General features: G+C 42.3%; 1 protein-coding gene and 1 long non-coding RNA gene across 2 annotated transcripts; both read left to right on the plus strand.

Annotated features, from left to right (window-relative positions):
* The first annotated feature begins 19959 nt into the window (after positions 1-19959).
* On the plus strand, positions 19960-39252 carry LOC119808049. The gene is made up of 3 exons (XR_005284394.1): positions 19960-20137; positions 38232-38409; positions 38590-39252. It is a non-coding gene; the product is annotated as an uncharacterized LOC119808049 (long non-coding RNA).
* Positions 39253-66556: 27304 nt separating this feature from the next.
* Positions 66557-66986, plus strand: LOC119808469 (NADH dehydrogenase [ubiquinone] 1 alpha subcomplex subunit 2-like). The gene has a single exon (XM_038321007.1). The coding sequence runs from the start codon at positions 66557-66559 to the stop codon at positions 66851-66853; it is 297 nt and encodes a 98-aa protein (XP_038176935.1). The 3' UTR covers positions 66854-66986.
* Positions 66987-72089: the final 5103 nt, after the last annotated feature.

Here is a 72089-nt window from a genome sequence, read left to right on the forward strand (position 1 = left end):
AAGACCTTAGGAGAAGTCATGTGGGCCAACAGAATACAAAGCCACAAAGTTGGAAAATAGAGTGGCGACATTGTCCTATGTTGAAATTAAAATTAATTTTAAAATATCTTGACCAAAATTCTATCTTGTCAGATGGAATTCAAAAACCCATGCATACCCCTCTCCAGGTCCATTTAATGGGGTAAGAATAATGGGTTCCCAGGGAAGTAGTAGTTTTGTAAGTTGAGGGTGGGTACTAAAAAGTTTAAAGAATAGTTGGAGTAATTCCATTGCTGTTGGGGAAGGGAGGCAGCAGGGAAGGTGACCAGACAGGTTTCCAATCCAGCCTGCAGCGCCAGCCGTGTAGGTGAGATCAAGGAGTAGACTGTACAGGAGGTGAGCAAGGACCATGCTGCTTCAGCGCCTCCATGTGAGTTCAGTACTGCTGTGACCACTCTGAAAGGGACCCCTGGGCTGCAGGCAGTCTTAAGGATTGAGAGCAACAAAAATAAATGAAGACGTTTCTCCCTAGGGTTTTTTAAAAAAAAAAAAATATGAATTGTAGAAACAAGTACAAGGAAGGGGATAGAGCTCACAGACTTCAGGGATGGGCCTCCTAGTGCTATGCTGCTGAAGTCTACATCGTATCAGACTGCACTCGAAATGCTGATCTCTTTACCCGTGGATTAGAGCAACTCTCAGACCTCATCAGAGAAGTGTCTTCAAGCATTGAGCAGTGGTTAACATGGGAACTTGCACCTGATCAAAGGACAGAGAGTGGGTGCCAGTGGAATGCTCATCCACAAATAGACATCGAACATCACTCCTTCCCCAGGGGACAAAAAGATCATAAGAGCCAGTAGTCGGGAAGGACCGGAGTACAACAGTGCTTTCTGGAAACGCCAGGGCAGTGGCACTCAGGAGCTCATAGCAACTGTGGTTGCCTGCATCAGACCTGCACAATATAAAGGCAATCAGAGACCCATCATGAAGTAGGGAGGGTGTTCAGAAGGCCCCAGCTCCAGCCAAGAAGCTATTGACAGCTGATGATTTCTAAGAGCATCAGTTTTCTTTATGGGTGTGGTCTCTGGTAGGCTGACCACCATGCTCCAGTTAATGAGCTCACACACAAAAGTATATAGTTGGTATAACTTGGACTTTATGAGTTTTCTAAAAATAAATGCAAATAAATAGGATACAAAGTTTGAAGTAGGTAGAGTATAGATTGTGGCTCTGAGAATAATTAGGAGGAGGATTGGGGTAATATGATCAAAATACACCATTGTATGGGAGAGGTAAAGAACTGATGAAAATGCTATACTAAAAATAAATAAGAAGGGCAACATATATTGACAGAGGATTTTAAATGTTGTTTATATCAAGAGTTATGAAATATTTCAATTATCGACTGACCACAAGCGTTATCTTGAGCCAACAGTAGTCTGTGGCTAAACTATAGCTGGCAGAGTCCTTAGGCAATAAAAAAGGTCCCGTGCCAACTCTAGGGAAACCATAGAACCCCGGGATCGCCCTGTATGATACACCTCTGAGTAGTCAGACTCCCACAGAAGCCTTGACAACAGAACAGTGAGGCGTGATGCTCTAAGGACAAGGATGTAGGCAGAAATACTGGAGGATAGGTATCTGCAATACGTGGGGTATGCTTGAAGGAGTTTAGGCTGTTTAATCTGAAGGAAATGAGGCTCCGGGGAGCTGTGGGAGCTTTCTCACCATGATTGAAGGGCTGTCATGGGCACAAATGGAATTGACTTATTCCCGTGGATAGAGGGCTTATAAAGATCAAGGAACAAAGTCACAAGAGAAAGTAGAATGCAGTACAGAGTAGGGAACTTCTCAAGATAAAAGAGCTGACCAGAAATAGTGTGAGCCACTAGACCAATGGCTCTCAACCTGTGGGTCTCATTTCGACTCATAAGAGTAACAAAATTACAGTTATGAAGTAGTAACGAAATTATTTCTGGTTTGGGGTCACCACAACATGAGAAACTGTATTAAAAGGATGCAGCATTAGGAAGGTTGAGAACCACTGCACTAGAGGAAGTAAACGTCATGCCTTTGAAGGGCCCAGTCATCTATCAGTTGCTGCCCCCTGGAGGTGATGTGTGAATTCCTAAGTCTGAGGAGAACATTGCAATAGATACCCTTAGAGTTCTAAGTAGCCCTATTGTTTCTTGATCCTGACAAACTACAAACCAGAGTGATCAGTCTAAAACAAATCATTCTTTCTCAAGCCCCGTGTTATGTATGGGAAAACCAAGATAACTAGAGATGAGTGGAAAGGCCACGGGAACGGCAGAGTCTAGACCAAACCTCAGGCCTCCTTGAACATTGCTAATTTTGCTTCCCCTCTGAACTCAATACTTGCAAAACTGATCCTGACCCATTGCCCAACTTTATCTTTTAAAATAGTTGAGTCAGTATGAAAAATAAGTCTACAATGCACTTGAATACATTTCCCACATGCATGACTGAGAAAATACATTCTACTGGAAAATAAAAAAGACGTGTGTGTGTGTGTGTGTGTGTGTGTGTGTGTGTGTGTGTTTGTATGTGTGTGCCAAATATCCTCAGGCTGCCACTGTTCACATTTCTTAATATCTATGCACCATTCTCTGAACTAGTCTCATAACGACAAAAATAAACAAGACACTACCTCTTTCCAGGAGGTTCACTGTTCAATTGTTTAGGAGAGAAGCAAAGAATGCACACAACAATGCAGTGAATGAATGTTTGATAGAGACAAGCTTTATAAAGTGCTTAGAAAAAGGACATGCAGGAAAACTAGAGAAGGAATCACGGAACCTGTGACACTTGACTCTCAACTTGGGGTATGTAAAAAGGAGGCCTGGAAGAATAGAACATACTGTGATAGAGGTGGGAAAGATTAGACGGGACTTGGGGAGTCCCATGGGACTGAAACATTTCCATGGATATGATGGGGGTGGCTAGGACCATGTTAAAACCTGCGCTTAAGAATTCAAAATTGACCGCATACATAAATACTTGGTTACATACTTGTTTTTAGAGGATCACTGTGAAAGTTCTACTCAAAATGGGCATCATCATGATCATGTTAGACAAGGTTAGACCAGTAGTATGACTGATGCTCACTTGCTTATTGGTGGACTGAGTCTCTTTCCTACCTTACTAACAGCTTGACATTCATATTTCTTGGAAAAATCATAAAAAGAGAAAAGTAAAAACATCATAAATGTCTAAATCTCCCTTTCTTCCTTATTTCAAATGACAGCCAATATTTCAGTCCAGGGACAATGTCAGTATAACTTGCATGCCCATCACTGGTCTAGGCCATGGGAGACCTCAGCAAAGGTCTAACAAATTTACATTTTTTTAAAAAAAACACCATCATTTTTGAGAACTACAGATGAGATACTACAAAGGAAGATTATATTTTAACTTTAAAACAACTGAAGAAAAAATCATGTATTGGCAAATGATAATTACACATATACTTTTGAACGACAATGTTTATATGTATGTGTGTGCAAACATGTTACAAGATTAATTAAATTAATTAAATTAAACTCATTAACGTATTTATCCCCTCTCAAAATCATCTTTCTATGGCATGAGTGTTTAAAATCTACTTCTCTAGCGATTTCCAAATCAAAGTTACATAATTATGAATATGATCGCCTTTCTATGAAGTAGTTATCAAGAGCCTCATATCTCCCATTTGATGAAAACTTTATACCTTGCCCATATTCTCCCCCTTCCACTCACCTGCCCCTCCCAGTCTCCCACCCATCACCACTCTACTATCTGTATACATAAAACCATGGGATATTTTATTTTTTTAGTGTCTGGCTTATTTCACTTAGCACAATGCCCTAATTTTTCTCTAGCCGCTACCCTTAATACAATCTTCACCAATGGGTCTTCCTAGCCTAGCTTAGCATGGATATAGTTTGATCAATTTCTACTCTAGATGCTGATCTCTGTTGGCTAGTACCCATCAAAACAGTGCATTCCTTTGGTCACAATAAGTTATTTTGAGATAGTTGCCACTCCTAGTGAAGGACACAAGACACTAGGAAGCACTTACAGAGAAGAGACCTGCAGCCTCTTCCATGAATTTGTAGGGGAAGAAAGGGAGTGCAATGCCAGGAACTCAGGCAGCCATTCTCTGATCATGAAGCAAAGACTTTGCTAAGAATCAGCCCTTGTCAGAGCCAATTGGTAGAGAAAAGCCACCGCCAAAGGCCAGGTGTGAGTCAAGTTCACCAAGGGTACTTCCATCACCTGCTTTAGCCACACTCCTTCTTTTACCTCAACTAATCTGAATAAGATTCTCAGTCACCCACAACCCAAATCTCCTAAGAGATATGACTTCAGGAGAAACTGATGAGATGAAGTTATGATTTTACCCCATATGCCAATGTAAAAGGTTTTTGGGAGTTCATTTTTTCCCCGAAAATCACATCTGTATGATACCTTTCTAGATCTTTAAAGAGACCTTCAAAGCCCATTCCCCAGTCTCTGTACTTCCAATTTCCAATGTACTGTGAAATGTCTCTGGCATTGGCTGCAGCCAACAGAGTAGACATTCGCTCCCTGACTTCCTGTGTTACTGATTTGTAGGTTTCTAGTAAGCAACAGCAGTTTCATGCTTCTCTTTGGGTTTCCCACCGGCCCCATCTCAGGTCCGGTCACAAAGTAGCTGTCAATTCAGCTACTCAACATGCTAGCTAAATTGATAAGCATCTGTTCTCTCTGTTCTAGTGAGATAGCCTCCCAGGCTGAACATCAAGCTTGCAATTGTCTGGCTCTGTTGTGCTTCTCAAAACCCAATTTACAAATCATGAACTTCGTGAAATGTTTTCTTTGGAATCACGCACACACATGCGATAGGATGAGAATCCCAAGAGGAGCAGAACCAGGCACATATTTTGGAGAACAAGGTTAATATTTGTCTACGTGGTATTTTTAGGAACAAGACAGTATTAAGGGAAATTCTTCCATCTTATTTTATAGACATACAGAATAATGTCTTGTCAAGACTGAAATACAAAGGCAAACACAGAAAACCTCAACTGCTAGCGTCAAGGTTCTTCATACATAACAACAATAATGCACTTTCTCTGATTTAAAAGACCAAGGCAAAGACTATTGAATCAATTAACATACACTATCTCCTTTTGCTCGACAATCATTTTAGCTGTCATCAGAGAAAATCATGTCAATCAATTAGTCTGACTTCACATTGTCATCTTGAAAACTATTTGCAATGAGGAGAACAGAAGGAGAAGAAAGAAAAAAACTTTCTGCAATGTTTCCTGTGTGGCATTCAGTTTTGAAACTAGTTTGCCATTCACTTAATGGCCATTCTCCATTCATCACTCAATGGGCGCTCTTCAGTGATGGACACTGTATAGTGGTGAGCAATACAGGACTACAAAGGGGCAGATGACAAGAAGAATTGATGAGTCTTCGCAGAATATTGGTGGCAGGAGAGTGGGAACTGAAATGCTAAGGTCACTAGGTGACACGCCTCTAGAGAGGAGCTATTTTAAAGGCTGGACTATGGAAGAAAAGCATCCATGGAACAAAGATGGTGATGTCAGCAGAAAGAAGGATGGTATTGATGGTGCTGAGGTTGTCGTGGGCTGAGATGAGATCCAACAAGGTAGGATATTCTTCACTCCTTTTACAGACAAGGGCATTGAAGAACACAGAGCTGCAGTAAATTATGGTCCCAGAGCTGGAGTGCTCTAGATATAAGATTTAAGTTCAGACATAAGAGTCCGTGCTTTTTCCAGTGATAGTTCTACAGTGCTGAAAAGGACAAACTCAAGAGCATAGATCTTCAGCCAAATATTTGACTACCGTGACATTTATGTTAGCCATCAAAGCAGCACCTGAATAAAGGGAATAATGAAAATAGCAATAAATAATGTAGGGAGCAGTGATCACCTAGTTTTTCTATAGGCTGAGAGAAAGGGGCTGCTAAATCTTAATAGGAAACCACAAATGTGGGAGCATCAGTAGCAGCCTGTTATTTCTGCACAGTATTCTTCAGGTTATAGATTTGTCTCTTTCTCCAAACAACCTGAGTAGACTGAACAAACAAAACCACCAGACGGACATTTGGGGGTTTTGCTATAAGTGGAAAATTTAAAAACTTGAGGAAGAGGATGCTGTTGGGTGGGGGGGGGGCGTTGTTTTTGTTTGTTTTGTTTTTTTGTTGTCTGTTTTTGTTTTTGTTTTTTTTTTTGCCAAAGTTGCAAGTCAGGAAGAAACAAAGACTGATCCAGACTGCCTTAGCTACAAAATCTCTATCCTTTCCTCCCTACCTGTGGGATCTCTGTTCTGAAACAAGAAGCCAAGAATGGTAATCTGTTACTGACAGAGGAAAGAAGAGGAGCAAAAGACAGAGGGGAAAGAGGAATGAGGGGGGGGAGACAGAGGAGGAGAGGAAAGGGTGGAGAGAGAATACAAGGGGAGTGGAAAGGTGAGGAGGGGGAGGAGGAGAGAAAGAGAAAGGGAGGGGAGATGGGGTAGGGAAGGGAGGAGAGGAAAGAGCAGGAGAGGAGAGAAGAGTAAAGAGGGGGGAAGGGAGGGAAATGGAGAGGAGGGCAGAGGAGAGGAGAGGAGAACTCTTGTGTCAGAAGAATGAGATCCACTTTACAAGGGTGACTAGTGATAGTGAGCTGGGGAATGATTAACCAACATCCTGAAGCCCAACTTCTAGAATTGTTAATGCCTTGTATAACTCCGAAGTGTTCTATTGACATAAATCAGCAATATTAACAGGAGTTTATCTCTTTGGTCTTTAACTTCTAAGATCTTTCTAAAGCAGGTTTGTCTATTCTGATTTTAGGTGTGTGAATGTCTGCCTGCACGAACGTCTTTGTACTGTGTGTGCCTGGTGTCCATGGAGGACCGAGACGGCGTCACACTCCCTGGAACTGGAGTCACAGATGGTTGTAAACCTTTACATGGCTGCTGGACAGGGAATCCTTCTCCTCTGCCAGAGCAGCAAGCACTCTTAACCAACACTTCTTCTCACCAGCCCCACTGCTTAGGCCTTTTATCTACCAATTTAAAGAAGTAAAATGATTTCGACTTATTTTTGTTGTTTTGTCAAATGTAAATATTTCCAAACAATGGCAGAAGTTGCCTTTTGTGGTATTGGTGATACACCTGGAACTGTGTAAGCAATCTTCTCAAATCCTAGCAATATTGCTATCTACACTTTATATATTATAAATATGTATACAGATGAGAAAACTGAAACTTTATACTAAAAGTACATACCCAATGGAAAAAGATGGAAAAAGGCAAACTAGAAACCTGTCAAGGTTTTGGTCCACTGTTATTTTGGCCTCTGTCAAGGCGCATGCCACCATGCCAAGATGTCTGGGTTTAGGGTTTTTTTTTTTTTTTTTTTTTTTGGATGGGGAAGGTATTTTCTTTTTTGAAACAGTCTTTCAATGTAACCCAGGCTGGCCTAAAACTTACTCTGTAATCCAGGCTTATCCCATCCTCCTCCTTCACATTAAGTATTGGGATTATAAATGTGACTCAATGTGCTTAGATATTTCTGGAGAAAGACTAAATCAGGATCTGAGTGTGGTGATGCATACCTATAATCTCAGAACTTTTGAGGCCAAGGCAAGAGAATTAAAATTTCAATGCTATGGTGGACGACATAGGGACATTCCATCTCAAAAATATACAACAACAACAAAAATTTCAAAATTTATGTTGTCTCTCGGACACAGAGGTAGTCTTTTTTCCCCTCACAAACACTCATCAAAGGAAATTATGTATTTTAAATAAGTGAAAGGAACACTGAAGCAGAGTTGTAGACTTAAGAGATCGGGACTCTATCATTTGCAACACTGCTAACTTTCGCAAGTCCCATCCTACTCCCTCCATCATCACCTTCATCCACAGCCCCACCTGGATGATCTGGACCACTCCCCATCATCACCTTCATCCACAGCCCCGCCTGGACGATCTGGACCACTCCACATCATCACCTTCATACACAGCCCTGCCTGGATGATCTGGACCACTCCACATCATCACCTTCATCCGCAGACCCACGTGGCCGATCTGGACCACTCCACATCATCACCTTCATCCACAGCCTTGCCTGGACAGTCTGGACCATTGAACATCATCACCTTCATCCACAGCCCCACCTGGACGATCTGGACCACTCCACATCATCACCTTCATCCACAGCCTCACGTGGACGATCTGGACCACTCCACATCATCACCTTCATCCACAGCCCCGCCTGGACGATCTGGACCACTCCACATCATCACCTTCATACACAGCCCTGCCTGGATGATCTGGACCACTCCACATCATCACCTTCATCCGCAGACCCACGTGGCCGATCTGGACCACTCCACATCATCACCTTCATCCAAAGCCCCGCCTGGACGATCTGGACCACCCCAGCACATTCCCAATGAGTTTCTTGGTCTCTGGGTCTCCTTTTTCTGTCTACGTTTAAATCACAACCAGAGTGAAATGATCAGAGACCTAATTAATCACATCAATCTCCATTTAAAATCCCATAGTGGTTTTTAATTTTTCCTTTGACAATGACCAAAAATTCTTCACATTTAATTTTCAAGACCCAGTGTGCCTCTGTGTTAGGTGGGTACTCATTGACAAGTTCTCTCAGTCTTCTGATGCTCTCCCTTGCGACACTTACTAGAGATGTAATTAAATATGTAACTATGAAATTATTTGCCCCAAGTGTCTCAGGTCTATTGAGGCTATGAGTGCTGGCCTTCCATACAGAACAAAGCTTGTAACATTCTTAGCTGTCAGGTCCATAAATGGCTGGAGGCAGAAGGACATGAGGCTGCCAGGTTAGGAATACTAAATTTTTTAGTATTATAAAACTTTGAAGATTTCTAACCAATTTCCCCTGGAAAATTGTTGAGAGAATTTAGCACCAACTTGTCCATTTTTTTCTTCTGAAGGGCTCCAGTATATGTTGGAAGTTTCTAGAATGAAAGCCCCCTAGAGGCCATAAAAGTTCACTGAAAAAGTTAGTTTTACAGGGGCATTTCGAAGAACCCCTCTGACGCCAGCTTTCTGAGGCAGAAGTATAAACAGCTGTGAGCCATGCATACTTTGTGCCTCCCTAGGCCAAGAAAAGATGCAAGATTTCTAACACTCAAGTTGCAGAAGCTCCCGAACATCAGCTGAGCCTCGGGCCGTAGCTCAGAAAGATTTAGCAGCACTGAAGCAAAATCCAGGCAGAGCCTGGGATTTATTTCTAGAGACTGTCACAATACATAACCCGCTAGTGGATTTGCATAAACATCCATTTATAAGTTGTCAATATAAATACAATGGATGGGTGCGTGAGAGTCCATTTGCCCATTCATCTTGAGGAAGTCCTGGGCAGCTGCAGGAACACAGAGAGCTCTGTGTCCACTCATGGTAATCCAGACAGGGAAGGGGAAAAGTAACCAAATTAGGTCCAAAATACTGGGTTTTCTTTCAAGGCCCTCTGTGCACAGACATACCCCAGAGGCAGTTTTTTTTTTTTTTTAAGTGCACGTTCCATGATTGCCGTGAAATACTTCTCTAGCTTTAATAAAAGAGCCCTGATTTTGTAGATGAGAAAGGGCAAAGTTCCCTGGAATGGTGGACTAACTCACTTTTGGAAAATAAATTAATTTTGTTCATGAATAAACTTGGCTGCATAATTCAACCTTTTATTGTTTACTTGAAGCTAATATTCTAGTCCACTGAGTTCTGCTTCTGGATAAAGCGTTGGTTTCTGTGTTGGACTTACTTGTTGTGTATGTGGTGGGGGGGGAAGGGTAGACGGGAGGGTGGGTGAGTGTGGGCGGGTGTGTTCCCATGGGTGGGTGGGTGCAGGTGGAGGCCAGAGGTCACTCATGATTTTGAGGACAGGACCTCTCAGAACCTAGAGCTCACCTCCACACCTAGACTGGCAGGAGAAGATCTTACGGTTCACACTTCTCCAACACTGGGATCACATGCGCACACCGCTGCACCTGCACTTTTTATGTGGGTGCCGGGGATTGAAGCCATGTCCTCAAGTTTGCATAGCAAACACACTAGCAACTACGTTATTGCTCCAACACCCACACTTCTATGCTTGATAATTTTTCAAAGTCATATTTGGTTATATTGTGGGAAAATGTTTCCTTCTCTACAAAGAAATCTTGGGACTAATTTTCCCTGTGTACACAATACTGTCAAGTAAGTGAAGGGAGGGAGTCGTTTGCTTGGCTTTAAGGGCCCTCCCAGGCTTGTCCTCCGTTAGAGACGAAGTGAGCATACAGCCTCTTTTACAGTTTCACTAAAGCACTACCATCTCTGACCCTCACGCCAGAGGGCATCATGGGTTAACATTTGTTTTAGTTTGGAATCTAGGTACCCAATTTCAACTTTGCATAGCTTTGGGCTGTAGAGAAATCCAAATGTTTACATTTCCGTCTCTGTCACTAACCATAAAGCCCATTTTGACTTTTGCATGGACCCTTGTGATAAGGGTGAGTGAAATCCACAGAGCCCTGGCTGCCACAGCCCACCCTTATGTCACAGAGGCTACACCCAGGTTCCTCCAGGCTGACTTTCACTCACGGAGGGATGGATGCAACTGGAGGTCAAGTTACTGGTGGGAAGGGCCACCCTAACCATCAATCCATTAAGTGAGTTAGAAAGAAGTGGGACTAAGGGGCAGTATACCAGAGTTTGTAGTCAACTTAGTGAGAGATCTCTGGGGAGCCATTTGACCTGGCCGAGCCCAGAGTTTATTTGTTAAGAAATGAACATAGTTCTACATGCAAAATCGGTTGTCAGTACCATTGAGAAGCACGGTGTGCTCACATCCGGCACATGACAAAGCTTCACTGCGAAGCTGCAGTTATGTGGCTGGGCTACACCAGACCTTGATTCCTTGATAGCAAGGACTTTCACATTCAGCTGGGATCTCCACTACTTACCCGAGCCAGCAACCAGCACAAGGGAAGCTTTAGAGGAGCAGGTGGTAGATACTGTCTCTAGGAATGAGTGACCTCACTGTGTGCTTCAGACTCTAATAGTCTCCCTTCTTCTCCCTTCTTCTTACGATATTTGATACAGTAAGTTTTCTAGATATATTACTTAAACATATTGTGTAAACATGAGGACCTGAGTTTGATCCCCAGACTTATAGAAAAAGGCTAATAGCTGAACATCATGCCATGTGTTTATAATCTCAGCCCTTAGAAGACAGATGCTGGAAGATCCTTAGCCTGTCGAACTAGCTCACTTTGTAAGTGAGAAAGCCTGCCTCACAACATCAATGCTACCAAGAAATGGTATCCATGGTGACCATCTGGCTTACACATACCAACATAGATGCACAACCACACACACACATAAAGACACTAAAGTTCTGCCACTGAGTTAACATGAATGAAATCATTGTAGTTTGTTCTCTTATTACCCAGTGCACCCCTATACCTCTGGTTTCAATAAACCCCAAGCTAAAAAGTAGAATTCAGAGAAGCAATTGATGGGGAAGACTTATTGGGCCTGGCAATGCCGTTGACCTAGAGGATTGGCTGCCAGGGCCATGTGAGCAGAATAAAGAGAGAGAGAGTAGAGGCAAGGTGAAGCTATGTAGAATGGTTGTCATAAATGATGGATCCTGGGCTGCAGTTCCCTTACCTAACTAAGGTCAACTGTAAAGCACAATCTCAAAGAGCAGAAGAGAGCAACAAGGGCTTGATGCAAAGGACAAATGGAAGCAAGCAGAATGAATTGCCTTCTTGATGCTACTGCAACTCCAATCATGTCTCCAGAGAAGGACTAGTGCTCTTTGGATCCACCGGGATTCATTCCTTGGGGTGTGTCTTAGGGTGCTGTGTGCTACTGTGATAGAATGCCTGAGACCGGGTATGTTTAAATGAACAGAAATTTATTTCTTGTGCCAGCAAGCTAGCTTAGTGGGTAAAGACACCTGAGTTCAGTCATAAATCGACACAGTACAAGGAGAGAACCCACCACCCTACGGAAGCCATATTTAGATACAGGATAGATAGGTATGTGATGGAATATGATAGATGATAGATAGATAGATAGATAGATAGATAGATAGATAGATAGATAGATAGGTGATAGATAGATAGATGATAGATAGATAGATAGATAGATGATAGATGATAGATAGATAGATAGATAGATAGATAGATCGATCGATCAATAGACAGACAGACAAACAGATATAGATAGATAGATAGATAGATAGATAGATAGATAGATAGATAGATAGATGATAGACAGATCAATAGACTGACAGACAGACAGATAGAGATAGATAGATAGATAGATAGATAGATAGATAGATAGATAGATAGATAGATAGATAGATGAACATGGACAGACTGATGGACAGATACAGGTGTGCACCTACTATGGACACAAGCACAAACATATGCTTAGTAAATTCTGCTGAAGCTTGATTGTAAATCAGACTTTTGGTTCTCTGGGGTTCCATTCTGAGAAGACTCTTCTGGTGATTCCCACTTCACTGAGAATAGAATAAAACCTGTCCCCAGCTGTCGTGTTTCCTCTGGTTCAGCCCATCTCAGGCCTCGGCTCAGATCCAGCTTTTTGGATCATTGAGCCTACTTAGTACCTGATCTGCTCCAGATCCCTTGATATTGTTATGCTTTCTATGCAGCATCTCTTACCCCTGTGAGTTCCCCTCTCATCAATCAGATTTCAAATGAAATGTCACTCCTCTGAGAGGTCCTGACTGACCAGTCCACTTGAGGTGGTTTCCTCATCAGCATACCTTTTCTCAGTTTCTCGTTTGTTATCCGTGTGCCTCCTTCGCAAGGAGGCTCTCTCACAGCATTCTACACAGCTCCCTGATCTAGGAGCTCAGAGCAATCTATGCTCCACACAGATTTGTCACACGCAGCTCATGTAACAGTTCATGCAGCCAATCAAATTCTCCCCAGGTCAGTGGCTGCGGTTACTTCCCAGGACCTCAAGAACCAGGCTACAGTTTACATCAACTCCAGCCCAATAGCAGCTCCCAGTGGAGATTCAAAGCAAGGATGATCACTAAGTGGCTGAGCTGTGATCTTTGGGTCACAACAGCTCAGCTGGAATAGCTAATAACCCTGAGCAAAATCTGAAAATTTTGACATTTCTGGAGTGCTTACAGAGGTTGCGAAGATGGCTCAGTCAGCAAAGTGCTGCCACCCAGGAGTGAAGCCGTGAGTGTCATTCCTGTGCACCCACATAACAGTTCTGTATCTGTGATCACAGCAGCAAAGGGACAGAAGGAGGGAAGCTTCAGGAGCTTCCTGGCCTGCCAGCCCCGTCCAATCAGTGAGCTCCAAGTCCATGAGCAATCCTGCCCCCCTGAAAAACAAGAGGAGGGTGATGGGGTAAGATCCTGAGATCATATCTGATCCCCACCACTGTGAGCCAAGACTCACACCCACTCATGTGCGCTCACCGCAGGCATGAATACTCATGCGTGGATACACAGTAAAGAAAACCTTAAATTATTTTAATTGATGTCAACGGCATGTTCAATTCCTAGACAATATAGGTGATCTAGATAGTCCCTTTTCCTGTAATGGCTTCTTCTTTGTTTTGTTTTCCCCACCTTGACTTCCAAAGTGCTGGAATTCCATCCATGACCTCACTACCAGGCTGAGTTTTCTTTGTAATGTGCTGTTAAAAATCAACTCATTTAATATTATGAGCCATGACTCATAAATGTGCCCAACCCTGTTCTTAGTTTAGCCTCACAGTCTCCACGAAATTGTAAGTTACTTTGAATGTAGTCCCTGACGACAGAACCTGGTGATAAGGTCCTAAAACTTTGCTTCTGAGGGTGACTACTTCTGATGCCACGTATAAGATCTTACAATATTTTTCTGAACCTAGCTTGTTTCATTTAGCTCAATACCCCTCAGCTTCCTCTCCACTGTTGTAAGTTAGAGGATTTCTTTTTTTTAAAGCTATATTATTACGTTGCCATATATCTCTACGGCATTTCTTTATCCATCCTTCAATAGACATTTAGGTTGCATCTACATGTTGGCTGTTGTAAACAATGCTGCCATTCACAAAAGAAACATACATCTCTTTGAAATCTAGATTTCAATTCCTTCAGTCCATCTGCTGCAGCTACCCTGCTGGGTCCTATCATAGTCTTTCTTGAAGTTATGAGGACCCTCCCTACTGTTCTCTATAGTGTCCATAAACCATCATCAGGCATTTGTGTCACAAAATAAAATATTTAAATGAGAATCAAGTACAAAAGCTATATGTTCTTCCCTTATCCACCCATCCTGGGTCACATGGACCTATCTGATGGAGAGCTCTAATTTGCCCCCAAAGTTTTAGCCTGTACACCCCACCCCTAGCTTCTTGTCCTAAATGACTAATCACACTGTGAATCCCTGAGTTTACCAGTCTCCAGCTCTGCCTTGGGCATTCTTTTGGGAGCAAAGCCAGACAGACACATTGGGTATGAGCTGGTGAGGATGCCTGCTGGTCTCTGCTGGATCTAGTTCGCTGCCTGTATAATTGCTAGCAAGGACTTGGCTAGTACTCAGCTGCCTTGAGCCTCATCATCTCTAAAGATGTAACACTAGAAGAGTTACCTTGGTTTCCCCCAACAACGGGCAACTTCCAAAGACACCAGCTAACCTCAGCTGTCGTCAAAAAGGAAGTGCATGTAGATCATTCAGGAAATTCAATTTACCTTTACTGAACCTGTGATGACTTTCACGTAGGAGCCAATGGTACATAAATAGTGGCTCTGATCCTCAAGGAGTTTGCAGTCTGTCAGGGAAGAGAAATGTACAGAACCTATCCCTGACATGCACCTAAGAAAAACCTGATGAAAATGTTTCAAACCTATGAAGCTGTCACAGACAGACAAAATTTATAAGAGACTGTTGTCCATCTGAATGAAATATACACAAGAAGGTAGAGGCAAACGGTGATGGCTGTGGTGAGCAAGAGAAGAAAGACTATATATATAGCAGGAGAGAAGAGGGAGAGAACCTGGGAGTTGCAGAGGGGACAGAGGAATGGGTGGAGGACTAGGGCTGAGTTACCATCAGAACTATACACAGTCACTCAGGTATAGCCACAGTCCATGGGGTTCACGGTCAGAGCTGCACACAGTCATTCAGGTGCAGGCACTGTCAGTGGGGTGCACGGTCAGAGCTGCATAGAGTCACTCAGTTGGAGGGATACACAGTCAGTGATGCACACAGTCAGTCAGGTGCAGGCACAGTCGGATTGCACAGTCAGAGCGGCACACAGTCACTCAGCTGCAGGTATAGTCAGGTTGCAGCTCTGGAGAATGGGAAAAGTGAGCTAGGAGGAGAAGGTGGATCAGGTGTGGGCTACGGAGACTTTGGGGGCTTTGCTAAAAAGTTTAGTGACTTTGTTGTTGTTGTTGTGGCTGTGGTTGAGGCTCATGTTGTTTGGGGCAATTGTGTCTGACAAAGACCATTGAATGTTCCCAGCTGTTTTAGAAACTGCACTACAGTGGTTAATTGGAAAGAAGCTGTGCTGTGGAGCCCATGGCAGGGGAAAGTGGCAGTTCTGTACTGCTGAGCCTTGGTGGACCCCACTGGAAGGCTCTGTGGACAGGAGAGAAGGTTTCTTTAAAGCTAGAGCTTCTTTGTGCAGGCAGACACTCCCTTGGGAGTGGGCTACCTGGCAGTTGTCTGAGCCTTCATCTGCATCCCAGGTGTATGGATAAACACGTCTCTGGGCTGGAGACCCCACACATTAGTGGGTGTCCCATTCAGGACCCAGCTGGAAACTACTGAGTTTCTGGATTGCTGCTCCCACCACCCAGTTCCAAGCTGCCCAGCCATCCACAAGCCCTCCTGCCTGTGAGGAGCCCTAGGGCATGGAAGCACCCTCAAGCTGACTCACACTCTCATGGGCTGCACAAATATTTGTGTTCACCCCAGTGATTAAATCCCTTCGACAAAGGGAGCAGACTTTACGGTGCTCTTTATTAGTTATTGGATTTTCCATCTCTCACGGTGGGGGAGTGGAAGAAAAGATGCAATGAAGGCAAACAGTCTGAAATGGATTGTTTGCTTCCCTCCAGGGCAATTTCCTGGCAACCGACAAAATACGCCGACTAGGAGAAGCAGTCACCGACTTATTGTAAGACCATTTTCTTTACATTTTTTTTTTTAGATCTAAAAGATCTCCGAAGACCCAATTTCCTTACTTTTAAAATGAGAACAGCAGCGCTAACCTCGTAAGACATGGGTGAGCAGGTGCACCACCATCTGGCAGTGGGCAGCAGTACACTGAAGGAGCTGGGAGAGGGGCTGCCCAAAGACTGCAGTGTGGATGGCACCTGCTCGCTCTTGACAGGGTACCACCTGCACCACCATATGTGGCCGCACCAGCGCTGAGAGAGGGCAAGGGAGAGTAGAGAAGGTTCATTCTAAACCATCCAACATTGCTGCCGCTACCACGGCAAAGTCAGGCCTTAACCCCAGAGGTGGTGACTCACCTCTAGCCAGGAGTGTGAGCTGTGAGTACCTCGAACTGAAATGCACACAACAACGATAAAGATCATTATCGTGAGACTGGGAACTCTGCCCGGCTATTTGACCCGGAAAGGGAAGTCAATTAAGAACTATGGAAAGATGGACCACACACTAATAATAGCAGATGTATACTAAGGGCTCATTCCACAAGTTCATGTGCACATGCAGCCCATGATTATCAACTAGATTATAGTCTAGTCCTCCTTACCACCCTGTGAGGTGAGAGCTGATATCATTCCCTTGTTTATATTAAGAACATTGTACCCAGGGACATTAGGTGCCATGGTAAGATGACAGCTCTTCCAGAGGCCAGGCTTTCTACCACCTCCTTAGTGTCAGCAGAGAACAAAGGAACTTATCACAACTCTCTCTGTATCAGAAACATAAAGTACCCACAGTTCAGGCAAAGACTATTCGGTGGATCTGCTTTAGCCGTTCTGTGACCTCCCTGGATCTCAGAAGGACAGAAAGCATACATGAGCAGGCTATGCCCACCAGAAGCATGTACTGAGTCTGGGACATCTCAAGAACAAAAACAACAGAAAAGACAAGAGATAAATCAGGAAGTGCATCAGCCACATGGACCTGCACAGTGGGGTATTTAGCAGAAGAGGATAATTTCCAACAGCACTATCTGAAGGGGCTAGAATCCTACTGGAGTCTTAGAAGGGAGATACTGAAAGGAAGTGGTAGAGAAAGGTGTCTGTCCACAAATTTCCCTCTTGGGAATAGAGTGTGCATGTAAAAATGAGACAGATTGACCTTGTTATGATAACAGAGTTACTACTTGTCAAAGTCAGCTGGAGGGGGGGAAATATAAATATTCTAGTCAAGGCACCTGCTACAGCTGAAACGTGGGTTTTTCTTGTTTTATCTTACTGCTTCTTTGATGAGGAATATGTGTTATACCATCTTAAAGCAATTAGGACCGTGACTTACATTGCATAACATATGTCACTCATTTCATGTGCTCATGAAACCTGATAACTTCCAAAGAATTCCTTCCCCCCCAGGAACATTGTACTACCGTTGGGTGCTACAGTCTCTACTCTCTTCTTTCATTCTCATGACATGTCTGTGGCTGATGGAACCAAAAGTGTGAGTGTCCTGAAGTACGGCCAGCATGTGGAATGCTGAGGGGAGCAGAAGTCTAGAGCCAACCAGAAGTCTATCTATTCAGACAGCGCAAAGAGTGACAACCAAAGTTCCTGGAACCCTGTGTGTGAGACCCAACACCGAGATCAGATATCCGTTGCTGGAGCACAGGCACACACCCGCCCCAGTGTCTTCAATGACAGGCATTATCTAGAGTTTAAAGCCTGGGGTGTTAGTCTTGGTATGTCCAATGCATATAAATGGCAACAGAAGGGACAGATCAGAATGTCCCAGCTGACAAGGAAAGAGACCAATAGGCACAGAGAAGACATTGACCATGAATGCATTTGTTCAAAACATGGGCTTGTGTATGTGTGTGTGTGTGTGTGTGCACGTGCGTGCATGCATGCACATGTGTATGTAGGTGGTATTGTGTGTACGTATGGAAATGCAGTAGAGCATTCATGTCTATACATGTTTGTGTATACATATGGAAAGACAGGTGTGTGTGTGTGTGTGTGTGTGTGTGTGTGTGTGTGTGTGTGTGTAGTCCAGAGGCCAACATTGGATATCTTCTTTAGTCACTCCACATTATTTTTTAATATTTATTTATTTTACATCCAGACCAAAGTTTCCCTTCCCTCCTCTCCTCCCAGTTCCCCTATCTCTTTTCTGCCCCTCCCCAATTCACTCCACCTCCTTTTCTATTCAGAAAAGGGCAGACCTCCCGTGGATAACAGCAAAATAAGGTGTATCAAGTTGCAGTAAGAATAAGCACCTCCCCTAGTATTAAGGCTGGGTTCACATTATTTTTTAAGGGAGAGTATCTCATTCAACCTGAAGCTCGCCAATTTGGTGAGGCTAGATGAGCAGTAAACTCCTGGAATTGGCCTATCTCTACCATCCCATCCCAACCCTGGGGCTATGGAGTCCCAACAAGGCCAGACTTCACACAGATGTTGGCTATCCAAACTCGGGTCTTCATGATTGCACAACAAACAATTTATTAACTAAGTCATGTACTCAGACCCCCAAAACATTTTTCATAAAACTTGACTTCAAAATATTACTGCTCGCTCAACTTGGATTATTTCTATCTTTTGAGGAAATGTTGGGTATTTCATAGTGTCCCCAGAAGTAAATAGGAAAGTGAGTGATGATTAACTTGGTTTTTTGTGTGATCCATGATTCCATTTTCCCTGCTAAATCACTCCACTTACTTAGGAGAGACAGAAGAAAGAATGTCTTCCTTTAATCATAGGAAGGTTCTCACCCACAGCTCTTTCTACCTGCCTTGAAAACAGACTTCCAGGTTTGCTGTTTTTATTTGGAACTTCACTCCTGTGGCAGTTTGAATGCAAATGGCCCCCATAATCTCATTAGGAGGTGTGACTTTGTTGGAGTGGATATGGCCTTGTTGGAGGAAGTGTGTCACTGTGGGGGTGGACTTTGAGGTTTTCTAGGCTCTGGCTACTACCCAATGTGTCAGCTGACTTCCGGTTGCCTGCAAACCAGGATGTAGGACTCTTAGCTCTGGTACCACGTCTGCCTGCACACCTCCATGCTTCCCATCATGATGATAATGAACCGAACCTCTGAAACTGAAAGCGAGCCACCCCAATAAAATGTTTTCTTTATAAGAGTGGTCATGGTGTTTCTTCACAGTGACAAAAACTCAAACTAAGACAACTCCTGTCTCAACTCTTGATTTAATAGGCTTCCCAGGCATGATGCTCCCTGTGACTCTGTCTCCTCCTGTGTCCTGGCTTTCTTCCACTTCCTTCCTCACCTGGATCATGCATTCATGCTTGCAACACTGGAGTCACTTGGATCCTCCCCAGTCTTTATTCTTGACCCTTCTGTCCCATCACATGTTTTTTGCTCGTCCTTTCTGCTAATGTTTTCTGTCATGTCTCACCCACGTTCTGTACCCCCATTAGGATCTTCTTATGGCTACTCCTCTTTCTCATTTCTCCATCCCTTCTGCACCCAATGTAGATACAATGACTCATCATTTTAACTCTCCTACTCCCTTCTCCTCCTCACCCAATCCACTTTTTTCTTCTGAAATTAGGGGATGGGTGTCTGGAAAGCCATATACTCTTCCTGATTCTGTACAACAGTTGGTGGGGGTTAAGTATGTCCACTAATCCTGAACTCAGGCTGGAAGAAAAGCTCACTGCCCTTCTGACCAGTGTCCCTTGAAGTTCAGGTTTGCAAATGATTAATTCATGGCCAGCACTTTGTACTGCCTGGCAATCTTTCTCACTTCCGCTTACTCTCCCATGCTGCCCAAGTGCTCTTTGGTACCTTTGCTCTCTCCTCCTAGCTCCAGCAATTTTTCTAGCTCCACTTTTACCTGATTACTCTGCTTCTTAATTCACAGAGCAGCAATCAGCACAGGCATGTCACAAGCTCCAATCAGGACGCTTGCGCCCATGTGGTCTTCCAGTGACTACAGATAGGTAAGTTAAAATGTAAGTCAGATTATGTCTGTTTGCTCAAATTTCCAATAATCTCAGGTGTGTGTGTATGTGTGTGTGTGCAATGTGTATGAGCACATGTGCATATGAGTTCATGCATAAATGCATGCTTGCAGAGGCCAGAGGTCCACATCAAGTATCTTCCTCAGCTACTCTCCAAGTTTATTTTTGTTTTTGAAATGCAGTCTTTCACTGAACCTAGAACTTTCCATTTGGCTGGACTAGCAGGTCAGTGAGCCCTAGGCATCTGCCTGTCTCCACTCCCCAGCTGAGGTTTCCAGCATGCACTTCTGCACCCAGCTTTACATTTTTTTGAATATATTTTTGTTGATTTATTGTGTGCGCGATATGGCAGTGCAAGGGTAGAGGAAGCTGGCTGTTAGAGGGCCCACAGCATCAAGCAGACGTCAGGGGACAATTGCAGGAATTTGTTCTCTCCTTCTACCACATGGGTCCCAGGAATGGAACTTGGTTTATCAGGCTTTGTGACCAACACCTCCATCTGCTGAGCACCTCACCGCTCTGCACCAGGCTTTTTACATGGGTACCCAGGTCTGAATCCAAGACCTCATGCTTTTTACATGGTACCCAGGTCTGAATCCAAGGCCTCACGCTTGCAATGCAAGTGCTTCCCCGACGGAGTCCTCTCTCCAGACTCTTCACTCGGGATTATTTTTTAAGTCCAGAAATCCTTACTCAGAAATTATGTTTTCTTCAGACTCTTCAGCACCTCTCACACTCACTTTTCCCTTGCACCCTCTGTTTGCAGAGCTGGATGGCCCGTTATTCCTGAACCTCTGCTTGTACTTACCTCCCTCAGACCCTGTATGTGCCTTCCTGCCTACTATGCTTCTCTCCCTGCTATACTAAAGCTTCCTTCCTTGCAATTTATCAAAGAAGCCTTTCCTAATCAATCGGCACTTATATAATTCCAGTCTTGATCTTCTCTCCCCTATTTCCTGTTTTTTGTTTTTGTTTTTGTTTTTTTTTTTTTTTTTTTTTAATCCCTTCACATGGCTCTGGCCATTGTTGCCCCTGCTGCTATTTACTGAGGCACGTTGGATGGAAACTCTTTGAGAATCAGACTTTGTTTCCTTTGGCTCACTGCTGTGCACAAAAGTTCCGGGTACAGTGTGGGGCATTTGATGGGTGCTAGAGAAACGTTTGAACAAATGAGCTAATTTGGCTTACAACTTTGGCTTTCGCATAAGGTTTCATTCCAATCGAAAGTGTCTCTCCTAAAAATAAAGTCCAAAACCACTGCTCTAGATTACAAAAGCTATTACTTGGACAATTCAGTCCGCTGTTTCAAAACATTTTGAAATAATAGCCCTATTTTAGGCATCCCAGGCTCCGAACTTGCCAGAGAAAGGATTAAATCCCAAACGGAGACCCTGATTTGGAGAGTGAGCCATCACAACTCTTGTTTCTGCCATTTGGGGTTTTAAATTCTCCTTTTCTGCAACACAGACTCAAAGTTCCCACTGTGGGGCTGAGACACAATGATAAGGACCTCCCCATGCAGGACTGTCAACATGACAAGATTATGTGGCAGTGTTTCTTACATCGTGACAGCAGCCACAGAGAGGTGCCCCTAAATGAATAACACTGGGTCCGTTGCCCATTTGTGAAAAGCTCTCAGTATAGTCTCCCTGTCTGATTAGTTTTAAGCCAGTCTGGCTGCCTTTGGTTGATTCATCCCGCTAGCACCTGGGGAAAGCTGCTCTGGGATGATAAAGCAAGGGAGATGCATTAGCTACTTGCTGAGAGCTTTGATTTATTTTTTTCAAATCCTCTCTGGGCACCAGTTTTCCAACCCATTCATTCTTACCCGGGAGAATGCGAGCAGAATGCGAATGGAGGTTTAATGGGTCTGAGCCACTGCAGGGTCGCACCATCCTAAACAGTACCTAGCGCTTATCTGACACTCAAAATTAGTTGTTGGGCAAGTGAATTCATCTAGACACTGTCTTAGTTAGGGTTGCTGTTGCTGTGAAGGGACACTATGACCATGACAACTCTTATAGAGGAAAACATTTAATTGGGGTTGACTTATAGTTCAAAGGTTTAGTTCATTATCATCGTGGCAGAAGCATGGTTGCAGGCAGACACAGTGTAGGAGAAGGAACTGAGAGTCCTACATCTTGATCTACAGGCAGCAGGAAGAAACTGAATCACACTGGGCCTGGCTTGAGCTTCTAAGACCTCACACCCTGCCCTCCAGTGACACACTTCCTCCAACAAACCACACCTGCTACAACAAGGCCACAACTCCCGACAGTGTCACTCCCTATGAGCCTATGGGAGCCATTCCCCTTCACATCACCACATACACTTCTACTGACAATTTATGATTGTTAGTGGCCATGTATCATGCAGGGAGTCTAAAAAGACAAGTTTTATAGTCTTTACACTGGAGACATCAATAATTTGGGTACCATTAGTGAATAGAAGGGAGAGGGTAGCAGTACCTCTAAGGTTTCAGTTGGATATGGGGTGAAGTCACTCATGCAGATATCATATGCAAAGCGAAATGAGACGATGTTAGCTAATGCTGTGGAAATATAGGAATGCCAAGAAAGGATCAATTAAGTCTCACAGGAGTCTGTGAAAGTGAACTGAAGCTGTGGCCTGAAGGCTAAGATTGAAGCCATCAATCAACAATTCAAGAAATAGCAAGAAGAAACAGGATGGTCCCTACCTCACACATTCCTCCAAAACAATGAGATGCATGCCAAAGATACCCTCTGCGTCTCAGGAACATTTTAAAGCTAGATAAGTCATTGTAGACTTATTGTAGACTTATTTTGAAGATACAGTTAAGATATCAGGGGAAAAAAATCAGCAGTTTGCTTAAAAGGTAATAAAATGCTTAAGGTCATATTATGACCTTATCTGGTTTTAAACCAAAAACTGCTTCATGAGTCACTGTCCTATACTCAAATTCATGGTGACAAGGAAAAGATGGGTACCACTCGTGATCATTTGGAAACATATAAAAATTTGTCAGGTCTTAGAGGCAGCTTGAAAATGGACAATGATCAGCAACAGACAAACACAGTATTGAACTACAAATGGCAACCTTGAACCCTTCAACTTATAGCTTCTACCTTCCAGGAAAAGCCTGAAACTTGTACAAAGAATGTGGGGCTATGGCAGAACTAGAGGTTAGGTGAGACCTTTAACACTGACGTTCTATTAATTCCATTTTATCCCATTTCCTAAGGAATCAGGTAGTTGGGTTAAGCTTTTATTCACGCTGGCATTGCAGAACAAACATTGGCAGAAGTTCCCTGAGCCCTCTCATTGCATATGCAACATTCTGAGTTAGGAACCTCAAAAATGTCACAGAAGGGGTAAATGTTCTTCACCTGCGTGGTAAAACAGCTATTTTTAAAGTTATTGTTTTTTAAGGAAATCCTCTAAGTATTCAAATATAAACTCATATTCAAGTTAAATGGTATAGACCTGCCATGCCTTCAGAAACAAAAGCAGCCCTTAGCTTAGTTGGTGGAGACGGCCACTTATGCTATAAGCCTGTATTTCCAAAGACCACTGCTTCAAGTCGCATTTCCACGGGTCCAAGAGGGAGAGAGTCCATTAGCTGCGATCTCAAAGGAAAGAACTCTTTTCTACACAGCTCTGGTGGCACTAACAGGAATGAGTCAAGGGGGAAAAAACCCTCTGTGAAGCCTTCTACTTATTGCTGGGTTGGAAATCCTAGCTAACAAAGGAAAGAAGTTTAAAAGCCAGAGGAAACAGACAGAGCATCGTCTTTGCAAGTCACAGGTTTTCTAGGTCCAAATGCATGATGGTCTATAGACTCATTATGAAAATCACTTAGAGATCTTACTAAACTTGCTAGCTTTAAAAATCATTTCTGGGGGGAGAATAATAAAAAAATAAAAATCATTTCTATCCCTACCTGCGAACAATAAGCATCTACAAATTTAGATTTTAGAAAGTATACCTTTAGAATAACAATAACAACAAAGAAAACGCTGAGAATATCTAAGTCCAAATATAAAAAATGAGGTGAGATCCTGAATGTTACTGCATGAGACTGAAAATAAACAACAAAAGATAATTAAAAGAGTTGCACAATGTCCTTGGAAAAGACAATTCCATTTTCTTGCCAAATTCTCCCCAAATATATGCAGGAATTTGGTGCATCAGCCATAAGAATCCAGATAGAATTTTGTGGCATACTTAAAAATCTGACTCTAAAAAGTATGCAAATGAGAGAATACTGGGGTAGCCTATCCTACCAGATGATAGAACTTAGTCTTCAAAGGGAAAATGAGAGAGAGAGAATCATAGGAATTAAGAAGAAACAGCAATTGTTTATGGTCATAATAAAAGGTCACACATTTGTTTAGTGGCAAAGTTAGAATTGGGAGTCAGTAGAGAATCAAAAGCCAGCTCAACACTGTATCCTAGAGAATCTGATTCTCTAGATAGACAAATAACTGAAATGTCATCCTTAACTCACCCTGTAGGCAAAATTTGTTTCTGATCAATGAATTCCTAATTGTAAAAGATCTAGAAGGCACTGTCAGATTTTCTTTTGGTCTTGCCATAGCAAGAATTTTTTAAAAAATAAGTTAAGCTGGAGAGATGGCTCAGCGGTTAAGAGCATTGCCTGCTCTTCCAAAGGTCCTGAGTTCAATTCCCAGCAACCACATGGTGGCTCCCAACCATCTGTAATGAGGTCTGGTGCCCTCTTCTGGCCTGCAGGCATACATGCAGACAGAATATTGTACACAAAATAAATAAATGAATAAATAAAAATAAGTTAAGTATAAGGGAAAACATAATAAATATACCTAATATAAATAAATGTACATAAAATAAAGTAAATAAACTTATACTCATCAAAAGGCATTACCAAAGAAGTTATGTCTGACTTCAAACTAGAATATATAACTGATAAAGGTTAATATGTGAGTTATGTAAATAACATAGAACATAGTAAGGAAAAGCTTATAAAAACAATAGACAACATGCAAAGAACAGACACTTCATAGGCACCCTGTAAAAGTATGAAAACTATTCAATTTCCTCAGTCGTTGGGCAAAAGGAAGGTAAAATCACTTCAAATTTAACACATCTACAAAACGTTGGTCAAAGAACTAGAATAATTTAAATAACAAAATAGCAATGAGTTAGAACCTGCAATGTAAAATAAACATCCATGAATCCATACTAATATAAGCAAATGATTATATTTATTAATAAATGACAAGAAAAACACAGCTGAAAGACTGCAAATAAACCATGTAAAGACTGCATGCTTTTGGAGGTATGGTGCTTAATCTTGGTTGTCAACTTGACAGTACATTTATGAAATGCACTTTGAGGATGTTTCCAGTGAGATTTAACCAAAGGAAGACCGATCCTGAATGTAGACAACACAAGTCCATTGACTTAACAAAAAGAAGAAAATAAACTCAGCATCAGCATTTATCTCTCATTCCTGTCTATTGACACAGTGGGACCAACAGACTCATACCATGCCACCATGTCTTCTGTCATGATGGAGTGTGTCTTCAAACTATAAGACAAAATAAGCCCTTCCTATCTTAACTCGTTTTGTGACCAAAAAAGAATTGGGAACATTAACTAATACAGAAAGAAAAACAAAATGTGTCACCCCTAGAATCAAGTATGGTGCAGCATGCCTATAATCTCAGCACTTAGGAGACAGAAGCAGGAGGATCGGAAGTTCAAGGCTAACCTTAGTATATGCTATCTTGTCTAAGTGAAAACAAAAGAGCTGGGAGAGGAGAGAAGGAAAAGTAAACAAGAAAAATAAAACCACTCGGCAGTCCTGTAGTAGGAGGCCACTTGTTTGCTCCAGGATGCTCAGCCCTGAAATAGTCACACAGAAACCATATTATTTGCAATACTCTTTGGCCAATAGCTTAAGTGTATTTCTGGCTAACTCTTATCTTAAATTAACCCATCTCCATTAATCTGTGTATCACCACGAGGCTGTGGCTTACCGGGTAAAATTCGGGTGTCTGTCTTCAGCGGGGCTACATGGCTTCTCCTGACTCTGCCTTCTTTCTCCCAGCATTCAGTTTAGTTTTTCCCACCTAGATCTATTCTTTTGGCCTATCACAGGCCAAAAGACAGTTTCTTTATTCATTAACCAATAAAAGCAACACAGAGATTGAAGGATCTTCCACAGCACAGTCCTTAAATGTGTCTTATGCATAGTGATGACTTCCTTCCCTGGTACACAGAACAGAATGAGTGAAAGAAAGAAGAGGAGGAGGACAATGACAAAGAAGAAGAGAAAAAGGAGGAGGAGGAGGAGGAAGACAAAGACAAAAAAAGAAGAAGAGGAGAAGGAGGAGAAAGAGGAAGAGGAACTCTACCATGAAAAATCTTGGCACATGCTACTTCAGACAGATGATCCAAGTCAAGACTATCTGTCATAAATCATACCATCACTATGCACTCATGGTACGGGGTATGACAGCGGCATTCTTTCTCTGTAATCTTTCTGCCAAATGCTTATAGCAAAGGCTAACCATGAGAGAAATGTTGGAGACATTCCAACACAGGCCCATCTTCTGAATGAGCTTCCTCAGCACTTATGAAGATTGACAAGGTCTGCAAACTACCACTGTGGGCCAGCTCTAGGCTGCCATCTGCTTCTGCAGACAAAACTATACTGAAACATCGGCATTCTCTTCCATCTGTATACTGTCTGTGGCTGCACTGTGATGGCAGAGTAATAAATGGCCAACACAAGATGTCTTCCAAAGGGGAAAAAAGTTTGCTACCTGGTTTGCTTTGTGTTGAGGGAGTGGGGGTAGTGTGCTTATGTGAATGCATTTGGAGGTCAGAGGATAACTTTGAATGCCCTCCCTCGGGTACCATCTACCATTTGTTTGTGACAGGGTTTCTCATTGGCCAGGAACTTTGCCTAGTAGATTAGGCTAGCCAGCTAGAAAGCTCCAGACAGTCTATCTCTGTCTACTATCTCACTATGACTACTAGTGTGAACCTACTACCTCTAGCTTTCATTTATATGGGTTCAGAGGTGGAGCTAAACTCAGGACCTTATGCACATAAGGCAAGCACTTTACTAACTGAGCCAACTGCCCAGCCCCAACCTAGTTCTTTACAGAAAAAAATTATGGACCCCTTTCATTCACAAAGTTATCAAAGACACACTTTCAATTTCCATAGCTTTTTCTTATGCCTTGTCTTATTCCAGCCTGAAAGAACTCTGTGGTTTTAAAGGCTTATGTGATTATCCCACATGGATAATCTAGAATAATCTCCCTATATTAACTCCTGTTGTCTACATTATGGTTGCAAAATCCTTTTACTGTACAATAAAACATCTTCACAGGTGGTGTGGGATTCCCCTCTGTACGCTGTGAATATGTTTTATTGCCATTGGTGAAAGAAGCTGCTTGGGTCTATGACAAAGCATGATATAGTCAGGCTGGAAGAAATATAGCAAGAGAGTAGGTGGAGTCAAAGAGATGCCATGTAGCCACTACAGGAGACAGATACTCTGGAACCTTGCTGGTAAACCTCAAGCCTCGTGGTAAAATACAACACAATGAAAATGGGCTAATTTAAGATATAAGAGCTAGCTAGCAATATGCTTAAGGGATTGGCCAAGCAGCGTTTTAATTAATATAGTTTCTATGTAATTATTTCTGGTCTGGGTGGCCAGGAACAAACGAGTGGCCTCCAACTACACACAGGCTACAGAGACTTACGGAATATCTGGTAATGTTGCTCTGTCTCTGTTGCCAGCTGAGTACCCACCCAGTACAAATATGATAGGTACACTTGGCAAGAGCCTCTGCTCTCTGTCACAGCCCCTGGCAGACATAGTTGATTTCCTGTATGTACTCTGGTATCCTTCCTTCCGTGTACTACCCGTCAATTGACTTTGATCTGTAAAGTAAAACATACTTCTACATGCTATGAATTAGTAGACAGTCACAGGGCCAGAATTTGAAAAGTATCATCTTTAGTCTAGTCTATCTGTCATTACGAAAATCACTTACCATGATCATAAAGAGGGAACAATTGACTATGGCAGCACCATCCATCCCAGGGATTGATCCAGATTCTTGCCCTTCATTGCTTATCTGAATTCTTACACCAGCTTGGAAGCAGGAACGTTACCTATTATCGAGTGACGGAGTGTATTTATCATAGCCATTAAAGAACACCTTGGAAACAGCACAGGTAGTAAATGACCAAGCAAGGGTCTAATCTCTCACTGACTCAGAATTGAATTGGTTTACTGAACAACTCCCTGTAATCTGATACGCTACAAGAGGTGACAAAAAGTCAAGAGCCACTCTCCCTGACTCCATGATTAGTCAGGGGCAGAACTGTGGCAGAACTTTGTCTGCCACCTTGCCACATTATTGAAGGCTAAAGTCCTTGAAGCCCATGATAACACACCAGTCTGGTTAGCTCCTTTGCCCATTAAGTCTCATAGGAGACTCATTCCATTCAATAAATGTCCAGAGTCAGGCTTTCCAACATTAACCTCCTCCCTGCTCTTAAACTCCATTTAGTCTTTCCGGCTTTCTGGCTTTCCCCTCTTTAACCCATCTCCATCTAGAGGACTTGTCTCCCATCTAGAAAACTTGTCTCCACTTGACATTCCCTATTCAATGCTGGATGGGGCAACTCAGGATTTTAGCACTGTGAGGGCTCTCATGAGACAGCATGGTGCCGCATGTTGCCTCTGTGTGCTGTTATCTGCATTCTAACATGACTGACAATGCTGAAACCTAAAGACTGCTGTGCCCATCTTATAGGTGAGCAAACAGTGAAGGTAAGTACCATGCCCTACGTCACATGCTTAATAAACTGCCTGGCATCAGGGGTTTCCAGCCCAAAACTCTACTAATTTTGATTTATGGGCAAAGTTTATCCTACAAATTTTAATGTCTTTCCATAATCTAGAAGAATCACGAATGCCAAAGCAACTCTTCTTTTCATTTGGACCTTTCCTTGGAAGCCGTACTGCAGATCATCACAAGGCTTCCAGAGTCCAAAGAAACTTTACAGCCCCTGTTGCATCATTTATCAATTTTCATCAAAGTTCTCCCCTCCTTATTTCTCCATGCCTTCATCTGTAAGCGGAGGTCATAGTACACTCGCAAAACACCAACGGTTCTCAGAGTGTGGGCCTCCTCCACCCCACCCCAAGTATTCTTCAGGACTGAGTTAGAAATGTATATGCGTAGATCCCAGATCCCTGAATCACAAATTCTGGGGCTGGAACAAACTCCCAAACCTGTAGCAATTATGGTGGCTACTGGAAGCTGACAATCGCTGCCTTCGATGGCTATTTTGAACAATAGATGGAGTGATGTCTAAACTGCTAAACTTAGCATCTAAATGCAGAAACTCTGAGAAATTTAGTATTTCTGATTCCTTTAAAAAAAAGGAAGTGGGGGGAATGGAGGACTAATGACTCACTGACACCTTAGTGTAAACTAGTTTGACATATTTCCCAACAATTATCTGGGTCTATCAAATGCTCTGATTTGCTAGATATTTTAGAACCACTTGGCACACAAGTAGCAGAACTGGGTCTCAGAAGTATGACCACTTTCCCCAAAGTTACCTGGAATAACAGAATAGAGTTCAGACTACTAACTCTCTGTTTAGTTTGTTTGCCTATCCACCCTCACTCCTATTTAGCATTAAATCCCGACACACTAAGGAGGATGAATCTGATCAAGAATTTTCAAAGCTATCACACTGGCAGTGCCAGGGACTGACTGCTGTGTGGTGAGCATCTCAAACCTCCTGCCTGGGGACCTGACTAATTGACCTACTCCACTTACTGATGAAGGCGGGAAACTGTGACTCTGATCTTAGAGGAATGCATCTATCCCTCATTCCTGCAAATAAATAAATAAATAAATAGCCACTCTGACTAATACTCAGTCAAAGGCTGTTTCAAGCCCAACGTGGTAAACTGGATTCATGTAAAACCTGAGAGAGCTTAAAAAGGAGAGAGAGAGAGAGAGAGAGAGAGAGTTTAATACAGCCTTTTGCTGTTTTCTAGGGTGTGCTGTAGAGAGATTTCCTGATTCAGCAACAGTGTCAGAAAAAAAGCCGTGCCAGCCATTTTAAATCACGGCTTCCTGGGCCCTGCCACCGGTGCAAACTCCGGCTATAGAGCATTTCTGGGCCCACTCGGGGTCGGGAACAAAGTAGGTGACACCATACCTGTGGCTCAGCTCTTCCTGCCTGTGTAGGCAGTGGGATCAGGTCTACTAGAAAGTGACGGTTTTGAAATACCAGTTTCTGGGCTGTGCAGCCATCGTGATCTCTGTCTGGCTCCTGCAGGAAACAGAGCTTTTGAATGGAGCATTTGGAGTAAAGTGCTATGATTTGTTTGATGGCAACTAGACTCACTGTGTGCCTAAAAGGGGGTCATTGTGTGCTATGGCTCAGAGGCACAAGCAGCTCCACCATGTTAGCTGTGCCGTGGGCATGGCTCAGAGGCAGGAGTGAGGCTCGGCCATGCTGAACTGTGCTGGTCTCAGGCAGGAACTATCGTAATTACCATAATAACAGCGCAGTTAAAGTTTAGACTGGGCAGGAAACAGGCGGTACCATATTACCCCTATGTGGCGCAAGCTAAAGCTTTTAAGAAGGGCTTAGCATTTTAAGAAGCGCTCCAGACAGTAAAGAATTACAGAATCACAATAGGACAGATTCAGATATAAAAGACCTTTAAATGGGTCATAGTGTTAGATAGACATATGTAGGCTTGGGAGAGAGAAAAAAATATAGAGAATAAAGTTAATGCCTTAAAAAGGGGTAAAGTCTTTAAAGAGACAGAGTACAGATAGTTATAGATTAAAAGAAATAAAGAAAAATAAAGCACGTAAAAATGGAAAATTCACAGAGACTCTGGATTCTTTGTACTATTGTGTTTTCTTTAAAATTTTTGACTGTGAAGGAGCTAAGTACACAGAGACATTTCATTATATGGGCTGCCAAGCTAAACCAGAATGGATATCATAAGGGTATTATGATTTCAGAATTTGGGTCTAAGGATATGATGCTTTGGAGAGGGTCTTCTTTTGTTTTCACAGAGGATGAGACCCTGTAGATTGCTTCTATCCCAGTATGGTATGATAGACCATGCCCTCCTGAAAAGTTGCTGTGAACACCCTCAAAAAATTACTTAGCTCAACTGATAACTGACATGTACCTAGCACACAGGTTATATACCATGAAAGACCTGATTAACAATGCCCCCATTCAGCAGGAAGAAGTTTGGAGAGATAACTACGTCCATATTCCCAAATATTATTTATAAATGTTCTTTTACATTTAAAGGGGGATATGATATAGATATGAATAATTTGCATTGGTATGTATTTTAAGGTCAATTTTGTTATATGTATATGTACATCTGATCTTGATTAGGGTATTGTGATTGTGTAATTTATTTAAAAATATAATGTATAATTAGGAAATATAGGTTGTTAATGGATAATCATCGATAATAATCAAGCTTGTAGTCATGTTAGTTAGACTTTCTAGATATGTAGAGATATATTTCAGTTAAATAGGCATTCTTCATATCTTTCAAAGGCTACAGAATATGGCATTTAATGTTTTAATAACTTAGGGATGTTCATGACAATGAGACACGTCTGGCATCACCAATGTACTTTAAGAGGAAGAGGGGCATCAAAGAGGCTCCTTATGGAGTTTGATAGCCATTTGGGCAAGAAACTGCTCTTGCCTGGACTGTTGCATAAATTGGACACAAAGAACCCACAGAGAGAGGACTGCTAAACTTGCCTAAAGGTGAGATGGTCTTTTAGGGTTCCTGATTCATGAAAGAGTCTGTGAGACATTCTGCAGGACACAGCAGAAAGTGACTGAACTGTCTTTGAAATTCCTTGCTTCATGGAAATGTCTGCTGGATACTATGGGCCTATAGGCCAAAGATGGATGCCTCAATGTTACAGAGGAACTTTGGGTGACTGTCCAGGTAGCAAGCTGTCTCTATCATTTCTAGAGTTTTGGAAGTTGCTTAATTTTTGTTTAATTGGGTAATATTATATCCTTCTGGAGTCTTTGATGGAGTTGAAGAATAGATAGATAGTTATTGTTTTCCTTAGTTATGATAAAAGATAAAGTAGATACAAATATTGTCACTGTAATTCTTGCTTGATAACTGTTATACATAATTGGACTATGTTAAAGTGAAAGCCTTTCTTTTTTGTTTAAACAGAAAAGGGAGAAATGATGGAGGAGGGTCATGTGTTACTTTCATTGGTTAATAAAGAAACTGCCTTGGCCCTTTGATAGGACAGAAAATTAGGTAGGTGGAGTAAACAGAACAGAATGCTAGGAAGAAGGCAATGAGGCAATCACCATGACTCTCCTCTCCGAGACAGACGCAGGTTAGGATCTTTCCCGGTAAGCCACCATTTTGTGGTGCTACACAGATTACTAAATATGGGAAAGCAAGACATGAGAATTAGCCAATAAGAGGCTGAAACTAATGGGCCAGGCAGTGTTTAAAAGAATACAGTTTCCATGTAATTACTCTGGGTAAAGCTAGCTGGTGGCCGGGAGCCAGGTGGCAGAAAGCGGCCGGCCACTCCAATCATTACACATTTGCTATAATATGCTCCCTGTATTTGCCAACCAAGTCCCATAAGGTAACTCCAGGTGTGCTGTGAGTAAGAACTCCCAAAATGTCCTGGAGGAGTGACACTGTGTCACATCAGAAGACCCCATGGTCATGGGCAGTGGTTCTCATGGCCACTGGAAGGCTAAGCTGTGTCTGCACCCCATTACAGACAAGGGAATGGGGGTGCCTGTGAAAAATGGAGCTGTGGACCCAGATGATAGCTGCTGGGGAAAGGGTCCATGCTGCAGAGGCAGGAGCACACCAGGAGGCTGGAGCCTTTTCTTTACCTTGCCCTCAAAAGAGAAGCACCCAGCTGTGATGGGTAATCTCGGGTGTCATTTTGCCTGATTCTGGAAACAGCTAGGAGGTCAACCCGAGTATGCCTACAAGGTGTTTTCTTGATTAGGTTAATGGACGCAGAAGACTTGCTCTAAACGTGGGTGGCATCTTTGCCGATGGCACGGATATAAGGATGTCCACTGGAAAGACTTTGGCTTTTGCCTTGCTTGACTTTTAAACTTGTGGGTGACTTCATCCATGCTGCTTCAAATTCATTTACCCTGCTGCTGTCGCCCCCACTGCCACTATTGCTGCTGCTGCTGCTGCTGCTCCCACTGCCCTAAGAACTCAGCATCCTCTGCCTTGCAATGTGGATTGAAGAAGAGTGGCTCTCCAAAAGTCCTCCACACCAGTGGCTCTCAACTTTCCTAATGCTGCGACCCTCTAACGCAGTTCTTTGTATTGTGGTGACCCTCTCTCCTGCCATAAAATTATTTTTGTTGCTACTTCATAACTGTTACAACCCCCAAAAGACCATCAGAAAACACAGCTATTTACATTATGATTCATAACAGTAGTGAAATTACAGCTGTGGAGTAGAAACGAAATAATTTTTATGGCTGGGGTCACCAAAACCCAAGGAACTGTATTAAACGGTCACAGCGTTAGGGAGGATGAGAACCACTGCTTTACAGAACCCTGACGAATACGATAGGTATCCGCAAGCCTTTTGTCTCATGGCATTCTGGCATCTGGGAATGAGGCTAGCCATTCTAAATAAGAACCTGGAACCTACCCCAGGGAGATGGCTAATAAATGATGACAGCATCATCTGACAGCTATGGCTTAGCATTGCTTTAAGAACCTTACATTTGTGTTTTAAGCTTTCTGCTTAGTTCACTACAATCCACTGAGAGAACTAAATCCTAATCTATCCTGATGTGCTGGTTGTAACCAAAAGGAGGACCCTGTATCTGCTTTGGTGTTTCTGTATTCTAAACGCCACCTGGAGGGACCTCAGGAGTCAGAACAATGCTTAGCAGGAAGGAACCTCAGGAGAAGTTCTGAGGTTTGAAGTTCTACTGGGATTTTACCTAGTAGAGGAGTAGATTCTCCTCCACAGCAAAACTTCTAAACATAGTTAAGTAGGACCAATCTCCATATTCTTTGATGGTTGATCTCTCTCTCTCTCTCTCTCTCTCTCTCTCTCTCTCTCTCTCTCTCTCTCTCTCTCTCTCTCTCTCTCTCTCTCTCTCTCTCTCTCTCTCTCGTATGTGTGTTCCTGTATGCAGATGCACATATATTGGAATGGGTGTTGAGGCCTGGGCTCAACCTCAGTGTCATGCCTCATAAATCATCCACCTTGTTTTTAAAGACGGGATCTTTCACTGTCCCTGAGGCTTGCCATACAGCTGTTTTGGATGGCCACTGGGCCCCAGGGATCTGCCTGTCTCCTCCCCAATGCTGGAGACTCAGTATCAAACTCAGGTCTATGCCCTGTCTGCCTTCGGTGCTTTACCAATGAAACTATCTCTCCAGCCCTGTAATGGTTAATCTTGACTCTCAACTGGATTTACAAACATTTAGGAGACACAGTCTGAGCATGTCTTTGGGAGCTGTTTCCAAAGACGATTAATTGAGGTGGGACGACCCACTCTAAATAAGGGTGGCGCTATCCCACGAACTGGGGTCCTGGACTGAACAAAAAGGGAAAAGTGAATTAAACATCAGCAGTTATCACTCCTGGCTTCTTGACTGAGGATGTAATGTCACCAGTCACCTGCAGTGCCTACACCCACACCTTCCCTGCCACAAAGGACTGTGCCCTCAGGCCTGGAGCCTGAACAAAGTCTCTTTTAAACTGATTCTGTCAGGTATTCTTTCAGGACAAAAAGAAAAGTAACTCATACATTTGTGAACTCCAGCGCTTAACTTGTGTTAGAGTATAGCTGATTTGTAAACCTGTAGCCCAGACATTTTCTCACATTTTGTCTTCCTGCATCCAGCACCCTGGGAAACCATCATATAAAAAGAACAACGTGGCTGGTAATAATTCTTAAAAACAGAGCCCTTCTGTTCATAAGCATCTTGTCTCCTCTTGGTCACAGGATCCACCTGAGTGGACACAAGAGAGTTTTCTTCCTCGAACATCTGGATTCCCCTGTTTTACTCAAGAACCTGTGTATCTCATACACAGGGGAGGAAGACCCACTGGAAGCCTTCAGCCTTCCAGACCACAGACAGAGTGAGATATTCTAGGCTTTGTCACCCGAGGCTGAGAAAGGCTTCAGCTGAGGCTGAAGTAAGAGCACTTCTCAACAGCAGTCCTCAGCCAACTCTGCCTGCTCCAAGAATGGGGTCCTACTCTCCAGGCCTGAGCATGTAGTCATAATAGTCCTTCCCCTTCTCCATCAAGGTGCGAGAGGATGACAAAAGTCAGGAAAGTAAGTGACAGGGGGCAGGACAGAGGACAAACACACTGAGAAGTGCCAGCCTGCAACCTACCCTGCCCATTGCACCACCGTCTCTACTCAGCTATGGTGGGATGTCCACAGTCAGCCCAAGGAGGTCCTGTCCTCCCAAGAAGCCTTCATTCCCTCATCTTTATAAAGGACTAAGGTGTCTCTTCTCCCTTGCCCTGGGTACCATTTCTGCTCTCGATGACTCTATCACCCTGATGCCTGTGTATGTGTGGCCCACAGTGGTGCTCAACTCCGCCTTCACCAGTTTTGCATGGGGCTATCCCTTCTTCACCAACAGGACCAAGTGCCCCTTTTCACAACAGCCACTCCTACTCTTTTCTCCAACTATAATTTTCTGCTCAAAAGAGTTACAAATGTTCTTTGTTTCCGAACTCCATTTATGTCCCGAGAGCGCTGAGTCAGGCCAGTTTTGTGACATGGTACAAGTTAATAGTGTCCGTTTCAACACACACACAAAATGAATTAATAGTAAATGTCTTAGTTACAGGGCTGCGGTAGGGATCTATAAGAAAATACATGTGTGAATGCCTACCTGTGACTGGCACTAGGTTAGAGGAGCTTTTGGTGGTTATTATTGAAAAATATTAACTTTTTCCTTGTCTGGTAAGGAACCAATCTTGGTTCTGTATGCAACGTACATTTTGTAACCTTTGACAAACATTACTTTCAGAAGCTTAGCCAGTAGTTACAGCTTACATCCTGCCTTTTCACTTGGAGAAGCAACATTAAAGGCTCTCATTCAAATAGATCCTTTTTAGGAATGTCTAGGCACATCACTGACTGGGGACACAGAGCACAGGTCTCAGGACAGAGTTCAGATGTACCCATGGCCAGGATAGCCCACTGTGATGTGTTCTCGGAGTACAGGCTGAGGACAATTTGTACCACAATTCCAGATGTCAAAATGACCTATCAGAAGAGACCTTGAAAACAGGGGGTCCCTGACTTCGCACAAGTTCAACTTAAAATCATTCATCTTCACGATGGCGTGAAAACGACCCATAAAGTCATTTTGCCTTTCACCTTCAGTACAATATGAGTAGGTTCCATCAGATAGCCAACATGTGATAGCAAAACTAACTTTTGCATGTGTTGCATGCAAAAGCTAATGCAAGTATTCAGATCACATTAACTGACTTTCTGTAAGCGGTGAAGGAAATAGGAGTTCAGCTTGCAGTATTTACAGTTTATGGATTTGCTAATGTCTAAATGTGCACACTTCTGTTCACAGAGGCATTGTGCACAGGAACCAAGAGATTCAGCAACTCAGGTATCTGCTGACAGGTGAATGGAAAAGCAAAATGTGGAAGAGGCGCAGTCAGATGCTATCAGCCCTAAGAGGGAAAGCGTTAAATGGTATAAACAAGACAGCAAAGGACAAACACCCTGTGCTTGGACTAGTAAGATTTATAGCACAAGAAACAGAATAGTGGTGGCCAAGAAACAGGGAGATGGGGAGCAGGATGCTAATGTCTAATGGGTAACAGGTTTCTGCCATGGGCTGAGTATATAACTCAGGTGTAGGTAGACCATTTTCTTAGCACAATAAGGCCCTAGTTTCAATCCATAGCACTGTAAATGTATAAATATTCAGAGTTATAAGATGAAACGATGGTATTAATAGTTGTATATTTAGAAATGTTTAAGATGGGACCAGCAAGATGGCTCAGGGGATAAAGGCACTTGCTATGTAATTTAGCATTTTAAGCTAGACCTCTGGAACCCACATGATAGGAGAGAAGCTACTCCCACAAGTTGCCCTCTGACCTCTATGTATGCTCATGCATGCAACATGCATGCTCACAATAAACAAATCAAAGAAATGCTAGTCTTAAAAAAGAAAAGGTTAAGATAGCAAATTGTATATTATGTATTTCTAGTAAATTGTATATATTTGTGTATGTGTGATATGTGTACTTGTTTGTGTGTTCACAGGTGCACATAGAGAGATGAAACTGACTTTAACCATCTATCTATCTTGTTTGTTCTTGACCTAAAGTTTTTGAAGCAGGGTCTCTCATTGGGCCTGAACTTTGCCCATTCTGCTAGGCCAGCTAACCAGTGAGCTCCAGGAATCTTCTGAGGTCACAGATGCAGGATGCTGTGCTCATCTTTTACATGCATTCTGTGGGTCTGAACTCAGATCCTCATATGCTTTATTATTGACGGAGGTATCTTCCCAGCTCCATATGTTAGGTGTCCTGTAATAGAGTTACCTACAATAATAACAAAAATGCTGATTTCTAAGCCATTCTGGATTCTCAAAAGTAGTTTCTGACAACAAATTTAAGAACTCTTGACTGACTCTGTCCCAAATGCATCACCCCGGCTCTGCAGTCACTTATGGGAAACAGTGGTGCAGAGGTACATGCACCACTGCATGTACTGGACCCCATTTGAAACTCAAAATACCACCAAGAAGATAGCATCATCCCCTACTAACCAAAAGGGTGCAACTCAATTTCCTTTTGCTTAGACTGAGTAAATTAGGCTGGGTGCCTTTCAGCCTCCAGACTTGGTGATCTCCAGATGGGTATAGCATTTCTGGGCACACACACTAGCTCCCCCCGCCTCTGGACAGCATCCTTGCCTGAAGAAATAAAGCCTTTCTTGCTCTCTATACTAATTAAAACCTCTTTGCCAGATAAGCACTCAGGAAGAGAGAAGCCTGCGACTGATCTGGGAGAAAGGTGAACTGCAGCCACCACTGCAAGATGCAGCCAGCACAGTCTCTCTCATTCTTCACTTAGTTCAACTTCCTAACCCATCAATGCCAGCATGGACAAAGAAGAGCAGCAAACGGGGAGGAGTCAAGACTTTACGTAAGATGACCAGTTCAGTGCTTTTCCGGGGGGGAGGGGGACTAGATGAAACTGAGGTGCTCTGTAGGTGATAGGAAAAAAAGAGTGGATGGGTTGGTCAATGTTCTCTACTCTAAAGAAAGATTTGAAAAAATTACCGTAAAATGCCAACGGTTTATTTCGGTTCTTTTTTTTTTCGAGGTTTTACTAGATATGGAGATATGGTGAGAACATGATGAAACCAAGAGCATGTGACAGAGGAACACAGTTTGCCTCCTGGAAGCTGGGAAGAGGGTGGGTGACAGGAGTGAGGTCTCAGTACCTGTGACCTAACTGCCTCCATGTAGGACCCTCTTCTTAATGCTTCTGCCAACATTACCATAGCTGGTATCAAACCTTAATCCATGAGATTTTGACGGATACTCCTGATAAAAACTATAACTATGGATCTGGGATGCATTCAGAATAGACAACTGTCAGATGCCAGGTCTTGGTTGGGTATTGGCTCCAGAAGAGCACACCTGAATGGAAATCTCTGCCTTCCTAGGGTGCATAAAAATTTGCCATTGACTAAGTGTGGACCACATGGGATGGGGGAGCAACTGTGATAGTCCACACCTGTATTCCATCACTCCTAGTGTGGGAAGGGAGGCAGAGACAGGAGAATGGAAAAGCTCACAGGCCAGCTAACCTGGAGCGAGCAACATCAAAGAAACAAGAAAGCACTGCCTCAACAAGGTGGAAGTGGATTACCAACTCCTGAAAGTTATCTTCTGACATGTATATATACATACACACACACACACACACACACACACATACATACATACATACATACATGCAGGCAGGCAGGCAAACAGACAGACAGACAGATAGATAGAGATATGTGTGTGTGTGCATGTGTGTGTAATATACATGTATCCATACAACAAATAAAATTTTAAATTAAGAAAAATGTGTAAAATTTTCCTGTGAATTTTTTTAAAACATAGTCTATCCCAGGTTGGACTATATACCCAAGAATGACCTTGAGTTTCCAGTTCTTCTGCCTCTCCCTTCCAAGTGCTGGAATTATAAGTCTGCACCTCCATAAACCATTATATCTGGTGCTGAGGCTTAAACCCAAGGCTTCAGGCATGCTATGCAAACTCTCTGCCAACTAAGCTACAGCCTTAGTCCCCCTTTGAAAAATAAATTCTCTAATAATAAACATCTTCAAAACAAGATGCTAACGCTTTGACTGGACTTGGCAACTGGGTAGAGCGATGAGGAAGGACCAAGTCCCGCCCCAGTGCATGCTACAGACTTGAGCTGCCTTCCTTGAGGAGAAGGGGAAAGTTGACAGTAAGATGAATTGGAATTTTCCTAATTTCTAAGGTCTGACATTCCAAAGTCTGAATAAAAGTGGGAGTGGCTGCAGCTTCGACAAGTTAGGAAACAAGAGCGCTCAGGAGAATTTCACTGCCCCCGCACCCACCCAAACAAACCAAGAGTACCTGTTCTAATTATGATTGAGAGCTTCAAATTCTACTTATACCAATTTGTGTGGGTTGACAGGTGGATGTGGAGGTTTTATGAGAGCCTTGAACTTCCTGTATAGCTGAGGATAACTTTGGACTCCTAATTCTCCTTAATCTGTCTCTTTTTTTAATAGAAAATGTATTTTTATATAATATATTCTGGTTATACTTTCTCTTCCCCAACCCCTTTCAGTTCCCCCTTCCCTCCCTCCCTCCCTCACTCCCTTTCTTCTTTCTCTTTCTCTCTCTCTCTCTCTCTCTCTCTCTCTCTCTCTCTCTCTCTCTCTCTCTCTCTCTCTCTCTCTCTCTGACACACACACACACTAGAAAATGGGCAAGAATCTGAAAAAATAGTAAGATAAAATGAAAACAAACAAACCAGAATAGGATCAAAAAAAGCAAACAAACATTTAAAAGGAGTCAAAGAAATGCAAAGGAAATACATACTTACAGAAATCCCAGAAAACACAAAATTGGAAACTATATTATGTAAGCAAAAGACCTGTAAAAAAAATTTTAAATGCCCAAAAAAAGGTACTATAAGAAAAAAACTCCAAAAATACTAGAGTTTGTTTTGCATTGGGTATGTACTACAGGGCACAAGGCATGCCTGCCCTTAAGTGTCATTTGTATACAATGACATTCTGGTGGAGGAAACTAATCTTCCCTTTGCAAGCAGGTGTCACTTGAAGACAGTTCCTGGGTTAGAGATAGGAGATTTCACTTACTTGCTCCTCTTAGTGCTGAGACCCTGTCTAGCTTGAACCTGTGCAGGCCCTGTGCATGCTGCAACCGTCTCTTTGAGTTTGTGTGCACATCTCCCTCTTAAGACAGCAATTATAGGCATGCACTACCATGAAAGAAAGTAATTTAAAAACTGTGTTTTAAAGAGATCACTGGAAAGAAACTGAAGGGTACATGAGCTACAGCAAGGGCAGACATTAAATTATCACTGGATTACTTGCACAGTCATTTATCTGAGGACTTTGACACACTGAAAGATGCTATGGCAGTGGGAAGAGTAAGAGACAGCTAATTATACATGTATACACACAAGGCATAATAGGGGAAAGAGGAATGAAGGATGGCATCTATACTCATGGCTAGCACAATAATAAACCCTCACATCCCCAATTTGCTTTTTGGTCATGGTGTTTCATGGAGCAATAGAAACCCTAAGCCATGGATGACCACAGTGAGTCAGCAAAGGAGGCACCGCTTATTGGTATAAGTGAAAGACACTGTGTGGGCTGCAGACTGAATTAGAAGTAAGGAGATGGGACAATGAGCTTAGTTCCTTCTCCAGAGGAATCATCCGGGATCAGGAAAGAGAATTATGTGCATGGCTGGAGCAATGCAGTAGATGCCTGGACTGTTTGTTTTCATGAACAGAAGGACTGGCAAAGTAGACTCCTAAGTAAGATGTTTCCAAGGACTACTGTATAGTGTTAAAATGGGGAAAGCTTTGGCACATGGAAATATTGATAGGAATGGTTCACCCAAGAAGGAAGGGGGAGTATACAGAAGATGGCCTAGGGGGATGCTTTACAAACATGTAAAGGTTTGAGCTGCAGAGCAGCAGTGGGGTGGACGCTGGAGAGCAGAATGGGACTTCTGTTGTGAGAACACAGGGATACAGGGCAAGCAGGTAGGTTTCTAAGTTTGATGAATGGAGTTAAGAGTGTGCTTCATAATGGCTTCTCCTTCCATTGTGAGTGGATGGAAGGGGGTTTAAAGTGAGAAGAACAGAAAGGGGAGACTGGAGAAAGTTACGTTCTGTAGTTAAGAGCAGCTAAAGGGAGGTATATCAAAATAGGGTGAGGAATGAAGAATAAAGAAAACACGAAAGAAGAAAGGGATGAAGAGTAGGATTGTGTCAGTCTGCCCAGACATCCATCTGGATATTCGCCAATAGAGTCCCTGTTAGGAAATGTGAAGAAACCATGTGGTCCCAATGGAGAATGTTGTCAGAAGATCATGGGACTTCGGTAATGGAAGGGACTTCGGTGATTTCCTAGTTCAATATCCTTGCTGTATAACCAGGAAAATACATGTCCAGATTGGTGACACCTCAGGTTATTAGCTGCAAAACCAAGAGTAATAATACTATCTCCTACCCAAGCTTCACTGGAGCCAGCCTCTACAGCCCCCACAGCCAGGATTCAGAAAAGCAGAGTCATTTCAATCCACCAAAGAGTTGACTGATGTGTTGAATATTGGAGAGCAAGCATCTCTGCGTTCACACAGAGCCCCTAGCCATTCCTGAAGGGCTTCTCCTCTAATCTATGCAAAATTTATCAGCATAGCTCTAATTCTTTTTCTGTAGGAGTTTCTGACTCATTGTTAGACCCAACAAGTTCTTACAGTGATTTAGCAGAATTCAGAAAGCCCACACAAGTAGGACTAGAACAAGCTCCCTGCTTTAATGGATTCAACCCCACAAGGATGGAATAGTTGCTAATTCACTAGGAAGTCCAAGTTCTCTTCTAAATGTCTCTACTACTTTGTTGGGCAATATCAGCCAAGCCAGGCTTCTCTCTGCTAATATATTACCATCTCCAGGTATACATGGTCCATGCTTTCAGAACACCTCAGGAATGCTTTCAAAGTTGGTGTTTGAGAGTGTCCTCAGCATGGAAAGGAAAAGTCTCCAAGCCCCCATGCTCTGCTATTTCTATGCATTGCATCTTTTGTCCCCACATCATAAAGGCTCCGGTTTCATTTTACAAATGGAAGAATTAAGCAAAGGTGACACACAGGCCAAGGAACACCAAAGCAACTCTATAATCCCCTAGAGGCCACTGGTAATAAAGCAGGGTTTCAAACTCAGCCATACAATGCTTTTCTATTTCACATAATGATACGAAGGTGTTCTTGAACAAAATAAAATATCAAATTATGTTCACAGGCTTTTGGGATTTGTTATTTATTTTTTATGGAGCATAACTGCAGTAACCCAGGCTCCCATGAAAGGTGTTGTCTCAATAGTGATAATGTCTGCCTATAAATTCAGCACACTCAAGAAGCAGGGTACCACCATTTGCTCAGGGCAGCTCGCAGACAAAGGCCTAGGTCATTGTTACCAGAGCATAATAGAGATTCCACCTTCTGTGAGAATGGAACATTCTGATGTTTTCTGTGCAGTGATGCTAATAATCACATGTTCTTGAGAATAGCAGGCCTCTGATATAGGACCAAAAGAGGACAAAAGAAAACTAATACATCATTAAGATGCTTGGAGGGACGCTCCTTTGGCAACTGCAAATGTGTTATCCTGAACCAATGTGAAGATAGGAATCAACTTAATTCGTTGTAAATGGTTTTGCACATTGACAAAATTGAGGACTGGAGACATTAAAACCTAGTTGGAATAGACTCTGTAGACAGAACTGTAAAGAAGCCAGAAACATAGAATTTTTTTAAGCTCTCAATACCCTGCAGCTGGTCCTACGGATACTTGTTAGTCTATAAGTTTTAATAATTATGTATAGTGAGTATTAAAAAAAAGAGTTGTTTTAAAGACTTAGTTTCAAAAATTTCCCCTGAAACTCATGTGTTTGGCAACTTGACCCGTTAATTAACATTCCAAAATCCTAGTCTATAATAGATGGAGAACATCTGGAGCGGCCATTAAGATACTATACTAGACTTACCAAAGCACTGCTCTAAAATTCTCTTCTTTTATTATCCATTTACATGTAGTGTAGTCTGGCTTTTTTTCATTATCTGCTCACTCATACAACCCCAATGTACTGATCCCAATGCCTTTGAGTATGTATAAGAGATGTTGGCCCCTCACAAACTGTCCATTTGTCCAACTGTGCACCCAAATATGAGATCCAAAGCAAAGATAAGGTTGAATCTATGGCCTCTTGGACTTCTCGGCAGTGTTGCGATGAAAGGCTCATAGATACAGGAAATGCACATGGTCATCTGCATTCCATGCCCTGCAACACATATTGGTATTGGAAATCATCAGAAACCAAGGGCAAAGGAGACTGCTTTAAAGAGAAAGGCAGTCTGGAAAGAGGGACAGAACTCAGAATGTCCCCTTTTGTTATATTGAAAGACAAAAAAAAAAGGATGGAGAGGATTCATACCTCCATCTCAAAGCCCAGCATCTCATTCCCCCAAGCAGATTCTACTTCTACTGGATTCTTAAAGACAGTGACAAGCTTCCCCATCACAAAAGAGGAAAAATGATAGCTCAGCTGCCTGTGGAGGAAAGATCTTCATGTTGGAAAAATTAACCCCAACACCCATGCCACATTCCAAAAACCACATTCAATAAGTTTGATTATGATTATGTCAGTGTTTCCTATGCATCAAGGTATGAGTCCATGAGGAAACCTAGGGCTCTGGGGCCCAAGAACAATGCAATAGATATTTCATAATCCCTTATGTTTAGCAAAAGAAAATTAATGGGAAAGGATCATTAAGGTGTGGTCCTTGATATTAAGGAGATCATAGGCCAGAAATATGAGTCAGACACTGTAGTGATAAGCAGTGGGCCATGTTCCTGCCATCCCACTCCTGGCCGCCTGGCCAGCTTATGCCCCAAAATAACAACACACAAATTGTATTCACTTAAACACTGCTTGGCCCATTAGCTACAGCCTCTTACTGGCTAACTCTCACATTTTGATTAACCCATATTTAGTAATGAATGTAGCACCACAAGGGGTGGCTTACCGGGAAAATTCTAGCCTACATCCATCTTGGGTAGAAGCTTCATTGCATCTGACTCACTTCCCTTCTTCCCAGCATCCTGTTCTGTCTACTCCACCCACCTATGTTCTGACCTATCAGGCCAAGGAGTTTCTTTATTAATTAACCAATGAAATCATCAGATAGATAGAAGACACACCTACATCAAGACACCTATCTCTTTTCTTTGTTTATAAGATTTATTTTCTTTTTTATTGATTTTATTGAGCTATACATTTTTCTCTCCTCCGCTCCCTGCCTCTTCCCTCACTTTCCACCCCCTCCCATGATCCCCATGCTCCCAATTTACTCAGGAGATCTTGTCTTTTTCTATTTCCCATGTAGATTAGATCCATGTATGTCTCTCTTAGTGTCTTCATTGTTGTCTAGGTTCTCTGGGATTGTGAATTGTAGGCTGGTTTTCTTTGCTTTATGTCTAAAAGCCACTCATTGGTGAAAACATATGATAATTGTCTTTCTGGGTCTGGGTTACCTCACTCAATATGACGTTTTCTAGATCCAGCTATTTGCCTGCAAATTTCAAGATGACATTATTTTTTTCCTGTGGTGTAGTATTCCACTGTGTAATTGTATCACATTTTCCTTATCCATTCTTCTGTCGAGGGGCATTTAGGTTGTTTCCAGGTTCTGGCTATGACAAACAATGCTGCTATGAACAGAGTTGAGCACATGTCCTTGTGGTACAATTGAGAATCCTTTGGATATATACCCAAAAGTGGTATTACTGGGTCTTGAAGGTTGTTTCCTAATTTTCTGAGAAATTGCCATACTGATATCCAAAGGTGCTGTACTAGCTTGCACTCCCACCAGCAATGCAGGAGTGTTCCCTTTACCCCACAACCTCTCCAGCATAAGTTGTCATCAGTGTTTTTGATCTTGGCCATTCTTGCAGGTGTAAGATGGAATCTCAGAGTTGTTTTGATTTGCATTTCTCTGATGGCTAAGGATGTTGAACATTTCCTTAAGTGTCTTTCAGCCATTTTAGATTTCTCTGTTGAAAGTTCTCTGTTTAGGTCTGTATTTCATTTTTTATTGAATTATTCATTCTTTTGATGACCAATTTCTTGGGTTCTTTGTATATTTTGAAGATCAGCTCTCTGTCTGCTGTGGGGTTGGTAAAGATATTTTCCCATTCTTAGGCTGTTGTTTTGTCTTGTTGACTGTGTCCTTTGCTTTACAGAGCTTTTCAGTTTCAGGAGGTCCTATTTATTGTTGTTTCTCTCAGCAGACACCTATCTTTAGAGATAAAAGACTGTATGAGTTAAGAGACATACAGTAAGATACATTCACTGTTGATGACCAAACAAAGAAACAAGTGCCTGATAAAGGGAGATACCAGAAAGGTTTCTTGAGAAACCAAACATGGTATCGCTATTCTATTTCTTTGTTTATGAACTGAAGATAATTGTCACACCTATGTCAGAGCATTGTGACATCACTGCCATTTATTACTCATTATCTCCTTTCTGCTGCGGAGAATGGTCTTGGAGGGTGGGAAACATCACATGGGTGATGGATGAGAGCAACTTGGAATCACAAAGAAAGGCAATATCTGATTTCATGGCCAAAGAGAAAATACCCAGAGATCTGAAGGTGGCAGAGCTAAGAGTATGCCCAGGGAACAGGAATCATTCTCTGGGTAGAAAAACAGAAACATCACATAGATGAGGCTTTCCAAAGAGTATGAAGAGGGCCTTGAATGTCAGTCTGGAGATTGGACAGCAACTCTTGGCATTTACCCAAGCTTCCATTATAAGAAATAAGGCAATCATCCAGATAATCTTAACCTGGCAAGGCTCACAGATGGACCAGTTCTGAGAGTGGTATCCCCACTCTGCTATTAGGCTGAATACAGTCTTCCAAGCATCAAAATTGCAAGTTTTCAATAGAAGCAGGCAAAGATATTGATCAGCACTTCCTTTTGTACCTTATGACTACTGGACTAGACAAATGTCAGTTGCATTTGTCTGAGAACCTCTGTCTCGGCCTCACTCAGCAGGATAAACATCAGACAGACTGAGCAATTCAAGTGCCAGAGAAAGCCTTTAGCTGTTGGTGCAGAGTACTTTGGAACAAGCACAAAACCCACTCCCAGGCTGACTTTTCTTTGCTGGGGAAAAAATAATAATTAGGAGACCCAACATCATCATGAAAGAGTCAAGAAATGAGTGGTAAGTGTCCATGAGAGTGAGTCTGTGCCCATGCTATCTGAGGAAGAAAGGGTCAGGGAAATCAGGAAGGTCTATAGTACCTGAAGAAGGGTTTCCAGAGACGAACAACAGGAGATGGAAAGACATCAACGAAGTGAGAAATCCCACTCATGTATTAATGAATGCATATCGAACACTTGCTATGTTCTGGATACTGCCCAGAGCTTAATAGCAGACATGGCAAAGTCCCCATCACACTATTGCATTTAAAAATAAATAAGGGAGACATGAAACAAATGCAAAAGAAAACAGTGAATATGTGATATACAATGTTAGACAGTAAGTACTTCGGAGGAAAATGATGTCAGGTCAAAGGAATAAAAATATACTATAGATTGAACAGTCAGGATGTCATTATTAATCTGCCAGGGATTCCCCCAACCAAATAAAACCTGCTGGTGGCTTGAACAACAGAGATTTATGTTCTCACAGTTCAGAAAGTTGGACATCCAGCATTAAATCCTTTACTTCCAAATATAATCTCATTTCTAGCTTCTGAGGCTGCAATTTCGACATATGAATTTAGAGAAGAAAGAGTAGGTCTACCCATAGCTGTCAGATTTGTTTGTCTGTCTGTTCTCTGTGGCAGTGGGGATATTTGAACAGAGACCTAAATGCCATGGTGGGATAAGATTGTGGGGTGGCTAGGAAAGTGAAGGCAGCTAGCAGGAGGCGACACTGGGGAGGTAATCAGAGGTCAACACAATGCATGACTTAGAAGCCACATCAAGTCAAAGTTTGGGGACTTGGGCAAAGAACGATTTAGATGGTTTTGATCAGGTCAGTTATGGTCTGACCTGTATCTAAGACCAGTGCTCTGGATTCTAAGTGAGAGTATGAACGAAGGGTGGTACCAACTCCGCAACTGTAATAAATCAAGTATGGTGGTCCACCCAAGCGTAGAGAGCAGTAGGAGGATTTCTAGTCCACGTTCTCTCCTCAGCATCCAACCAAGTATTAAACGATTGACCTCAGATAGAATTAGAATCATCTTCACCATTCTGCCCTTCAAGAAGAGAAGGCCACGGGCAGGAGACATGGACTAGTAGTTAAGTGTGTTGGTTGTTCTTGCAGAAGTCCCAGCACGAACAAGAAGATTCACATCTGTAATTAAAAGTCTGTGGAATCCTATGTTCTCTTTGGAGCTTGACTGGGCATCAGATATGCACGTGGTATGCTTATATACATTCAGATAAGGCACTCAGAGCATGTAAAGTAGAAAATAAGTAAATCTTATTTTAAAAAAGTTCAAGTCAACAACTGACTCACTAAAGAGCTAAACTGCAGACATTCTGTGTGAACTCCAATCTTAAATCACCTCAATTTCTAAATCTTAAACCATTTCTTTAGATGTGCACTGCTACAAACTGAGTATGTATCACATTCCCCTCAAAAGAATCTGTTGAAAATTCCATTCCCAGAGTGATGGGATCTGGAAATGGAACTTTTGTTATGTGTTCTAGTTTCCTTTCTATGGTGATAAAAAAAAAAAAAAAAAAAAAAAAAAAAAAAAAAAAAAAAAAAAAAACCTGACCCTAAGCAACAAAGGAAAGGAAAGGCTTTGTTTGGATTTTACTTCTAGGTCATGGTCCACCACTGAGGGACACCAGAGCATGAATTCAAGCAGAGCTGGCTGCCTCTCTCAGGTTCATGCTCAACTAGCTTCCTTAAGTAGCCCACAACTACCTGCCCAGGGAATGGTGCCGCCCACAGTGAGCTAGTGCATTAATTAACTGTTGAGACAACTTCCCCAAAGGCACACCAATCTAGGTCACTCCGATCCAGGGCAATCCCTTAATTTATGACTCCCTCTTCTCAGGTGACTCTTAGCTGTGTAAAGCTGACAATTAGCACTAACTAGGTCAATAGGAATATTAGCTATTATTCTCATTATTATGGTCAAATACCTGAGGAGAAGCAAGTTAGAGGCAAATAGATTTACTCTACCTTATAATTCAATGGGATAAAGTCCATCATGGTGGAAGGGACTAGCAGTGAAGAACTTGGAAAGTCAAAAGGAAATTGGACCATGACCCACTGCCTTCAGTGAGCATCCACTTCTTAAAGGTTGTACAGATTAAAACAGAACTATAAGTCAAAGACAACGTGTTCCCATACATCAAACCATGAGGGGTGTTTCACACTCAAACCACAGTATCCACATTCACCCCTGGTCCCTGCTGACTCAAGTCTATCTCATAATGCAAAATACATTCATTCCAACTTCAAACGTCCCCGCAATTTTTGGTAATGTCAACACTTTTCAAAAGTTCAAAATCTTTCTTGAGACTTAAGGCAAGCTCTTGGCTGTGAGATCCTGCAAAGCCAAAAAATCAAATTACATAATTCTAATATGAAATGTCACAGATTAAATATTTCTATACCAAAGTGGAATAATGGGGCCACAGCAGGAAAGACCAGATCAAAGCAAGACCAAAATGCAGCAGTGCAAACAACAAATCCACAGTTCCATGTCCTGCATATGGAGTTTGTGACAGGATCATCTGGGCCCCAGAAGATTTGGGTAGCCCTGTTCTTTCAGCTCTGGTGTATATAGCACACCATATACGGGGTTTTCTTGGGGACCACCAGCTCCCCAGTAAATTACAAAGAGGCTTATTACTAATTATAAATGCTCGGTTTGTAGCTTAGGCTTATTATTAAGTAGCTCTTAGAATTCAAATTAACCCATATTTCTCATCTATGTACTACCACATGGCTTGGTAACTTTTTTCAGCATCTCCTTCTTCCTCTGCCTCTCCTAGAGACTCCCACCCCCCTCTTCCCAGCATTCTCTTAGTCTGGCCCTCCCACCTAACATCTTCCTGTCTAGCTATTGGCCAGTTGACTTTTTATTAAGCCAATGAGAGCAAAACATCTTTCACAATGTACAAAAGGATTATTCCACAGCAGCACACAAAGCCTCCCTTTGAGGCCAGTTCTGCCGTAATCCCTCAGCTTTCCAAGGCAGATGTCTCATGGTCTTGGCATCCCTAATATCTTCGGGAATCCGCTATAACTTCATCTTTGCAATTTCACACAACAGTCTCTTGATGTCTCTTTGCAGAGAATCCAATCTTGCCACGCATTATCCGGCCTCAATAGCTCTCTGAAACTTCATGATGTGTTAGTTGATGAACCTGAAAATGCTTTCCTAATCAATGTATTCTGAACATGGAGCCCCTTCACCCTCCTTCTCATTTCAGGTACATTTGTAGTTTAACAAATTAGAGGCATCAGTGAGTATGGGGTCCTACCCTCCTGGCATCTTTTCTCTCTGTCCTATATAGAACAAATTTCTCTTTAACCGTTATAACCTTTTTATCAACATGCTTTTGGGCTGCAACTTTAAACTTTCATGAACTACAACAAACTACAGATTTTTACATTTTCTGTTCCAACTTCATTTTTTCTATGGTATACCTGAATCAAAACGGTGAGCAATAACCATTCCATAGCCTTATTGCTACCCTGCCTTAAAATCTTCCCCCACTACACACACTAGTCCATTATTTTAAATTCAACATCATTCAAGCTCTCAGGACTTGAATTGGTTTCTTGAATAAACTAGCCACAGATTCTTCGCTAGCATCTATACAGAATAACCTCTAGTTTATTTCCCTATAGAATCCTTGTTCCTATGAAATCTCAAGAGCCTGGCCAACACCGCCTGAATTCCTTCAGTTTCCAGACTCCCATTGAAATAGTCCACTGACTATTTGAGGGCCTAGCCCAAAATTCCAAACTCTTCAATGTTCCCTCTTTAAATAAGTCCCAAAGACCTAAGAACCACATGGGGAGATGGTGGTTATTAAGCAATAGGCCACTTTCCAGCACCAAGTTTCTGCAGTAGATTTTTTTCTAAGTGCTGTGGCCACATTCTGACAGGAAGCAAACTAAAGGCATGATGGTTTATTCTGGCTTGCAGTTTGACAGGATTCATTGCAAGATGGTAGGGAATCATGCAGACAAGAGTCAGCTGGTAGCCTTTTATCAGAAGTCAGGAAGCAGTGGGTGAACAAGAGATGAGAAGAGTTATACATCTCAAGGTCCACCCTCAGTGACCCACTTCTTTCAGTGAGCCTCCACTTCTTAATGGTTCCACAACCATCCCTGTATTGCCATCTGGGGATCAAGTGCTCAGATGCATAAGCCTATGGAAGATATTTTAGCTTCAAAACACAATAGTAGGTAGTTACTTCATGAGGGTAGGGTCCTCATGATTGGGATCAGAACTGTAGAAGGAGGCTTGAGAAAAATTTGTGAAAGATTCATTGTAACTCCTTCCCTCCCTCTTTTCCTCCTTCCCTCCTCCCTCCTCCCTCCTCCCTCCCTCCCTCCTCCCCCTTCCTCCCCCCCCCCCTCTCTCTCTCTCTCTCTCTCTTTCTCTCTTTCTCTCTCTGTCTCTGTGTGTGTGTCTGTGTGTGTCTCTCTGTGTGTGTATGTGTGTGCGTGTGAGAGAGAGAGAGAGAGAGAGAGAGAGAGAGAGAGAGAGAGAGAATACATTAAGATGACAATCATTCCAAATAAGTAATAGAATCCTTAGCACCCTAATTTTAAATTTCATAGCTTCTGGACTAGTGAAAACAGATGTTTATTGTTAAATCCACCAGAAATATTCTATTTTTATTATGGAAATCCAAACTGAGCAGGACACCTATCAACTTCACTCAGTTAATGGTAAGATAGACAAAGGGTGTATGCGGCCTTCCTCTTGATTTGAAGCAACCTCTGTGATTTAAAAGCATAGCAAAGCAAACATTTCCACTGTCAACTCTTAATTCGGCACTATCAGAGCAGAAAATTTGTGGGTAATTCAAATACCTAATTTTTTCTATTGCATTAAACAGACTTCCCCATCCTTTCAATGTATTTATCTCTCTTGACCTATTTTATGTCAATATGTTAAAATTGTCATTCAAGCATAAGGAACAGTAAATGTCTCTTGCCAATAAACAATTCAACCTGAATAATTCCTCTGACAAATTTCTAGCATTTGGCATTCTTTAGACACAATAATCAACATAATTCACAGTTGGGTAGAATTTCCTAATTTTTAGCTTACCAATCATTTTTCCTATTTACTGCCCAGCACTGATCAAGGGACTCATAGGCCTGTCTTCCTCTTTGTGCTAATGGGGTTCCTGTTGGTGACAGAAGGTTCAGCCTTTAAACAAGATGGTTCATCTCCACAGCGACGGCCATACCTCTTTCCTTGCTGAAGTTAGCATTTAAGAGCAAACAGAACCTATGTTTGGTCTCAATATCCTGACCTTTCTTCTGGTTCTGAAATCTATTCATTGTGAATCAGTTGAGCCACATGGCTATTTCAACCTCTGCCTCTGATGAGGCATCCTAAGGTATTCTGTGGGAGTGAGGGGCAGCCAGCTGAAGGAAGCCATGATACTCTAGCCAGTTTCCCCAGTGGCTTGTCTACCTACCTAGCAACTATCTTTTTTATATTGCATTCAACACCAGTGAAATGACTTTGGAATTTGGAATTAATAGTTACATTATATAAACAAAAAACTCTGAAACCCAAGGGAAAATAATTTTAATATCCAGAAAGAAATTAGCCAATTGACTCGAACACAATTAAGAAAAGATGAGAATAATTATAATTGGGCCATATTAGAGGTGCTTTCTTTAGATTATTTTTTCTGTGTACCTGTATGTGCCTGTATGAGTTTATGTCCACCAAAGGCATACAGTTGCCTTCAGAGGTCAGAAAAGGACATTGTATCCTCTGGAACTAGAGGGAAAGGCACTTGTGAGCCACCCAGTGTGCATGCTGGAAAGAGAACCAGAGTCTTCTGCAAAGCTGTATGTAGTTTTAACCACTAAGTCATTGCTCTGGGCCCTGGGATTCCTTTGGATTTTGACTATAATATGTTTAAATTCCTTTGTTTTTAATTAAAAATTCACAGTCTCAACTGAATAGGGTTAAATATTTTTCTTGAGTGCCCAGGGTTAACTTGAACATACCTTATCTTCAATGATGAGGGTTATATGACTATCACCCTAAGAGTATGGCAATTATGACACAGACCAATCTCCATTGAGAAGATTTTGTTGTTAATGAAAATCTAGTCAATTTGGGGACAAAAACAGTTTGGTATAAAAATTTAAATGACTGGAAAATGTCTCTACCCAATTAGTTTATGGTGCTATGACTATTTACCTAGTAGATAAGCGTCCTTACAACAGTTATTTACACTGGCGTTTATTATGTTAAAAAATCACACTTTCTATATTTGATCATCATGGAAATGAAGTTTAGGGAAACCGTAGGGAAGTTTTCCACACACAGAAATAATCAATAGGCTTATACACAGGATGTAGGGATATAGCAATCACACTTGGCAACCTATAAGTTTTAATGGTTCTGTTTAAACTCAAAATAAAATTCATGGGCTGAGAGCTGATCTGCAATGTCTGAAAAGGCATCTAGGAATAATTGAAACCTAGATGAAATGGCAGACATTTGGTCAGTTCACCTTGCAAGGCAATTTGGACTCTGGTGAAATTTGTAACATAAAACTTTAAAAATTTGAGCTTTTGAGAACAGGGGAGGAAATGTCATTTTGAAATGACTTCTACTTCAGTGTTTCCACTAGGGCCTTGTTTTATTCAATCTTTATTTGCTTAATGAACGTTTCATGGTTCTGTGTGTCAGGAATGTCTCCTGCCTTCACAGCCTAACTTTATGATTAGATAAATTCAGGCCAGTCAGTAAGAAAATCACGCACATGTTAAAGTAAAATGGCAGCCTCTGCACTCGACCAGGGCTTAATAGACCCACACTGCATTAGCCCACTTGTCTATTCCATGTTATGGGTTGAAACTCGGAGTTTCAGGTAAGACGAATGGATTTTGTAGGGGGGCAGATACAGGTCTTTGGGGAACAGAGGGTGCAATGTGGTATTCTGAAGAGTAACAATCTCAAGTACGCCCATGCCATAGCCTTGTCTATATTATTCTAAACTGCGAAACAGAATGTGTAGCAGAAGCTAAGATTGCAAAACATGAGACTGGGGAGGCTATCATGGGTGATCTGGTGGACCCAATCTAATTACAGAAGTCCTTGAAGGGAGTGAACCTCCTGCAGGGATGCTCAGATCAAGAAGGAGGCAGATCTGAGAGGTGCAATGGAGAAGCAGCAGCCACAAGCCAAGGAATTTGACAGCCTTTGGAAGCTAGAAAACAAGAGCCAACCCCTGATGGGATAGGATTTAAGGTGTCAACAGCTTCCGGAAATTGAACGCAGTGGGTCCACACTGTGATGTGAGCCTGATCAGTTCCATTCTGGACTTCCGAGCTACAAAATCATTTATTAGTAAGTGTTATTTAAAGCCATAGAACACTAATACATCAGGCTGGGCAACTAAAGGAAATACCAGTTTTCCTCACCTGTAAAATGAAGATAAAGGTATTGACAGGATTGTCACTAATTGGTCGTGATGATGACTGACATGTGATGTCTTCAATTCTGTGGCTGTCAATAGGCTACTTAAGCATAGGCTGCCTTGTTTTGTTGTGTTTTCTGTTTTTTAATGGATTCACTAAAGAACTTTTTAAAGGAGGAAGAAGAAATACTTTTTTTCCCAGTGCATAGAAGGCCCAAGCTTTTGTCCTAGGCCTGGTACCAACCAACAAGCTATCTCTAAGCTCAGGCAACACCTGCCCCCTCTCTGGGCTGCAGCTTTTCAAAAATGAGGGGTGTGAGCTAGAAGATTCATTGCTAAAGGCACCTCCTTCCCTGACACGGCTGAATAATATAAATGAAAACCATAAAACTTTTGCATTCAAGTATGAAGAAGAAAGGTATGATAACGAGGATTCAATTCAGTATTCAGAACTGAACAGCTTTCTGAGAAAGCAGCAGGCGTGTGCTAGCCACTTCCACAGCAGCTGCCCCCGGTCTGTGAGGAGTGTGGGAGATGTGCCCACCTTCAAAAACCTCCAGGACCCAAACTGCCTGGCATTCAGATCTCACAGGAAGCCCTAGGAAATCATCCCACCGTGATCCCAAGGATAACACCAGATGTCAATCAGGACACTTAGAGAATAACACAGAAATAAAAGCCCACATTTAGCTGTTCCTGCAGACCCTCTGCAATACAAAGCAACAAGTTATCCAAGAGGAGATCCAGTGAGGGCCCACCAGCTGTAGTGTAACAGAAACAGAGGCCTCGAGCCAGACCGATGACTCTTTGCAATGAGCACTTGAAAGTAAAGATACATGCACAAAGGGCTTAATGCATGACTCGCTGGATCCACTACAGCTTCCAGGACTAGATGTTTCCTCTTTTTCTCTCTTAAATTTATTTTATGCCGTGGGAGGTGCACGGACAGAGGGAGGATATGAAGGAACAGGGAATGAATCGGAGGAGATGCATGATATGAAAGACACAAAGAATTAATGAAAAGAAAGTTTTCTTAAAGCCCCACTTTGAAGCAGCTGCCAATTGACCAAACATCCGGAGCTATTCTCTGCTGCCGTCTCAGTGTAACTGGGGGAAATGGGTGGAAAAATCATGAGAGGAGAGGAGGAGTCTGGGCTCACTGAGTGGAAAAAAATTGTGGCTGAAGTGGAATATTTCTTTCCAGTTTATCAAAGGATAAACATTTCCCCATTGGGAATCTATGTCAGTCCCAAGCTCTGATGTAATGTGATCAGGTCCAAGCAAAAGTAACTTCCTCACTGTGAGCCTGGGATAGCTGAAGGGGTCCTGATGCTTCTGAGGGGAGGTCTTTCCACCTAAGCTTTCTCCCCCAGTCCACTCAAAACATTTTAACGTTGCTCCGTTGTTGCTTTTGAAAAAAAAAAAAAACACCACTAGAGCTCAGTTGTGCTATAGAGCAACAACATGGATCACGAGAGGAGGATTAAGATGGTGGGATATAGTGGAGCCTTTGGTCATTTATCACCACTTTGCCTACCCTGGAAAGGGCATGCCCTTCCACATCCCCGTTGTACTCAAATCTCTGAGCATCTTTCAAAGGAATCATAACTTTAATGAGCTGACCCTGGAGGGAGTTATAAACTAAGTCATTTTTATTCATAAGCAAAAGGAAATTATTTCGTAATATTAGTAAAAATGGATAACTTGGTTTTTTATTTTTTATTGATTTTTATTGAGCTCTACATTTTTCTCTGCTTTCCTCCCTGCCTCTACTCTCCCCTTCAACCTTCCCCCAAAGTCCCGATGCTCCAAACTTACTCAGGAGATCTTGTCTTTTTCTACTTCCCATGTAGATTAGATCCATGTATGTCTCTCTTAGTGTCCTCATTGTTGTCTTAAGTTCTCTGGGATTGTGATTTGTGGGCTGGTTTTCTTTGCTTTATGTTTGAAAACCACCTATGAGTGAGTACATGTGATAATTGTCTTTATGTGTCTGCTTTACCTCACTCAAAATGATGTTTTCTAGCTCCATCCATTTTCCTGCAAATTCAAGATGTTTTTTTTCTGCTGTGTAGTACTCCATTGTGTAAATGTACCACATTTTCCTTATCCATTCTTTGGTCAAAGGGCATTTAGGTTGTTTCCAGGTTCTGGATATGACAAACAATGCTGCTATGAACATATCCTTGAGAACATGTCCTTGTGGTACAATTGAGCATCCTTTGGATATATACCCAAAAGTGGTATTGCTGGGTCTTGGGGAAGGTTGTTTCCTAATTTTCTGAGACATCACCATACTGATATCCAAAGGGGCTGTACCAGCTTACACTCCCACCAGCAATGGAGAAGTGTTCCCTTTACCTCACAACCTCTCCAGCATAAGTTGTCATCGGTGTTTTTGATCTTGGTCATTCTTGCAGGTATAAGATGGAATCTCAGAGTTGTTTTGATTTGCATTTCTCTGATGACTAAGACCTCAACATAAAGCCAGCTACACTGAACCTCATAGAAGAGAAAGTGGGAAGTACACTTGAATGCATTGGCACAGGAGACCACTTCCTAAATAGAACCCCAGTAGCACTGACACTGAGAGAAACAATAAATGGAACTTCCTGAAACTGAGAAACTTCTGTAAAGCAAAGGAAACAGTCAACAAGATAAAACAACAGCCTACAGAATGGGAAAAGATCTTCACTAACCCCACATCAGACAGAGGTTTGATCTCCAAAATATACAAAGAACTCAAGAAGTTTGTCATCAAAATAACAAATAATCCAAAAAAAAAATGGAGTACAGACCTAAACAGAGAACTCTCCACAGAGGAATCTCAAATGGCTGAAAGACACTTAAGGAAATGTTCAGCATCCTTAGTCATCAGAGAAATGCAAATCAAAACAACTCTGGGGAACATGTTTTTAATCATACAATTGTTTGTTTGTTTGGCTTTTCGAGACAGGATTTCTCTGTAGCTTTGGAACCTGTCCTGGAACTAGCTCTTGTAGACCAGCCTGGCCTTGAACTCACAGAGATCCAGCTGCCTCTGCCTCCCAAGTGCTGGAATTAAAGGCACGAGCCACCACTGCCCAGCTCTTTATTTATTTTCTGATATGTACCTAGTGAGTTCTAGGCATTTCCACCCATTATTTTCTCTCATCCCCACCCCCTCTTCTGCTGAACCCTTTCTTCTCAGTAAGTCCCCTCCACATTTCATTTGCATTTTTATAACTATCAGATTCGTTCTTTGACAACTGAACCCGTACACCATGCACTCTGTTACTCTAACCGCCCAGCCACTCCAGACATCCTCCCACCCACATTTTGAAAATATTTCTTCATGATGTTCAGTGGAGCAGGACTGGAGTGGGTAATACTATTGCCCGAACCTCAGAGAAGTCGAGTGACTTGCCCAAGCTCACAGAACCATCAAATCACAGACCCAAACTTCAATTTCAGATTTGAGTAACGACAAATCCTAGATTACTCTCAACCTACTTGTCTAATTTCTTTTTGTTTTCTTGATCAGTCCATCCAAATGAGAAATGAGTTGCTTCCACATCTGTATCTCGGTTTTCTCGTGTATAAAACTGGAGCAACAACGGTGCTTTTCTCACAATGTATTCATGAGGCTTAAATAAGACAGTTCAGAAGTCTTTAGACATGATTCCTAGCGTTTCAAGAGCAGTTAGTGGGAACTAGTCCCACTGACAATGACCACAGCCCTGATGGCTGTGAGCTAGTGACCACTTCAACCTCAAAAGGCAGGAGATCTTGGTCAAGATATACCCACTACTGATGGAAGGGCACAATTGAATCCTTGACTTTGGCTCATAATTCAACTCTTTGCTAGGTTCCCAATGTGGTTGCTTCATACTGGAAATCACCAGGATCCATAAGAAGCCCTTTGAGAAGGAAGAAACAGAGAGAAAGACCAGGAAATCACTCCCAGGGCAGATAACGGATCCGCGGCTGGGCCTTACCAGCCCTCATCCGCAAGCTGCAGGATCTAAATCCATGGCTCCTGGGAGGCTGGAGCAGACATGGCACTTCTTGCAGAGTTAAAGCCTTTAGGGTTCTGTAGGCCATCACTGAGTCCCAAAGTCATGCTTTGGATCTCATCTGCTCACTTCCAGCCAGCTTTCCATTTGTGCTGTTTGGCTGAGCAGCTCCAGAGTTTCAGAGTTTCAGAGACTGGAATGTGTATATTATTGTAATGCCTTTAGACCCAGAAGCATTTCTTAATGGGAGACTGAAGGCTGGCAGTTGCTAAGAGGTGTACATGGCTCCCATAGGCCTGCTTTGGATTAGTACCCTGTGTGCTTTAAATGCCATCAATATGCCCTGCAGTCGATAATTTGACTGACATGATCTGGAAAGGTTTGGGACATTAATACTCTCCATCCAAAAAAAAAAAAAAAACAGTTTATGTAAGGTCTTTGGGAAACAGAAGAATCCCCCTCCTCGTTTTCTAAAATACCGTGCTTTCTTTACAGCAACTCCTAGTTTTTGTAAGATTTAGATCATAATATCACTCAAAGTCTTGGGTGCCAGGAGCCTAATTCTCAGAGTGGCACTAATTGCAAATGCAAATGGTGGGGCCTTTAACAACTATCTCTACAGAAACACAAACATCACGTGTTCTCACTCTTCTGAGGCTTCTTGCTCCAAACCTTCAGATGGGAATGCACACCCTTGAGTAACTGCAGAACCAGGAAAGTACAAAGGCACCACTGCCAAGGTGGGAGCAATAGACAAGAGAGAGCACCAGGGCAAGTGATCTATGGGGACATGGGGAAGTCTGGGGGCTCAAATAAAGGGAGGGAGATTAGTACAGAAAAAAAAGAGGAGGGCAAAATAATACTAACGATGTCTGAAAAAGTCATAGGAATCATACTATTAACTATCTTCTAAAACATATAATACATATAAATCCGTGTATAAACACACAATTTAAATAAAGTTTCACCATAAGGGCTGACAATGCTCCTTCTAAGAGCCAAAGACCATATAAACAAAAGCCTCAAGACCAAGCATGCAAAACCCTGTTTTTTAATCGGGGTTACCTAGGAGACAGACTCTCAAAACATTACAAGCTACTGCTACTACCCTTGGTTACCTCCTACCTCATAGGTGAAAGGTATATCCTTATTGTTCTGGAGGAAGCCTCACCCCAGCCCTTGGCATCCATATACCCAAAGAGTCTGGAATGTTCTGGTGCAAACTCCACCTTAAAGCACCTCCCCCATCTCTCTCCAAACCCTACCCATCTCAGAAAGCCCACCTCATGATGACCCCTCCCCCAGAGATGCTCAAGACTGCTCCCACAGGGTACTTAAACTGCCTCCCAGAAAAACAGACGTATGGTTTTCCAGTCTCTTTCCCTTTTCCTCTGGGGGGGGGGGGCTGGAAAATCATCCAGGAGCATTTTATCCATTAAACCCGGGTTTTTTCTAATTTGGTTTGATTTGATCTGATCTGGATTGATACGCTGGCAGAGAGGCTTATGGGGTACAGAAACTTTTCAACTATTGATGAGCATACCATGTACTTTAGATACAGGGCTCAGAGGCCCCAGAGCTGGAACTGACCTAAATGCCCCTCTTAGAGGACTAGCTGTCATGGTACCAGAGGTGACAAGCAAGCTTCCCAATGAGGAAAGCAACCAACAGTTTTACTCAGCTATGATGCCTGTAAACCACAAAAATAACCAGCATAGCATGATTAGTTTCAGAGTGCAGTAGTGGCATACACACATTGGTGGTAACCAACAGCTCTCTGATTGGATTTAAGACCTTCTCAACAAGAGAGAAATCATGTCTGGTAGTGGAAACATAACCAACTCCCCAGAGCTAGTGAAGTCATAGATCTTGGAGGATAACCTACAACCACTACTTTACTAAACCAGTATAATCCCTATGTACATTTCAAATATGTGTCCTGAGAATCACAGATAAATGTAGTCCTTAGACCTCATCAAGGAACTTCTCTTGGCAACAGATGGAGACTATTATAGAAAACCACAACCAATCAAAAGGCAGAGTTGTGGAATTCAGACGCAACTGATATATTTACAATACAATTCCTATACCTAAGCTCAGGGAACATTGTTGAAGATGGGGTGAAAGACTGTAAGAGGAACAGGAAGTTCTCTGTGTGATTGGGTCTCCTAGGAACATCAGAAGCTACATTCATAACGTCTCATCAACATGACTTCCTCGTATTCCTATACAAGGATAGCAACAATAGACATGCTGACATGGGCGGAGGGAAACTCACAAAGCCTCAACCCTTCACAAAGAACAGGCAACAAGGGGATGCTGAGAGTGGGAGAAATAGTCTTCCCAGGGAACAGCACAGCCATTGGTTATCCAGTACCAAATGGTCTGACCTGAAAACACATACACACAAGTAGCATTATACAGACTGGGCAGATTGTTTTGTGTATTTAAAATGTGTGTGTGTGTGTGACATTTGATGAAAAAAAGGCCATGAATTTTAAAATAGGACAAATGGGGGGGGGGGGTAATTTGGGAAGGTCTTGAGTGAGGAAAGAAAAAAAGGTAATGATACAATTGTATTATATATAATATAGAGAGACTAAATTGTAAAAAGAGGTTGGATCCATTGAGAGGCATTTGGGTCACTAAAGGCTTCTTCTTGAAGGGCACTGTAGGAGCCCAGACTTTTCCTCATTCTCCTTTGCATCCTGGTCATGAGGTGAACCATTTCGCTCTGTTATGGAGTCCTTTTATGATAGACTGTGCTGCCCTTGTACCCCAAACAGGCCAATTGAGCATGGACTGGAATCTCCAAAAGTGTGAACCAGCATAAACCTTTCTCTTCTGCGTGTTTGTGTGTGCATATGTTCACACATGTTTATGTAGAGACGCATGTGCGTGAGGCCAACGGACAACCTTGACTATCGCTCCTCAGGTTTCATCCATCTTGTTTTTAACAAGTTTTCTTACTGACCTAGAACTAGTCAAGTAAGAGTCTCAGGGATCTGCCTGCCCATCTCTACCTCCCCAGCATTAAAATTACTATAATATGGCACCACACCTGGAATTTATGTGGTTTTTCAGGAGATCAAACCCAGGTCCTTATGCTTACAAGGAAACCCTTTCTCCCTAGAAGATAATTATTTCAGAAATGGTCACAGTAATGGAAAGCTGGATGACACATTCATCAAATGTAGGAAGAGCTATTGGAACCCATATATCGACCAGAGCCACTTTGATTTAGGAGTTCTAAATCAAATTGGCATTGGTCTCTACTTTATCCTGGGGAAGTCTAATTTCCTGACGAAGATACCTATGAGACCTATGAGACCTGGTTAACGTCCACATCGTCTCTATTTCTCTTTCCTTATTATCCCTACTTCACCACCCTCCCCCATGACACTTGCTACTCTGAACTCCAGCCTTCTCTTCTCTCCTACCCACCCATCCAAAATACAATGTCATTTTTCCCTTATTTTCTCAACATTGACCTCTTGGGGCAGTAGTGCATAGGGACACTGTCTTGAATTTTAGAGCTATTAAGCAGAAAATAGTGCATATTATAGAACAGTAAACTCAAGATAAAAATTCATCTGTATAAAAGAATGTTTGTATGAAAATGTCCTTACATGAGACAGTACCATGTACAATGACTATACACAATGAAAAATAAAATCAATAAGGGTCTCACTCTTCAAATATCTTCCTGGCAAATGTTTTATCTGGGATTCTTCATTGGTCAGAGTAGTATGAAATTCTTACCTCATGTAGCATGTAGTCACCTGTGATGGGACAATCTGGAGTCCCACCAATGTCTTATGCAAGGAATAAAGTTTTCTCTCGGTTATACCCTCTCATACCTCTCTAACCCAGGTATATTAGAATTCGCTAGAAGAGTGGTTCTCAACCTGTGGGTCATGACTCCATTGGCAAACCTCTATCTCCAAAAATATTTCCATTATGAATCAAAACTGTAGCAAAATTGCAGTTGTGAAGTAGCAACGAAAATAATTTCATGGTTGGGGGTCAGCACAACATGAGGAACTGCATTAAAGAGTTACAGCGTTAGGGAGGTTGAGAACCACTGCTTCAGATAAAAACAGGTCCAACTCACAGCTGCTTCAGTGGTAAGGCTGGCAGTCCCAATCTGACACTGAAAGCCTAGAGGATTCCTGGTATTTGATACATGCTGTAAATCTGAAGAAGCTGGGCTCTGGTGTCAGTGAAAGACAGCTGGCAGAAGCAACAACTGAACAGATGAACACCCAGTGAGACACAAAGGCAAGCAGGAAAACCAGAGAAAACTTTCCACCACCACCACCACCCTTGGCCTTCTTTATATCTGAGGCAATACATAAGGTGCCATCCACATTTAGTGGGAAACTTTCCCCCCTTTAAATATTTTAACGATGAAAAGCTTCCATGCGTGTGTCTGAAGGGTTGTTTCTGCATCGATTCCAGATCTAGTCACCTTGATAACCAAGCTTCATTAATCATCACACCATGGAATCAAAAATGCACACTTGTCCATGCAGGTGTTTTGAGCATTCCTCTTAGAGAGAAGAATTCGAATGTCCTAAGGTGTCAGTCAGTGCAACAAGAAGCTGCACTGTGCATGTAAGAAGCTGTGAACTAGAGATTGGAAGGTTTAAATTCGAATCCTGGACCTGCTCTTTCCTGGGAGATTTTTTGTTGTTATTTTGTTGGTGTGGGTGATGGTGGTGGTGATTTGCTTTGTTTAGTTTTTGTGGTGTTTGGGATGGGGTCCAGGGCTTTACACAGTCTAGGCATGAATTCAAGAACTAAACTACAACACCAGCTCTGTTATGGTTTATGACTCACTGAATTTCCTTGAGCATGCCCCTTTCTCAGAAAAGATGTGTGTGTGTGTGTGAGTGTGTGTGTGTGTGTGTGTGTGTGTGTGTGTTTCAAGAGATCAAACCCAAGTCTTTATGCTTACAACCCTTTCTCCCTAGAAGATAATTATTTCAGAAATGGTTACAGTAATGGGAAGCTGGATGGCACATTCATCAAATGTAGGAAGAGCTATTGGAACCCAAACATCTATCTATTAGAGCCACCTTGATTTGGGAGTTCTAAATCAAGTTGTGTGTTGAGTTCTTTCTCAGGCTTAAAATAGAGCAAGCAAGACTATGGATATGGGTGCTAAATCATGGTGATAATCCAAAACCCATTGTGATGTGCCAGAGTTGTACAATGCTTTTCACCAAGATAAACATCCTAGAGGGAAGCACCTTAAGACTCAGGAAGTAGACAACTCAACAGCTTCAAGAAGTCCCTGAAGCTGACCAAATTCACTAACCCCTTCTCTCCCCAAGCTTATATAAATAGTAAAGATATCTGAGAGATTCTCACAAAAGACAAGCTGCCTGGAAGGAGCAGAGACCAATCACACAGGCTGGGTGGAACCACAACCATGGCACACACTCTTGCATGGATTTTACATGTTCCTGGTCTTGTTTATGAGAAAAAGAGATTCAGCCAGGCTCCAGGTGGCCTGGAGGCCACAAGGGGTGAATTCCCATGGGCAGCAAAAGGCAGCTGGATGCTCTGGAGTGAGTAATGACTGCAATTTGGTCTTTAGAGGCTCTAAGGGCTTTAACAGAAAAAAATCATTTGAAAGCAAGGTATAAGATGAAAAGGAAGACCCAAGTTCTGGTTCTCAGATGAACTCAAGACTTAAGGAGCACTCCTTAAACTTGAAATTCAAAGACTTAGTTTGAAAATCTGATAAAACTTTATACCCTGTACATGGAACATGCTGCCCTGAGTGAGTTTCAAGAGGCTCAATGAATCTCTCCATCCATTCAGTTTTAGAATTTTGTTCCTTTCCTGATTTGACTCTTAGTGTCACCCTTTTGTGTCTGAAAGGATGTGTCTGCATTGATTTTTCCTGGATTCTTTCTATGTGTAGGTCATGATGATACTTTATGCAATACAAAAAATGTGAGTTCTGTCTCTGGTCCAGCTTCAGAACTAATTAAGGGAACAAAGAAAGTCTGAGGGTATAACTCAATAGATACAAGGCTTTCCTAAAATTCATGACACCCTGGGTTCGATCCCCAACAACTCACAAAACACAGATGAAGGCATACGCTTATGATCCTAGCACTCAGGTAGTAGATAGGGTCCAAAGTCCAAAGTCATCCTTATCTACACAGCAAGTTCAAGGACATCCTGAGCTGTTTGAAACCCTGTTTGGAAAAATAATGTTCAACTGAGGATGAAAATAAGACATAGATAAATATCAATGTGACATCTTTATGAATGACAAAGCTATTTGGGGTGATGTGGCTTGCAATGTATCAGTCATGAAGATCCTAGTACTCCCTGTCCCCATATTGGACCATGAGCCAGTACATAGAAAAATACGAAGCCTGTAGAACACACCCTTTCAATCAAGATTAGATCTGTGCAAGAAGAGAGACTGCCTGAGGGGTTTCCACCTGCTTAGGACTTTTGATACATCCTCTCTACCTGAACAAGAGCATGTACAATAATACCCCACCTCTCTCAATAAGGAACTTCCTTGACTTCTCAATAGAAAAAAATCCTGGAGCAAAAGAACAAGACTAATTGTAGTAAATCCTTCCTTCTTAGAGGAGTCAGGCATAGAAGCATTTACTCTAAGGAAGCACTTTCTTTTTTTTTTTTTTTTTTTTTTTTTGATTTTTCGAGACAGGGTTTCTCTGTGGCTTTGGAGCCTGTCCTGGAACTAGCTCTTGTAGACCAGGCTGGCCTCGAACTCACAGAGATCCACCTGCCTCTGCCTCCCGAGTGCTGGGATTAAAGGTGTGCGCCACCACCGCCCGGCTAAGGAAGCACTTTCTATTTTCCATTCACTTGGTCAATTACGCAACAGATAGACACTGGGCTTCTAATATGGTGCCAATTGCTGTGCTGACTGGAGGGCTGGAACAGTGGCATGGATCCTGGAATATCTGTCAGGAGAATGAGAGAGACACAGGGCCATTAACCCCACTAATGCTGCATGGCTCACACTGTCCTAAGCAATGGATAAAGGCTGTCTGATACTATGAACATAGAGAGCAGGTGAAAGTCAGTAAAAGAAGCATTCCCAGGTAAAACCCTAGAAGACAGGAATCAACTGTTATCCCTCAATTTGTCATGTAGAAAAGCCATTCAGTCTGAGAGTTTGATAATATCTGCCTTCCGCTTCATCTCCACATCAATGACTCCCTAAATCTCAAACACTGGATCTGACATGCTGACCTTTCGTGGGATATTTATGAGGTGTGATGAGTGACTAGCCCACAGTGTACTCCTAAAAATGCTCCGCCAATATCATGTAACAAGGAGGTGGTAGGATTCTGCTACAACCATTGAATTATGCAGGTCCTGGAGAGATCTTCATTCCATAGACAAACCAGAATATAAGCCCAGAGAAGCACCACATGGACAAATAATATTGAGAGACATGTGTATTTAATAAATAAACAACACAGATGGTAATGAGTTATGACTGGCTATTGAATAATCCATGATTATAAAGTTGAATAACATAGGAAATTGAAGACTGACGCTAAAAAGAAATCCCACACTAGCTCAGAATTGAGGATAATTAAGGGTTATTTATTAGGGGCAGATTCACAGATCACAGTCCTCAGCTCGAACAGAGAACAGCAACTGAATCCAGCAGCCAGAAGAGAGAGTTAGCACATGCTTTACATTGGCATTTATAGTATAAGAGGCCAGGCCCAAGTGGGCTAGTAACTTAAAGGCTACTGCCTGAAGGATTTCCTACAGCAAGAAATAATTGGGAATTTCTATAGTTTGGACCTTGGAATGTTCCACCAAATGGCTGGATATGAAAGACTTCATCTCCAGGGTAGACTCTTGAGGTATGGTACAGCATTCAGATTAAGGAGCCTTGAGAAGTGCTCTGAGCTTTTGGAGGAGGCTGGGTATTTACATAAGATTCCGAGACTCTTCCCCTTTCTGTTTTTTTAGTTTTCTGGACATGCAGTGAACAGTTTGTTCCACCTTGAGCTCCCTACCATTGCCACCCAGTACCTCACAAAAAAACCAGAGAACATAATGGTCCCACCTAATCATGGACTAAGCTTCTAAAACCATGACTCAAATTAAACATATGGTTTCTTTCTCTGGTGCTTTCTTATGGTGACCAAAGTTGGGCCCAAATGATTTTATGCCAATAGATCAACACAATTTAGAACTGTAAACCCATAGGCAATATAGATAAGAAGCTAAATCGAGGTCCGATGGAGGCTGCTCCATCGTGATTGGGTGCTCCTTTGCTAGCAAAGATGGCGGCCGCCTCTGCGGGCCGAGCGGTCGGGAGCGAGCTGGGGCTCCGTGAGATTCGCATCCACTTATGCCAGGGTTCTCCGGGCAGGCAGGGTGTGAGGGATTTCATACAGCAACGGTACATGGAGCTGAAGAAGGCGCACCCCGGCCTGCCCATTTTAATCCGCGAATGTTCGGAGGTGCAACCCAAACTCTGGGCCCGCTACGCTTTTGGCCAAGAGAAGAATGTGTCTCTGAACAACCTGAGTGCTGATGAGGTAACCAGAGCCGTGGAGAATGTGCTGAGCAAAGCCTGAAGTGTCTCCACTGAGGATTGAGCAAGGGCACCAGAACCTGGACTCTACTGGACTGAATACAGTGTGGGAAAACGTGCTCTTCTGTTCCTTATAAAGCTTATCGCTGTACAAAAAAAAAAAAAAAGAAGCTAAACTGATGCATGAAAATACCACCTGATTTTGAAATTCATCGATAATATTGCTAATCATAATTCTAAAAGTGATGCATCTTTGAATATATAAAAGAAATTCAAACTAGCTCCCCCACACCTCCTGTGAATAACAAAATCAAAGTTGGCAGAGAATTGAGAACAAGAAGCCTTGCCCAATTTGGGCTGAATGGCAGAAATGAGCAATCCCATAATTTGTAACCAGAAAAAGACAAAAGCAGTGAGCAGGTTGGAGGGCTGTGATGTCAAGTTATATGTATTAGAATTCAGAATGGGACCTTTGGCAATCATGTTAGCAGTAGCATTGATCCAAAAGGAAATTCCAAGGAGAAAGGGGAGCCATGGAACAGACTGGGTTTGGAAACTGAGTTGGCCGCATTGGCAGCTCCGTTTGATGGACGGTGTGCTGTGACACAGACTCTTGTTTGAACACTTGGCCTCCATCTGGTGGCCCTGTGCGGGAAGATGTGTAACCTTCCAAAGGCTGGAGCCCTGTTAGGATAGTGGTTCTCTCAGCCTGTGGGTCTTGACCCCTTGGCAGTCAAACATCCCCTTCACAGTGGTCATATATCAGATATTTACATTACAATTCGTAACAGTAGCAAAATTACAGTTATGAAGTAGCAACAAGAATAATTTGAGGGTTGGGGGTCGCCATACCATGAGGAACTGTCTTAACAGGTCACAGCATCAGGAAGGTTGAGAACCACTGTGTTAGAAGCAGTGGGCTCCTTGAAGCTTTATAGTCCAGCCCCATTTCCTGCTCACTTTCTGCTTTTTGAGGACAGACTCGGTGTGACCACCCATATTTCTAGGACCATGCCTACCTGCTGTTCTGTGATACACCCTCCCCATCATGATCTACATCCCGTTGGGATTGTAAAACAACCTGAGTCCTTTTCCATTCAAGTGTGTATTTTCCCACAGCAATGAGAAAGTAATCTAGATAACGGTGTCAATTGCAGGGCCCTTCCAGAAACCCTTGGAGTCTGCATTCCCACAACTGCATCTGTAATAGTTTTAAAAGAAAAGTTCAAGGGTGTCAGGTTGCACATATAATCTGATGAGATAGTGGAAAAGGACACAATTTGTCAAGCATGAAGCGCATATATGCAAACAAGCCTCGGGCTGCAATAGAGGGAAAAAATAGAGAAATGGCAGGTATTAAACATACTTCGGTACTCACAACTGTATCCAAAGCAATAAGAACATTGCTTTTTCTCTTTACCTTTTAGTAGGAAACATACAGACGCATGTAAAGTGGTGGAGAGGATAGTCAGGGTAAGGGCTAGAAGTGAAATCTGGTCAAAATCACAAAGTATTAGCTGAAAACTGATTTTAGGCCAGTAGTTGAGGGAAATACAGAATTCCAAACTGCATGCCCTTTGCTACCAAGTCGCTACTCTTATTGCTTTCATCTTTCATTTAGATTTCCTACTGTAGCTCCATATGACAAGTTTTAAGCTCAGGGACTGGCCAAGAGAATATGGTTTATAGCACCCCCAATACCACTAACGCAGCCGTTATTCAGAAGTAACAGTTGGGATATATTCTACCCTTATGATATAATAGGTTTTGAAAACAGAGTAATGCCCGATGATCAAACAGTTGGACTATTTTACAACCAGGGGATAAAAATATCTCTTAGATCCCTCCAAGAGGCTCCAAGAGTATATGTATTACTATATAATCTTTGTATCATAACTTGAAACTGTTTTACTATCTGAAAACATCAGAGGGTTTTAGTTTATCTATCATAGAACTAACAGGGCTCCTGTGAGCATGGACAATCTCCATCAAATTCGTAAAGTTTAGAAGGCAAAGAAATGCACTGATGTGTGTATGTAGACTTTGGCAGTCCATGGAGCTGCAGATCTCCACAGAATTTATAGAAATACATTTTACAGACAAACACATTTTCTTTGAATGACACAAAGACAAGGCCCTAGAGTATCCATTTTCTCCCTTTTGTGCAATCCACTTAAATCCTTTAAGACTTCCTTTAAGTGACCTCCAATTTATTCTTATACTAAACAATTATCATCAGGGTGCTTTGTTCATATCTACCTGGCAAGTAAAAGCTGTCTTTCCACGGGGGTCCGGGCTTAGGAAACCTAAGACCTGTGTTACCTTGCTACAGTGTAGTTTGTCATGAGCCACTTCTTCGCCCTAAGACAGAGTCTTTGTTCTTTTGATTTCCAATTCAGAAACTCCTCTGGATCAAGAGAGCAGTTGGTTTGGAAATTAGGAGGATTAAGTATGTGGTGTGTTGGATATATCTGAAAACAATGTCCTCAATATCCCACTTTTAGACACATTTTTGCCTTAAAAAGCAGCAGGCTAGAGAGCAGACAGAAGTAAACAAAGTTGCTGAATAAGGAATGATGGACACACGAAAAGAAGGAAGTGAAAGAAAGCAAAGAAAACAAATACAAATCAAGAGCAAAATCAAGACAAGCCGGCAATGAAAATGAACTTTAATGGGAACCAGTCTTTGGAAATCAACAATTTAAAACTGAATTCGCTGCAGATTAAATTAAAATCATAGAAATTTCTGAAAAGAATTCAGGATGCTTGAATTCGTGCATTAATGTCTTTGTTATCAGAAGTTTACTCTTCGGGGAGGGAGGGAGCAGCTGGGAAGGAGATATGGAGAAGGGGGAGGGGGAAGAAGAAAAGGGAAAGAAGAGCTCGAGCCAGGGCTGTGTGCACCCTGCGGCTGGACGGATGGATGTCTTCCTCTGACTCTCACCCAGATGTGGAATTAGCAGGAGTCCTACAGCCCAGAGGCCAGTGTCTGGGGTGGTTAGCTGTAGCAGCAGGCAGATGTTCCAGAAGCATAGAAATGATGTATCATCATTCCATCTGCATATAGAGAATTTTGCATCCAAGAAGAAACACGCTTCCAAGAAGCTCGAGGCAGTTTATGAAACTGAGTTCTAATCCATGACTAAGACGGGCATAGGAACAGACTGCTGGTAGAGCATAGTCTGAGTTGGCAGGCAGGAATTTTTTGAGAACTTTGGGAATATCTGTTTCCTTCTCTTTCCATGATCTTCTATAGGAAATCCCTTGTTAAGATTTGAGAGTATGGAGTAAACAATAATATAGAAAACAATGAAAGCTTTTTGTGAACAACAAAATAGAGGAACAGGACTTTCTTGTTTCTTTTCTACTCATAGTCTTTGAGTTTTCAGAAATCTTAGTTACAACAAAAAGTATCGAATGTGAACTTGCACAAAATGAGGGGGAAAGGTTTGAAAAGGAGTAAGCACTAGTTACATTCTACAAGCATAGGTCCCCCAATCATAGACTGTCCTAGGAAGCTGCTTGTTTGTCCCAGCTGCCCAGAGCCGAAATAGGTTAACTCATACATCTTAATTTAACCCATTGCTAGTAAGGGTTAAATAATGTCTGTGGCTTACCAGGTAAAGTTCTGACATCTGTCTCCACTGGGTTACATGGCTTCCTCTGACTCTACCTTCTTTCTCCCAGCATTCAGTGTAGTTTTCTCCGCCTAGCTAAGTTCTGCCTTGCTATAGATACAAAATGGTTTCTTTATTAATCAATGGTAATCACAGCATACAGAGAAGAATCCCACATCAATGGACAAAAAAAGCTCTTAATTGTCTGCATTAAACATGTATATATGTCCTCTTGTCATCATTCCTTAAATAATAAAAAGAAGACAACTCTCTATATAACCTTTGCACTGTCTTAGATCTTATGGATAACCTAGAGATTTTAGCAAAGCGTTCAGGAGAACAGGCATGGGCTAAATGTAACTGCTATGTCATTGTACGGATGAGAGAGAGTTGACTATCCATTGGACTTTAGTCTCCTACATTGAAGTCTGTAGAAGGAAGCGGCGGGCTGTGTCCCGCCACCCGGCTAGCTTTGCCCAAAATAATTACATGGAAACTGTATTCTTTTAAACACTGCCTGGCCCATTATCTGTAGCCTCTTATTGGTTAATTCTCACATCTTCCTTTAACCCATATTTAGTATTCCGTGTAGCACCACGAGGTGTGGCTTACCAGGAGAGATCTTAACCTGCGTCCATCTCGGAGAGGAGAATCATGGAGAGTGCCTGAAACGTCTCCCCACTGCCTGCTACCCCTTTTCCCACAATTCTGTTCTGTCTACTCCGCCTACCTAATTTTCTGTCTCTTAAAGGGCCAAGGCAGTTTTCTTTATTAATTAACCAATGAAAGTAACATAGACAGATAACTCTCCTCCATCAGAAGTCTGTCCAAGTTAGCTTTAGCTGTCAACTTGACTCAGCCTAGAACTACCAAAGAGGGGGAAAAGGAGTCTCATCTGAGTGATCATATCAGGTTGGCCTGTGAACTCATAGGGGAGGAGATTGTCTTGATTTTCTTAATCCATGTAGGAGAGCCAAGCACTCTGTGGATAGCACTCATATCTGGGCATGGTCCTGAGTTACATAAGAAAGCTAGATAAGCATGAGACTATTAGTGACTAATATAACCATTATAATGCATATAATATGCATACATATGTTGATGACTAATATAAGAATATAGTGAATAATACAACCATTCTTTCTCCATGGTTTCTGCCTTAAAGTTCCTGTTTGACTTCCTGCCCTAACTTCCCTTCCTGATGGACTGTGACCTGGAAGTATAGGCCAAACAAACCCTTTCTTTTCCTAGTTGCTTTTGGCCAGAGAGTTTTTATCACAGCCACAGAAGAAAATCTTTCAGAAAGGCACCAAGGAAGACCTGTGTGCCGGTGAGTCTCTACCTCCTAATCCACAGCCCACCTCTCCATCTGCTCTCTGGGCCATCAGGACTTCATTGCCTGCTAGCTGTCTGCAGGGTTCAGAGAGAACAAAGGACTAGAGAGGTGGAGGGTTTCTCTCCTAGCTCCTGCCAAGTTCGGCTGCAGTGTGAGCTGCTGTTCATCCCACAGATGAGTTTCCTCTCAAGTGCCCTGATTTGGGGGTTGGCATAGTCTTTGTCTTTCAAATCCTGTGTAGTTGTGATAGCTTTTGTCTTTTTGCCCGGGTGACATACTGTTGCAAATACCTCAGTGCTCATTATCCCCCAGTACCACCCCTAAGA

Source organism: Arvicola amphibius, chromosome 2, assembly GCF_903992535.2.
Source record: "Arvicola amphibius chromosome 2, mArvAmp1.2, whole genome shotgun sequence".
In the NCBI taxonomy this organism is placed as follows: domain Eukaryota; kingdom Metazoa; phylum Chordata; class Mammalia; order Rodentia; family Cricetidae; genus Arvicola; species Arvicola amphibius.

Excerpts from the sequence above, each read along its gene's own strand:
- LOC119808469 (XM_038321007.1), top strand. The coding sequence starts at position 66,557 with ATGGCGGCCGCCTCTGCGGGCCGAGCGGTCGGGAGCGAGCTGGGGCTC.